This window comes from Elaeis guineensis, chromosome 13, assembly GCF_000442705.2.
Source record: "Elaeis guineensis isolate ETL-2024a chromosome 13, EG11, whole genome shotgun sequence".
NCBI lineage: Eukaryota > Viridiplantae > Streptophyta > Magnoliopsida > Arecales > Arecaceae > Elaeis > Elaeis guineensis.
In genome coordinates, this window is record NC_026005.2 from 67451081 (window position 1) to 67523169 (window position 72089).

A 72089-nucleotide genomic window follows, 5' to 3' on the forward strand; every position below is an offset into this window, starting at 1 on the left:
CATGGCAATCGGAGAAAGTTTGCGGAGATGATGAGAGTCTTTGAGGAGCTTAGGTCTAGTGGCTTTACACCAGATGTAGTCACTTGGAACTCATTGCTGGCTGTGTTTGGTCAGAATGGGATGGATTCGGAGGTTTCAGGAGTGTTCAAGGAGATGAAAAGAGCTGGTTTTGTGCCTGAGAGGGACACATATAATACCTTGATCAGTGCCTATAGCCGATGCGGCTCATTTGACCAAGCTATGGAAATATATAAGCGGATGCTTGCTGCTGGCATTGGGCCAGATCTTTCCACTTACAATGCTGTATTGGCTGCATTGGCTCGTGGAGGACTTTGGGAACAAGCAGAGAACATACACTCTGAGATGAAGGATGGACGTTGTAAGCCCAATGAGCTCACTTACTGCTCATTGCTGCATGCTTATGCCAATGCAAAGAAATTGGATCGTATGCATGATATGTCAGATGATATATATGCGAGGAAAATACAGCCACACAACATGCTTTTGAAAACACTAGTGTTAGTCAACAGCAAGAGCGATCTCCTAGCTGAAACAGAACGGGCTTTCTTGGAGCTGAGGAAAAGAGGTTGTTCCCCTGACATTACTACTTTAAATGCGATGGTATCTATCTATGGTAGGAGGCAAAATGTTTTGAAAGTAGATAAGATAATGAAATTCATGAGGGCAAATGGTTTTACACCAACCTTGACTACATACAATTGCCTGATCAATATGTATAGTCGGTTAGGAAACTCTGAGAAATGTGAAATGATTCTTAGGGAAATCAAGTTGAAAGGTGGGTGTCCTGATCTTTATTCTTATAACACTGTCATTTATGCCTATGGCAAGCAGGGTCGTATGAAAGATGCCTCAAGGATATTCTCGGAGCTGCAGGCTTCAGGTCTAAGGCCTGATATTGTCACCTATAATACTTTTGTTGCAAGTTATGTAGCAAATTCTATGTTCGTAGAAGCTATTGATGTAGTTCGCTATATGATCAAGCATGGTTGCAAGCCACATGAGAGCACATACAACTCTGTAGTAGATGGGTTTTGTAAACAAGGGAGGAAGGATGAAGCAAACTCATTCATATGTAACCTTCAGCAGCTCAATCCTGCCATTTCTAAGGATGAACAGCATAGGTTATTGGAACGATTGTCTAAAAGCTTTTCATGATTGTGGAAGAGGTTGGAATGAGCATGGATGCACATGCAACAGAATTGATGATGTGTGCCTTAAGATGGGCAAAAGGATGGAATGGCTTTACTTATTATCACTCTCAACTGTGAGGTCCCAGCAATTTTGAGGATGGAGATTACGGATTATTTGAGCATATAGGACTGCAGGAGCCACTTGGAAGTTGAGTCAAGGATGCATCCTGAATCTTTTAAAGCATTGTACGTATTTGATCTTCACCATGTATGAGCTATTTGCATGCTATTTATTCCACATAAAGATATCTTTTCTTGTAAGTTATATGCTCTTTACTTGTCTTGCACTGCAATGTAAATAATACAGGAGATGATTTTTTAAATTTTATGTGCATGGTATTCTTTATATGGGTTCTGTAGTTTGGGGACAGAAGACACTGAATCCAATAGGAATATGCAATATCATATCAGAGGCATTATCTCAGTCTTTCTTATATTGCTAGGTTATTGTTACTTTTTCTCTTATTTGGTGAGCATTCTGAGCTGTAATGTTAACTTTTCTGATGCCTTTCTAAATTCTTATATTTGAAAGTTACGATGTCTGTTAGATCACCAATGTAATCATTATTTATTAAGACAAATTCTAAGAGCAGTGAATACCTGTTATGTTTTTAACAGACTGCAAGCCTTGTTTTCATGTGGAACACAAGATTTTTTAAATGATACAGGAGATAATTTTTAAATTTTATTGACATGGTATTCTTTATAATGGTTCTGTAGTTTGTGACAAAGGCCACTGAATCCGGTGGGAATATGCTCTATCATATTAGAGGAATCATTTTGGTCTTTCTTATCCTGTTAGGTTATTGTTACTTTTCTCTTATTTGGTGAGGATTTTGGACTGTAACATTAACTTGTCCAATGTGTTTCTAAGTTCTTATATTTCAAAATTAATGTCTGTTAGATCACCAATATAATCATTATTTTTAAAGAGAAAATCTAATAGCAATGAATACCTTTCTGTATTTAACAGAGTGCAACACTTACCAGTTGTCATGTGGGACACGGGAAATGTCACTAGTTAAATGTAGCATAGGGTGACATAGGTATTGACTCTTTTCCCTTTTTACCTTTTTGTTTTTGTGTAAATTTTCCTTAGATATAGCATGTACTCTATAGGTACAGCATATACTTATCAAGTCCTATCAGGTTTTTTATATTTCAATTTTTCATGTAACATGTCTTAGTCAAATTGTAAATTAAAACTGGAATAGTTGTCTACTTCCTTTTCCTTTCTTTTGGATCCTTAGTCATATGCTTCATGTATTGTGGTTCATCCAAACTCCAGAAATTGATACTAAGAAGTTTCACTTTCACCTGGAACTCATCCAAACTGCTCTGTTCTGGAGTTTACCAAAATTGATCTCTGTAACCAATGAATTTTATATATGGGATGTTTTACACTAGTGTCAACATTTTTTCATTTCTTTATGTGGGATTGTAAATAGTTTAAGCATTTTAGATGTCTAGACAAGATAGAGTTCTGTAGAACAATGTCTCTATTCACCCAATTTAAGTTCATATTTTTGTCTTTCTGCATCAAATTCATCTGAAATTGGATACTTTGGAATCACCGATAGTTTGGTCTTGCTAAGACCACCAAACTTTGGAATCATTGATATTTTGGTCTTGCTCAAACCAAAACCTTGTAAGTTTTTAAATTTTTAGTTTATTTAAAGTAACAAAGAGTTGTTTAAAGAAATTTGTTTTTATTAATGAAGTTTCATGCTTTCTCTCAGCAGTGGATTTCTTACCTCCAATTAGACCGAATACTCGTCATAAACTCCAATGTTAGATACCAAGGTTTGCCTGTACCATACTAGACATACCATATTATACTGGTAATGCCATCTCCTTCCATATCGATACTTGGTATGCCTCGTCATCTTGTACCGTACCACGTACTGACATTGTAATAGGATATTATTGATAAGGGATCCAGTACCGAGATGGCGAATCTTATTAAATGCATTTCTATATCCATATCTATTATTGACAGATAGTTACAAAGAGAACTATCAATGCACCTCAAATTCATGCCCTTTTCATGGTGAAAAGAAATGGAATCATTGATAACTGTTTCATACTTTTTGCAAGTAAATTAAAATGGTTACTGCAACTGATAATATGCATATGTTGATTTTTTTTGTTACAAAAGTTATCAGGATGTACTATCATTAGCATGATACAAGTACACAGTATGCCCTTATAAGGGCTGGCAATTATACAGGGGTCTTCTAGAAGATGAAGGAAACCATGTATACTTATCTATTGATATTATGATTGTTTCCTGGTCAATCTGTCACTTGGTTAGGGTCCCTTAGAATATGCCTAAAAGCGTCGCTTCCTCGTCAAAGAGACATTGAGTTGCATATGATGGTATGGACCAGGACATGGTGTTACTCCATAATCAATTGCGTTAAGTATAGATTGCATTTCCAGCATCGCCAGCTATTTTTCTATACAAGCCAGTGCATTGACCATTTAAATTTTTGAACTTTGAAGGACTGCTGATACTCAAAAATATTAACAACAATTTTCCGCTAGCTGCAAATTTTCTGCAAAAGCCAATGCCTTGGCTATTGAATTGTTTGAGGCATGACTTAGACTCAGTGACAAATATAACAGTTTTCTTTGCTGCCACTTAAAACACGCCAATGTCTGCCTACTGTTTCTGCAAAGTAAGGTTGCGCTGTATGCAGCTTTGACATCCATTATAAAGACCATTGCCCGTTCTGATGGACCATACACTCTTAAAACCCCGACTCATTCAACATGATAGAATCTTATATTTTTCTGGGTTGGTGTAGGATGTTAGAAAAAGCAGGGAGTGGGACTGTGATTATGGAATGCATTTGAGAGCATGTTCGAGAATCCCTGCTTCTGAAGAGAGACCTATGGGAGTTAATCTCCAAACAATGACTTTTGAGGGAGTACTGGGAGTCTTATGGGCTATGGCAAAGATAAAACCTTAGCTGGGTGGTTAAGGAAACTATTGAGTTGCCGATTGACGATTATGAGTTTGTAATGTGGTATCTACTGATTACTGCAAATATTCCCAAAATCTTTACTGGGACTATGTGGATTTAAGTTTGCAGATATCTTGTTTGTTTTTCTTACATTGTAATCCCTGAAATTTCGTAATTTGCATATGAAATTGTCAACTATTTAAAGTTACATATGGATCCTTGATATTACATAATTTACTGCATGTGAACCCCTGATGTCTACTTAATCGCATCTGGAACAGATATTCGCTGATATTCTCTAATAGAAAGTTTAACTTTTTATATTTAAAATATCTAAACCATTTTCCTTGTAAATTAAGCAATGGCTTTTGTATATTAGTCCCTCAAATCTTTTTTTGTATATTAGTTCCTTCAATCTTTTTTATCTCTGTGTATAATTCCTATTTGCATATATAGCCCTTGGCTTAAGTTAACAGTGGTTGGATGAATATTTCTGTTCATCCCTTTGGTGAACTCTCTATCCCCTGGAAATAATGTCTAATAGATGTAATGTTAGGGATCAGTATGCAAATTTAAACAAATGAGGAATTAATCCACAAGCAAAAAAGATTCCATGGAATAATATGCAAGAAAATGCTGAACTTTGTATGCCGGTTGCATCCATATTTATTATCAAGTTGAACTCTCAACTTGTGGTTGGTATCCATTGTTTTTCCAATATGGAATTTATGTCCGTATCTGGCTAAGTACAACAGCAGATACTTGACTCTACTGCAGTGTTCAAGGTTAGATTGAAACATTATGCTTTGAAGGGATGCATGATGTGCTTGCTCTGGGTGAAGCTTTCTCATTCTTAGGCTGGTTTCTGATCTTTGCCAAGCGTGATCTTAAAGCTGTGCTGAGGTTTAACCTCACAGAGCTGGAGACTGAGGAGTTGATGTCTCTTTCATGTTTCTGCTTGGGGTGGTTGGATAGAACATTCATGTAGATTAAAAGCTGCATTGTTGAGAAGTTGCTTCTCTAGAAATTGGATACAATGCATCATTCTCTTGGCTGTGGGCTCTTTGTAGAACCCTAAATATATTTTAATTTCAAAGCAAATGATTCTCTTTAACCAATATGGCTTTCCTTATTTATAAGTTGAGAGAACTTCTTGTTTGCTTTTCATTGTAATTCCACATTAGAGATCTGGAGGGACAACTTGAGAAATTTGAGGTGGAATGAGTGATTCCACATTGCATAAAATGCCAAGTCTTCGGTTTGGCTGAATTGTTGTGTAGCCTTTCTCTCTCATGCTGTACATTGAAAGAGTGAAAAATGAAAAAATGGAAGGGTATTCATTCTACATTAATTAGATGATAGTATTGTTTCATGGAAATAAGCTAATGACATCAATTTAGTATTCAGTAGTGGGCATGCTAGTAGTACAGTAGACCCAAAGGACCTCGCTAAATATGGAAGTCCTTTTGTGGACACTGGCTATTTCTTGTTCTTGTTCTAAGCATTTTTGCTAGTTTTGCTCCTTTCAGTTTGGGTTTTTTGAAAAACATATAACTGTAAAAGTACAGTCAGATATGATATCAATAAGTTCAGATATGATGTCAATAAGTTTTTCACCCTCTCCGAGTACGTGATTTTTTTTTTTATCCTATGCAGTTACTTGTTAGTTGTTGTATGAGTTTAAATATTATCTTCATTCTTTTCCCCCTTAACTTTGAAAGTGTGATGAACAATCTGTTACTTTCTGTTAAGACTTTATTGACTAGAAAGTAAACTTGACATGACAAGCATTATCCCTAGCATTATGTGACTCAAGCTTCTACTCGTCAGTCTGATTATATATCTTAGTTCTGGACATTAAAATGGATTAAGAGTGTGGAATAATGGGTTTATTTCTAAGCTTACAAATGAATTTGCTCTGATGTATAAGAAATTGCTTTTCAGTCTTGTAGTAGTTGTATATTGAATTCTTGATTCTTCATTATTCTTACTCACTCTTCGGTAAAGTAGTCGCATCAGGGTTGATGGGATTTCTATCATAAGTTGGCTTCTCTGTGTACTGTGATCCATTTAATTATGTTAGCTGTGATATACAATTAAACTGCAATATTTGTACTTGTTGTTGTTGATCAAATATTTCACGTAATCAAGTCAAGACGCCATCTCGTTCCCCTAAAATTCTCATTTATAAACTTCCTTTCCTTTCACTTCTGTCATCATTTATATGCATTTGGATCTGTTGTATAATGATCAAACCTTTTTCTTTAGTTTAAGAATTCTGGTGTTCAGGATTCAATGATAAAACTTTTGTATCAAATATTTTTTTTTCTTTTCATATGTTCTTATTTAAGTCCAATAACCATGGTATGATCAGCAGCATAGACCTTGAAAAGATAATAACCATATTGGATTGACCTTTATTATTCTGTTCACTCTTGTGTTGGTACATTAAACTTTAAATAAGGCCCTCAATATCTGTGCAATGTTCTATTTCATGGTATCATGACTAAGGATTCCTGTCGTCCAAATCATCCAAAGAATGAACCCTTTGGTGGCTCTATGTGATTTTGAACTAAAAATACATTCACCAGAATGCTTGTGTTTCACCTAGTCTAATCGACGTACTTCAAGCAAAGAATCTTTAGCTTTATTTATTCATCTAGAATAAAGAAAAAGAAGATGTCTTCCAATTGCATCCTGAAGAGCCTTGTCAGCTCACCACCAAAAAAAAAGGTCAAAAAAAGAAGCAGCTTATCTAAGTCAGGAAACCAAAATGCATTTAAATTTGTCATATCCTTGATTGACTTGGTGAATGGTCTGGTCTGATGGACAGAAAGCTATGTGCTAGGTTACCCTGGGACCGTATTCATATGATTTGGACAAATTATGGGAAAACAAATCCAAGCAAATCGTAGAGGTATCATTTGGGTTCTGCAAGGAAACCAGTGTGGTAGTTATAATTTATAAGTCATTTCTGAGAGACCTCCCATCTCGCATAGAGTTGACAAATGCTTGTAGATAGCACCAACTCCTAACGAACATCTCTCTGCACAAAAAATAGCTACATATAAAAATGAAAGGAAAAGGATGAAACTATAATACAAGAACAATCACAAACCTTAGCAACAGGAAAAGAGCAGTCTCCAAAACATAGAACCCAAGTCTATTCCGTTGAAAACTCTGTGAAAAATGGACTCTTAGTCAATTCTCTAATAATCTCTAACGATTCAGCTTCTTTTGCATTCAGCAAACTTTCCTGGAACCCATCTACAGTAAACTTAAAATAAAAAAAATAATTTACATGTATAACAACAAATAAATGATTTGTAATAGATTTGAAAGTTATGGTTTAGTACCAATCCTGTAGGATGTTGTGCAAGAACAAAAGCTTGTTTTGCTATGCTTGCCATGGTGCAGGCACGCCAAATCTTTTTTTTTTTTTTTTTCCAGGTATTCCCGTTCATCATCACTTTCATGATATGTTACAAAAATTATCGGCAGAAAGCAGGGTCTTGATTTTGATCAATAAATACCTATATAGTTGGAAGAAGGAAACTTATTGTTGCGGCCAATCTCCTCGTCATCTGGTCGTCGGAATGAGCACCTGCAAGAAAGTCCTCACTGACCGGAGATGACTCCGCGGGGACCCTCCGACGGTCAAGTCAAGAGGATACTAGGCAACAGTAGAAAAGAATCAAGGAGCTCAGCGAGAGAGAGAGAGAATTAGGACCTCGAAAGAACTCCTCCAGCACTGTTGCCTTCCCCTTTATAGTAGAGCGCGGCATGGCGCGTCATTAATGGCGCGGACAATGGGAGAGTTGTCAAATCGCCGAGGCCGTCAGAGTTGCCGCGGACTGTCAAGTCGCCGTGGGCTTGTCACATCACTGGGATTAATCTATGTCCTTGGCAGGACAATGTCCCAGGGCGGCTGTGCCGCATGCCTTTGTCAGAACGGCGGCCCACGCAGTCGTACGGCATTCGGGGAGCCGACGACCATACGTCGATATTTGATTGTGGGGTGTCGGGTGAAGACCCAGGGACACCGTCGGCTGGAGCGGCGCATCGCGGGGATCGAACATCGGCCACCACCCCCGATGGCCAGTCTGATGTGTTGCCAAAGTCGGGGGTCGGGCCGCGTTGTTCGGCCAGTCGAGCTCGGGAAGGGTCTTCCCGACCGACATACCTTCGGTCGGACGGTGTCGGTCGGTAGAGTCGGGCATCGGTTAGGCGGGTCCGACGGTGAGTCGGCGTGAGAGTGATCGGTCGGTATATCCCAACAGTTGCCCCCCCACTCCTGAGTCAGATGGCGTGCAGGCCAGCGTCCTTGCGTGGGCGGCGGCGTCGGGCGAAAGGAGTGGATATCCATCGCATTATGCTCCGACTCTAGCGACCGTATCAACGTTCGGTCCGGGCCAGACGTCTTACGGATGTCAGGCGACTCATCGGTGTCGGACGTCCCGTCGGCGTCAGGCATCCCATCTGTGTCAGGCATCCTATCGGGAATGGAAACATCGTTTCGCCGTCTCTTCAGGAACGCGAACTGCCACGGCCTTTCCGCCGCGTGGCAGGGGGCCATTGCGCCAGATTATTTCAGGCGGATGAAGGCAACGTGGCCTGATCTGGGGCCGGTGCGTCGAACCGTCGGATCGAAGGAGGGCCCAGATGCGCCACGTGTCACGATCTGGGAGATCCTCGCTGGTCGTGCTTTCATCTCGGCCGTCAGGGGGCACTATATATACAGGGTCACCTGCATCCGGATTTTTACTTTTCAAACTTGCTGTCGAGATCCTGGCCGTGTGGTCCCTTGCCTCAGGTAATCGTCCCCGTTTCCTCCCTTAGAAAGTCTTTTTCCCTAGGAGCCTTCATCGTTGTCCTTTGTCTTCTTCCTCGCTTCCTCGTAGTTCTCTTCCTTCTTCCTCTCATTCTTTGACTCTGGTTCTAACGTAATGGCTAGAACATCTCCACGAGAAAGTCGATCGGGGAACCCGACTGACGACTCTCGATCGACCCCGGAGGTGGAGGTCTCTTCACTTTCGGGGCCGAATGTTGATCGGCTCCGGGAGCAGTACTGCATCCCGGAGCAGTTTCAGCTGTTCGCCCCTGGAGCCGATGGTCGGGTTAACAACCCGCCTGCGGGCCAGGTGGCCTTCTACGTCGAGGACCTCCGGGTCGTCTCCGCTTTTCGATTTCGAGTTTGTCCGGAACGTGCTGGACTACTACGGACTGTGTCCGACGCAGTTGTGCGAAACTCGATCCGACTGGTAGTCAGCTTTGCTCTGTTGTGTCGGCTTTTGCCGATCAATCCTCGCATTTCGCTCTTTCGAGCCTTTTTTGTTCTCCGACCCCACCTTAAAGCCCGAGGGTGGTGGTATTTCAACCCTCGGAAGGGTCTCTCCTTTATCACCGATCTTCCATCGTCAATTCATGGTGGAAGAATCAGTTCTTCTTCGTCTCTTCTCCCGTTCCCTGGGGTTCCCTTCCGCTGGGGGACCCCCGAACCCAACCAAATGAGAACAGTCGGATGGAGGTCGGGGACGAGAAGACTTCCACCGTCTGAAGGACATCTCGGTGCCAAATCAGAAGGAGCTTGTCACCGAGCAAGCCTTGTACGATGCCGGTCTGAGCTCGGTTCCTCGCCTAGGTCTGTTTTCCTTCTCTCTTCTTCTTTTCCTTTTCTCTATTTTTTGATGCTGATTTGCTGTTGATATTGCAGACATGCCACCGAGGGTGAGGTTGACGGAAGCTGACGTTCGGCGACACGCGGCTCGGAAGAGGCCGGCGCCTGGAGCCGAATCATCACGGCCTCCCAAGAGGCCTCAAGTAGCACCGTCGAGCGAGCCATCGGTAGCGGGAGCCGAGTCGGACGGGAGCCGATCATTGCACTGTCGGTGCCGACAGTGCCTGTTGAAGCCCCGTCCGAGGAACGGTCGGCCGAGGGAGCGGCCTCGCCGAGGGACAGGCGGCCGAGGAGATCGGTCGAGGATGTGCCGGCCGCTCAGCCGGCAGAAGAGGTTCGGGCAGAGGCGCGCGAGCCCGAACAACCCACGTCGGTGGCCGCCGCGCCCTCGGGAGGGCCCAATCGGGCTCGAGCGTGCCCTCCCTTTCTGATGTCAGGGCCTGGGTGTCCGCACGAGGGAAGGCCCCAATGGCACTGGCGACGACAGGAGGTCGGCTGGCCGGGAGCGTCGTCCGACTCCCGCTTTTCGAAGGAGCGTCGGCCCTGGCCAACCACGATTTGGCCAGGAGGCTATGTCAGGCAGTTATCCTCCCGGTCGATATTGAGGTCATGAAGAATCAGCGGGTATCTGACATGCTGTCCTCTTTTTACCCGACTATGATCTGGGTAAGTCTCTTTCCTTTTCGTTTTTGTTGTTGTTTTTCATAAGTTCGATTTTCTGATGGTCGGCTTTTTTTTTGCAGCTGATTTATAACATATCCGAGCTGGAGGTCGGATATCGGAGATTCGACGATCTTCGTGCGGCCTGGAAGGATAAGGCCATGGCTGCCGAGGCCGACAAGGTAATATTAGTCGACCAACTGAAGCAATCGGTCGATCGGGAGGCCCGGCTTGAGGGGGAGATCTCCCGCCTCACGAGGAGGTCTCCCGACTTAACGGCCTTTGGCCGTTTCGGGGATCGAGCTGCAGTCGGCTCGCGAGGACGCCAAGCGGAAGTCCGCACTGTTCGTCGGCTGCATCGCGAGCGGGACGACTTCGCCAAGGAACTCAAGGCCGAATGCGAGCAGCTCCGAATGAGCTTAGGGAATCTCGCCAAGGCCGAAGAGAACCTGTCCACCGCTCAGGCCGACGCGGACATAGCAAGGGCGGAGGCGGAGTCGGCGAAAGAAGCCATGTGTCGGGCCGTGGAGGACTTCCGCGACTCCGAGAAATATCGGGAGGAACTTCTGGAGAGCGGCTTCCTCTCGTACCGAGTGGGGTACGAGGATGCTCGGGAAGCCGTCCGGAGCCTGTATCTGGAGCTCGATCTCGTAGCATCGTCCCGCCAGAGTCGGAGGCCCAAGCCGCGGGAGAGACGGCCGACCCATCATCGGGAGATCGCACCGTCGCGGTGGAGGCCGACGCAGACCAGGCTGCCGAAGGTCAGGCGGCGCCGACCCCTGAAGCTACCCCGACCCGAGCGGATACGCCGATCGCCCCCGGTCTTCTCCGGTGGAAGAAGCCGACTCCGGTGATTAGTCGGTCTTTTGTTTTTACTTTTGTCTGGTATACTTGTAATCGGGCTTCGGCCCAACTTTGTAAACTTAGCTCGAGCTTTAATGAAATCAAAATCTTTTTAACTTCGACTTTTTCTCGTCTCTATGTATCCTGGGATGTGTCTTGTGTGACTCGTCGAAATGCTTTCGAACACATAAGTCGTGAGCCCAACATACTAGTTAGGACGTTCGGTAGGATCCCAGGTAACGATCCAGAATAGTCGGTAGCGCGCGCCATGGCAAAGACAGAGCGAACTCCGACTTTAGATCAGCCTCCCGACTGTCGTATGACCTGACAGTCGAGAGCTTAAGTCGAACGCCGTTGTCCAGACCTTAGTTGGTGGGCATGTTCGTCGAGTCGGGCGTCGTCCGTCCTTCGGGCGTAGCCCTTTGGTCGATCATCTCGTAGGGTCCAGTAATAAAACAATATCCGATGCGTTCAGTAGATGACAAGTCGGTCATCCACTGCCCGATTCTCTGTCGGGCGTATGCGTCGCGACGTGCGGTAAACGGTGGTAAGCCGGATACCCTTCGACCGATCGTGACCTGGTCGGCCGTTGCGAATGCGACATTGGTCGCGTTGGCCTTTTGCCTTTCTTGACCGGAGTCAAGTCGGCAAGTTAGCCAGTCGCCTTGCTCGGGTGCTGGCTGAGGAAGGGGCGCGGCTTAAACTTAGGGGGGTCCCATCGCCATCGCCGGCCTTCCACCAAAGTAGATATGTCGGTCGTCGTAAGGGTCCAACTGCCGTCGCGTTGGGCCGCAGATTTCTAGTGGAATGCCGGGCCCGAGTCGCGACGTCGAGGTTTGGACTACTAGCGAGCGCCGACGCACCGTTGGAGAGCCGAGATTGTAGACTCCGAAGTTTTGAAGCTAAATTTGCATTCCGAACAAGGGTACATAGAATTTACTGGTGGTACAATCTTAGATTGTCGGCATTCCAAGTTCGGAGAATGGCGCTTCCTTCTAGAGTCTCCAGTCGGTAAGCTCCCGGCCCATAGGCGTCTGCTATCTTGTAGGGTCCTTCCCAGTTCGGAGCCAGCTTTCCTTGGTCTAAAGGCCTCGAAACTTCTGCCTTTCTCAAGACTAGGTCCCCAGGTCGGAAAAGCTTCGGCTTAACCTAGCATTGTAGTATCGGGCTACTCTCTGTCGTAGGAAGCCATGCGGAGTAGAGCCTCGCACCGGAGCTCGGGTAGGAGGTCCAAGTCGGCCCTCCGGCATTCGGAGTTGTCCGGCTCTTGGTACTGCTCGACTCTAGTCGATGGTAGCCCGATTTCGAGCGGGATCATCGCCTCCGTCCCGTAAGCCAAACTGAAAGGAGATCTTCGATCGGAACACGGGGTGTCGTTCGTACGTCCATAGGACGGAATTCAATTCTTCGACCCAGAGGCCTTTGGCTTCATTCAGTCGGTCTTTAGTCCATGCAGAATAGTTCGGTTGGTCACCTCGACTTCGTCGTTGGACTGTGGGTGCCCGACTGAGGTCAGTCGGTGCGTGATATGAAATCTCGTGCAGAACTCCGAAAGTCCCAGTTGTCGAATTGTCGTCCATTGTCGGTAATAATGGTGTGCGGCAGTCCGAACCTGAAGATGATAGACTTCTGGATGAAGTCTTCCATCTTCCGCTCGGTGATCTGTGCAAGAGGTTCGGCTTCTACCCACTTTGTGAAGTAGTCGATCGCGACGACTATGAACTTTCTTTGGCCAGATGCCGGAGGAAAGGATCGAGTATGTCGATCCCCACTGGGCGAAGGGCCACGGGGCGACAATAGGAGTGATTTGGCTGGCTGGTCGGTGTTGTATGTTGGCGTACCTCTGGCATGGCTCACACCTCCAAACCAACTCGACCGCGTCTTTTCTCATGGTAGGCCAGTAGTAACCCTACCGTAGGACTTTGTAGGCCAAGGATTTGCCCCCCAAGTGGTTTCCGCAGATCTCCTCGTGTACTTCTCTGAGCGCGTAGTCCGCGTCAGTCGGTCCCAAACACCTGAGCAGGGGAAGGGAGAACGACCTTTTGTAGAGTTGGCCATCCATTATTACGTATTGGGAGGCCACCCATCGGAGTCATTTGGCTTTCGTGGGGTCTTCGGGCTGGTTCATCGGTCAGATACTGAACGATCGGATCCATCCAGCTTGGTTCGGCCGCTAATTGCAGCACCTCTTCGGCCTGTCGATGCTCGGCTGCTCGAGGCTCTCCACAAATGTCCGACCCAAGGCGTCGTAGGCCGATGTCGCAAGCTGGAGAGTGCATCGGCCCGAGCGTTCTCCGTCCTGGAAATGTGGGAGATCTCGAAATACTTGAGGTGTGTCACGAGATCTCTCACCTTCTGAGATATTTTGCCATGGTCGGGTCTCGCGCCTCAAAGTCACCTTTAACTTGCCCACGATCAGCTGGGAGTCGGAGAAGACTCTGAGGCTGTCGATCCCAAGCTCCTTCACTACTCTCAAGCCAGCGAGGAGCGCTTCGTACTCGGCTTGATTATTGGAGGCTTTAAAGTCGAACCGGAGGGCGTACTCATAACCACTCCCTCCGAGTTGGTGAGCAGGAACTCAGCCCCGCTCCCTCGAGCGTTGGAAGCTCCGTCGATGTGCAACACCCAGGTAGACCGGGGTCAGGTTCGGAGATTGCAACTTCTTCAGAACTCCTGCCTTCCGATCCTTGGTCGGTTGTCGGGCACTCTGCAATAAAGTCGGCCAAGACCTGAGCTTTTAAGGCCGATCTTGGTCGGTACTGAATGTCGAACTCACTCAGCTTCATTGCCCATTTTGCCAGTCGTCCTGATGTGTCGGGGCGGCGCAAGATCGCCCTCAGGGGCTGGTCGGTGAGGACCACAATAGCGTGCGCTTGGAAATACAGACGGAGTCGTTGTGCAGACACGATCAAGGTGAATATCATTTTCTCCGTCTTTGAGTATCGGGCTTCGGCTTCGTGGAGTACTTTGCTGGTGTAATATATGGGTTGGTGAATTCGGCTCTTGTTCTCCGGACGAGTACCGAACTAACCGCCTCCGGGGAGGTTGCCAAGTAGAGGTACAGTGTTTCCCGACTTTCGACTTCACAAGCAATGGCGGGGAGGCCAGGTACCTTTTTAGATCCTCGAAGGCCTGCCGGCACTCGTCCGGCCAAGAGAAGTCCTTCGTCTGTCTCAGGTCTTGAAGAACGGGAGGCATCTCTCTGCCGATCGAGAGATGAATCGACTGAGTCGATGATCCTTCCGTTAAGCTGCTGGACCTCCTTCTTGGTGCCGGGTGCACATGTCGATGATTGCCTTTATCTTCTCAGGGTTAGCCTCAATTCCTCGTTGAGAAATGAGAATCTGAGAAACTTTTCGAAGTCACCCCGAAGGCGCAGTTAGTCGGATTTAACCTCATCCGATGTCGTCGAAGAGTACGAAAAGTTTCTTCGAGATCTCGGACGTGGTCTGAGGTCTGCGCATTCTTTACCAGCATGTCGTCCACGTACACCTCCATATTGCACCGATTTGATCTTTGAAGACCTTATTGACAAGTCGCTGGTAGGTGGCCCCGCATTTTTCAGCCCAAAGGGCATTACCCTGTAGCAGTAAAGGCCCTTGGCGGTCACAAAGGCCGTGTGCTCCTCGTCTTCAGGCGCCATCCGGATCTGATTGTATCCGACGAAGGCATCCAGAAGCTGAGCAGTCGATGTCCGGACGTCGCGTCTACCAGCTGTCGATTTTTGAAGTGGAAGCTGTCCTTCGGACAGGCACGATTTAGGTCGGTATAGTCAATGCAGATCCTCCACCTCCCGTTGGCTTTTTTCACCATGACAACATTGGCGAGCCAATCGGGGTACGTGGTTTCTCTGATGAAGCCTGCCTCGAGTAGCTTGTCCACTTCTTCGTCGATGGCCTTCTGTCTTTCAGGAGCGAAAGACCGCTTCTTCTGCCTCACCAGCCTCATTTTGGGGTTGATGTTGAGTCGGTGAGTCATTGTCTCCGGGGAGATGCCGGACATATCTGCTGCCGACCAAGCGAATACGTCGGCATTGGCCTTCAGCAGCTCCACTAGCTACCGTTGCTCAGGTCGGATAATTGGGATCCGACCCAGACCACTCGATCGGGATCTTCTGCTATCGGACGGAAACCAGCTGTTCGGTTGGTTCGCCCGTTCCTCCTCTCCCCGCTGGTCCATCTTGTCGGCTGTCAGGGAGTTCTTTGCTTCGTTACTTCGAGCAGAGATCTGGAAGCATCGCCGGGCGAGCTGTTGGTCCCCGGCATCTCTCCGACTCCATTTTTGGTCGGAACCGAACCAGCAGGTGGTAGGTCGAAACTATGGCTTTGAGGGCATTTAGCCAGGTCTTCCAAGTATGCGTTGTAGGCCGAAGGTACTTGGACGACCGCAAAAGTTAAGTGGACGGTGCTTTGTCGTGGTTTGGTTCCGACTGTCACGGAAGAGTAATTTCTCCTTCCATCGTGACGGCTTCCCCGGCGAAACCCACCAGGGGCGTGGAGACTCTTTCGAGCCGATCAGCCGATAGTCACATCCGGAGAAGGTCGAGTAAAACAAAACATTAGTTGAACTTCCATTATCAACGAAGATTCTTTTTACATATAATTTGCTATTGTTGCCGAGACAACAACAGCGTCGTCGTGGGGAGTTTGGATTCTCCGAACATCTTCATCTGTCAAAGTAATTACATCGTCTCGGTGCGGCTTCTTCGTCGGCTCCCCTTCAGCAGTCGTCCAGCGGTCCAGTCGTTTGGAGATCATGTTAATGACTCCGTCGTGGGCTGATTGTTCGTCGCCTCCTCAGTCGGTTGGGGTCATCGGTCGGGGACGGGTCGAGTCGGCGGGTTCCTCCAAATTTTTTGAGATACCCTCGGCGTATGAGGGCTCGATTTCATCTTTGAGTTAGATGCACTGCTCGATGTTGTGGCCGTGGCCCGATAAAATCAGCAGTACTTTCGTCGGTCGAGGCCCTTTGCCTTCAAAGGTGGAGGCCGTCGCAAATATTCTTCTCCCTCGATCTCCATCAGAATCTGCGCACGAGGAGCAGAGAGAGGAGTATAGGAGTCATACCTGGGACGCGTCGGCCTCGGACTCCGCCGTCGAGGTGATCTCGGGCTCCGTCGTTCGGGTGAGACATGTCTGTTGGTCGGGGGCCTGCTAGGCTCGGCAGGAGCCCGACCTTTCCTTCGCTTCTCCTTCGGTCCCTTGGCCTCAGTCAGGCGTCGGTCGGAAGCTCCCTCATCTGTGCGCATGTATTTGTACGCGCGCTCCAGCAGTTCGGCGTATGTCCGGGGGAGGGTCTTATCCAAGGAGTACGTAAATCGGGACCTCCTTAGCCCCCTCTTCATGGCTGAGATAGCCATGTCTTCGTTGAGGTCCGAACCTCGAGCGTGGCCGCGTTGAATGCGTCACGAAGTGTCGGAGCGTCTCGTTTTCTCCCTGCTTGAGGGAAAAAAGGCTGTCGGAGGTCCGTGGGGGCTTCCGGCTAGTGCTGAAGTGGGCCACGAAAGCATGTTCGAGTTGCCCAAAGGAGTGAATGCTTCCTGAGCGGAGGCCGGAGTACCAGGCCCTGGCGGCCTTGCGAAGTGTGGCGGGAAGCCGATGCAGAGAAGGGCATCGGTCGCCCCTTGGATCGTCATGAGAGCCTTGTAGCTCTCCAGATGGTCAACTGGGTCAGTGGAGCCGTCGTAGGGCTCCACATGAGGCATCTTGAACCGACTAGGGATCGACTCGTCGAGGATGAGTGGGAAAGAGGTTGGACAGTCTGAAAGTCGACGTCGTTCGAAGACTTCTGTCTGTCTACTTGCAGCTGGGCAAGCCGACGGTCGATTTCTTCGAACCTGCGTTCGTAGTCGTCGGTCCGTCAGTGCTGGGAGATCCCGGGGTGGAGTCTCCCGACGAATCTGAGAGGGAGGCGGACGGCGTTCGCGGCTGCTTCTCCTTCCTCGCTCGTTCCAGCTGGAAGGAGACGTCGTCGGGATCGACGGGTATCATGTCTGGCCGCCTCTCCTCCTCTCGAGGGAGTGCTGCGACAGCTGCTCCTGAGGAGGAGATGGCAACCGATGCGGCGTCGGTGGCTGCTCCTGGAGGGCATCGGGTGCGCCGCCGGTTGTCCCACCGGCGAGTGCGGCAACCGGATCGGTTGTTGCTGAAGGCTCTTGACGCGTCCGTCAACACGGTCATCTGCCGCACGATTGCCACGATCTGCGCCTCCGTGGTCACCGCAGGATGCGGAGAACTAGGTTCCGCCATGGAGGGTGGAGGAGAGGCCTCTTCCCGCGGGAAGAGTGCCTCGCCGATCCGGTGGCTCTCGATCGCTGAGCCCTGTTCTTGTCATTTCGAAAGGATTTTCGAGTTCTGTGGAGATCGTGATGCCCCCTACCTGGCGCCCAAACCTGTTGTGGCCAATCCCCTCGTCGCCTGGTCGCCGGAACGAGCACCTGCAAGGAAAGTCCTCACTGACCGGAGATGACTCCGACGGGGACCCTCCGACGGTCAAGTCAGAGAGGATACTAGGCAACAGTAGAAAAGAATCAAGGAGCTCAGCGAGAGAGAGAGAGAGAATTAGGACTCGAAAGAACCTCCTCCAGCACTGTTGCCTTCCCCGCTTTATAGTAGAGCTGGCATGGCACCGTCATTAATGGCGGACAATGGAGAGTTGTCAAATCGCCGGAGGCCGTCAGAGTTGCCGCGGACTGTCAAGTCGCCGTGGACTTGTCACATCACTGGGATTAATCTATGTCCTTGGCAGGACAATGTCCAGGACGGCTGTGCACATGCCTTTGTCAGAACGCGGCCCACGGCAGTCGTACGGCATTCGGAGGAGCCGACCGACCATACGTCGGCATTTGATTGTGGGGTTCGGGTGAAGATCCAGAGACACCGTCGGCTGGAGCGGCGCATTGCGGGATCGGACATCGGCCACCACCTCCGATGGCCAGTCTGATGTGTTGCCAAAGTCGGGGGTCGGGCCGCGTTGTTCGGCCAGTCGAGCTCGGAAGGATCTTTCCGACCGACATATCTTCGGTCAGATGGTATCGGTCGGTAGAGTCGGACGTCGTTAGACAGATCCGATGATGAGTCGACGTGAGAGTGATCGGTCGATATATCCCAATACTTATATATAGAGTAAAGCTTACGGTCCAGGGTTACTGCAAATACCAAAACAGTTGAGGTTGCAGGCGGGTCCTTTAGTTGCTTCCCATTGGGTCAGGACTCAGGTGGTGTGGTTTCTTTCAGAACGGATATTGATTGGAATAATGATTTAATATCATACAGCCTATGAGTATAGAACATCAGAGCTAGCTAAGTGCTCTTGCCTGTGACATAATATTCACCACGTAGGTCCATACTGCAGATTTGGAGCTGTCACATAAACAGTAGAAATAAAAGCTTTAACAAAGTATCATGAGGTACTGATGCCTTAAGCTAGCCATGGTTCCGGGTCCACCGTAGCCTTTAAGACAGAAATGTTTGGAAGCAGTAAATAGCATGTGGGATCTCTAACGAGATGGAGGATGGAACAATTTCTACGTGTCACATCTTCACATGAAGCACAGAGTGGGTCTGCATTTTCCTCTCTAGGGACTGGCTGGTCATCTTGATCAATTAATTAGCAAAAGTCCGTACCCAGCAGCACCAGCTGCAACTCATAAATTTTAACAGGGAATGAGTTGTGTGCCAACTGTCTACCACAAGACTTGTACGTCCTCTATTATTATTTATAACCAGATGATTCTAGGTGGTGAAGTATAAAATTTCTTATAACTCTAACATAACAGGGGTGCGTAAATGCAATTAATGTACTAATGAGATGGTCCCAATCATCAGACGCAGCCAATTAAATACATAGTATATGAAATGGATGCAGCCTCATAAATTATCAAATAAAATAATTCATCTTACGTACAAGCGTCGCCTCACAAAAGAAAAGAATCCAAATGAATGTGTGACCACCACGACCAGCTGTGGCCCATCAAAGAGGCCAGGGAGCAGAAGATGGACCACCACAAACACAAAGAAGATAAAAGAGAATAAGGACAAAAAGAAAAAGAAATACAAAGAAGACAGGGAGATTATTTCTATATCATGGCTTCAGATCTAGGCAAGCATGGCAATGCCCAGCAGTAGAGCCCATCCCGTGATGAGACCTCCCAGCATCTGCCTCAATATCCCAGCTCCACTCTGCATTAAAAACCAAAAAAATGATCATATTAATCGGTAATCATGTGATTAATTTTAACTAATTGTGCACAGAGAGAATAAAACAAAAGGACGGGAAACAGCTGGTGATGGTAACCCTGCTGTTGTCTCCATCTTAGATCTAGGCACCCGTGTTTCTGATATTGCTACCCGACCTTTTCCATAGCTCACGCTCGACTTGTAACTATGTGGACAAATCCTGGTGAAACGGGCGTGTTACTAGGATGATAACTGCGGGACGCTACGTGGCTTATGGCTTAATGAAGCATCAAGCATGGCAGCGGTAAAAAAGTAAAAAATTGAAGGCGCGAATCTCGAGGTCTTCTGCTTATATCGAACGGCAAAGATTGCTTTATGTGATATAGGGGCCATAGGTTCGCCGGAATATGATGCAGTGTTTGAACGTCCGCGTAAATATTTTAATGCGGACGCCGGATCTGCCGTTAATGCTGGCTCTCGGAGCCATCTTACCGCTCAAGTATGGCAGTGGACGTGAGGGTGGAATTTTCGCATAGAAATTTCAGTTAAGCAGATTAAATGGCTTCCTCACGATCGGCGTACGATAGCATATTATGCTTAGTTCTAATCGGATACTAACGGCTATATTTTCTCGCGGCAGATCGACGCGGGAATCCCGCGCGCATCAGATGATCTGTATGGTTCGCTATAATGCGCCACAAGAAGCAGCCCTCCCGAACTGTACGGCTACTGGCGCAAGTTAGCGCCAAGGGGCGGTGGGGAGGGATGGGGAGAGAGAGGAAGGCCATACCGTTTCGTCGGCGGCGACGCTGGGCCCGGGGGAAGCTACCTCGCTGCTGCCCGGCGAGGATGCCAGCGGCGCTAGATGGCTGGAGGCCACCGGAGCCGGGGCTGGGGCGGCGCCCTTCTTCTTCTTCTTCGACTTGGACTTCTTCTTGCTCGGCGCCGGGGCGGGGACCTCCGATGGCTTAGGCGGGGCGACGGCGGGGACGGGGGCGGCCGGGATGGTGGCTGGGGCCGGCACAGGGGGCGACAGCGTCGGGGGAGGGGTGGGCGGGGACTTCACCGGGACTGGCGCCGGGGGGGAAGAGACTGGAGCGGCTGTCGGCGAGGTACTGGTCGGGGGAGCCGCGGCGGGGGCCTTAGCTGGAGCTTTAGCCGGGGCCTTGGCAGGAGCTTTAGCCGGGGCCTTGGTCGGGGCTTTAGACGGGGCCTTGGTCGGGGCTTTAGACGGGGCTTTAGCCGGGGCCTTGGTGGGGGCAGGGGTGGTGGGGGCGGCGGCGGGGGCTGGGGTGGTGGGCGTGGTGGGGGCGGCTGCCGGGGCTGTGGCGGAGACGGGGGTGGTGGTTGGGGCGGGGGTGGTGGGCTTGGTGGGGGCGGCTGCTGGGGCTGCGGCGGAGACGGGTGTGGTGGTCGGGGCGGCGGCGGGGGCTTGGGCTGCAGCGTTGGAGGCGGCAATGCACAGGAGAGCGATGCACAGAATGGCTCGGCGATCCATTTCGCTCGAAGTAGAGAAAAGGAAAAGGAGAAGAAGAGAGAAGATGAAGGAGTGGAGTGATGGGGAGGACTGGAAGCGGGGGAGAGGATAAATAGAGGGGGTGTGGCGGAGCGAAGCGAATAGAAGACGGGGCGGGTGAGGGGATGTGGTGCCGGATCACAGACTGGCGGTGGGGTCCAATGGGCACATGGGCGAGGGCGAGTGTCTTCCTAACGGAACGATCCAGTCGGCAGGACGCGTCCAGCGTCTTGGTCGAGCCAGCTTGGCCTGCGCGGCCGTGTCGGGCTTTTGGGACTGGGTGACATCACTCTACCGGACCCCATATTTGGTGCCGTTAGGATACGTGCCTTGTAATTTATCACCCTGCCTCCTCGATGGATCACCCGAAATCGCTCGGTAACATCTCTCTCTCTCTCTTCTTCTCCCCTCCTTCCTTTCTCCGAAGCTTTTAAAAAATCTCACAGTTTACAGATCCCGTGAAGCTGGCTAGAGAAACTCTTCGTCGTGGACACCTGTTTTTAAATTCACCCAGTGGAGCACCCTTTCGCTATGTGGGGCCAATTAAGCCTTCTGCAAAGCATTAATACTATTTGGATTGCAACTTTTGCATGGTAATCAAAGATTGCTGCAGTATATGAAAAGATAGATAATGTCGCTCAGGAACTCAGATACTGTTCCACTAACCAACTTTCGTGTAAGCTATAAACTGAGCACATGGGTGACCTTAAGTATTTCCTGGATATGTCTGGCGTTTTTACAAAGACTTTCTCTCTCTTACCCCCCCCCCCCCCCCCAACCACAAAAAATAATAATAATTAAGAAAAACTCTCTCTCCTCTCTCTCTCCTCTCCAGTTGTCCGGTTGGTGAATGGAATTTTGAGTTTGTTTTTCTAATTTAGATTTGCTTGGCACAGCTCATCTGTAGCAGTTGTGATCGGTGGACCAGGGGCTTCTACGGCCAAAACACCAGGGAGGAAACGCCCGGAGGACCGGGCTGCCAGATTAGTTCAACGGTCATATTTTCAGAAATGATGGTATGGGGTGTACCTAACAGTTCTGAACTGGTTTTCTAGCCGTTGGGGCTTTCTTCACGAGTACCTAATATTTGCGTACTTACCGGAATTCCGGGTGTAGAGTACTCGAGGAAAAATTTGTGACCGTTGTGGATGAACGTTTGAGATTTCTTGGAGTTCGTAGGGAAAGGTATCTTTCAGGGTTCAATTAAACATTATATATCTTGTAAAAGAAATCTACCGACTACAGAATTATTTATGAGGACAAGTTGAAGGTGTAGTAATTGGTGTCACAAGTTGAAGGTGTAGTAATTGGTGTACAATCTCAGACATTAATTATATCTATCAATTCACCAAACATTCCTGCCATTTTAGTTTGCATCAATATGAAAGGGCCATTCTTGTGATGTTTGTTGGGTTTTATCATCTTGATCAATATAAAAATATATAATTAGATTTTTGTTAATACAACATCAATGTAAAAGTCATGACTTTTCAATCTTTCTTCTATGAAAAAAATTACAAGATTTTTTTTTTTTAATCTTCCATTACAACGCTTCAAAACAGTAATTAATCTGAATTTCAGTTACGGGCTTATCTTCTAAATCTCCATCTAAATATATTGGTGAAGATCTCAAAGTATATTGATCGTTCCTAAATTATTCCTAGAAACCATTTCAACTGAGGCAAGATGTGAGTATGATCTCTCTTGGTATCATTTACCTACAAGATGATTTGGATATTAAGTTTTAAAAAAACTTTTGATTTCAAAACAAAAATATAAAAGTGGCTATATAAGCTTTGAAATAGCCTGATGACCAACAATCATGTTAATAATCCTCACACTTGCACAAGTCGGGGACCATGTCATGACCATGCAATAGGGTCATGGACTGGATGACTCATGTGAATGGCACCTACAGGACCAATCCATTGTCCCTGGTAGCAAGCAACAGAGTCATTTGTTATTTGCAAAACTATTAAGTAAACCATGTACCATGAGAAAGGTTTAGGTGGGAAGGGAAGCAGCACTTGTAGAATTAACTGGGGCAATAACATCAACAAATAAAGAGACAAGAACTAGTCATTACTGAACGGTAGGGACATTTCGTCTAGCTCATCTAAATTTGAGGGCTGGGTGTCTCTTAATAGGAAGGAGGAAGTGTTTTGGGATTGAGTTGGGAACGTACTGATATTCAGAAGTTCTAAAGTTTATTATGTGTTAGCAAGTAATATCTCTTAATCTCATCATTTAAATGTTTGTTGAAGCATGTTTGATCCAAACAAAAAGAAAAAATGTTGGCTGAAGAGTGAATTTTATGTCAAGGACAGACACAAGGAGGTGGGAGGCCATGGTGAAATCTCCTAACTATCCTTCTGTTGGGGAATAAGTTGGAAAAATCACCTCTAAATGAGGGATGAACAGACTTATCTTGTCAGTGTAAAAATTGTAGAGTTGAAGAGGATATTTCTATTTTATCCTAACAGAATTATTTCGCAAAATCAGGCAAGAACTTATCCCATCTAATTGTTATTTTCTCTCTGACCTCTTTAATGCATTGTTCTCTGCATACTTAGCCTTTGTTTTAATAAAAGAAGTAAGAAAATTCCACCCCTACCTATAAAATATGAACCTGTATCCCTCCAACTAAGCAATCTTGGCTTTATTCCTCATGGAATATTCCAGGCGCAATCAAACACAGAACATTCTTTGTCTTAAAGCCAAAGTTCAAATAAAAAACATTTTATTCTAGTGCGCCCCTCGACTCCCTCCCTCTCAACATTTCATGTACCCATACCTAGCCCCCATTTTTTGCTTTTGGAGTTTCCAATTACCCTAAATATAAGGACAAATTTTCAAAAATTACTTCTAAACAAAAAGAACAATGTAGCAAAATCTCTATCTCTCTGACTTTATCTCAACATTGTAAGTAGTGACCTAGAAATATAGAATGCCAGACAAAAGTTAGGATATTGTCCTAGCTATAAGTGATAGGGTGAATATAAAAATTAGACATCACTTGCATAATTTTTCAATATGATATTTATTTATGACTTTAATATTTTTTATATTTTCTTTTATCTCTCTCTCAAAAGTTCAATCTCTTTCTCTTAATCATAATCAAAATCTAAGCCTCCGATAGTTTCCTCCTATTATTGTAGGATCTTAATATTTTAGTGAAATGAATTAAGTCATTCCTTAAAACCTTCTACCATGTAAATCTTGTCGATTCTTTTTCTAATAATAGTCAGCTATTATTTAGTAAAAATTATTTGCAATAAATATTTTCTCAGAATAATTGCTGGTTGATAAGAATCTAAAGACATGGCCTAAAGCCAAAACTTATATTATATTAGCGGATCTTCTGGCAACTCCTTTGGAAAATTTTGCAAATCTTTATCTCTGGCTTGGCCTCAATTACAAATGTACTTATTGACCTAAAGTATGTGGTGCTGGTCAAACAAGAAAAAAGTGGAATTAGAGAAAACGAATGCAAGCTCAGTTCTTCCTCTTTTATTTTTCAAAGTAATTTATGTTTTTTGGGAAGAAAGATAGGCATTACTATTAATTGATCCCATCAGGTAATTAATGAAATGAATACAAAATAAAGACTATCACTAAATTTCAAAAAATAGAGTGATTTAGTTAAAAATTAATATTTGTTTCACTCTAGATGCATGGTGTCATTAAAGCCTAACATGACCAGAGTGACTTAATTTCCTTTATAACTTCAGGGATAATTGCCTTGATTCCTTGGATCTCTTGTTTTGCTTATTCCAGATTCTTTACCAGATTGCGATGACCAAATGATCCCACCCAACTCTTAAGGTAATTCACTTTTTTTTTTTATTCATTGTTGCACAAAATAAAGAAACTAAAGACTTTTTAAATCTTTTTATCAGTAAACTTCCAGGGTTTAGTATAAATTGATTTCATATGTGCGCGTTAGTTATGGTCATAAATACTTATAACCTTCTTGAAATTTTCATATATTGAATTATCTTCAATTTTTTGATAGAAAAATATCTTCATAATTCAAATTTTTATTGATATATTACTTAAATTAGAATCTGAAATAAAATGATATCTATTTTATTTTACACCTTGTTCATGTTGTATAATTAATAAATTTTGAAATTAAAATATGTGATTATCATTAACAAAGTTCTATACTTTTAAAAGTTCATTATTTTAAGCTAACGTCGTCACACATACACTAGTCCCTGTGTCCCAACTCAACCTTTGATTGAGGTACATGCTAAGCAAGAGTACTATTAACTTTCATAGATTATATATTGCATACTTTATGATAATAATAGAATATTATTTCGATAATGCTTGCATAGTTTCTTTTAGATTGGATGGTATATAATATTATAAGCATTTGTTATATATTTTGATATTAACCAGTGATAGTGCTTTTTATCCCCATTTTTCTAAGAACAATGGTCATGTGATGGCATGAAACGCTACTTTGATGTTTTCGAACATGATCTCTTTAAAGTCATGCATATACATTGGATCAAAAATGCAACAAAAATTGCTCATAGTTGCTGAGCATTAGCATACCAACATTAATGGTTTGTGAGATTTCCAAATCACAAAAATAGTTGTCCATCAAAAATATCAATAACTTGTGAGGAAAAAATTAAATGATTCTAGACAATCAATACTTTTTATGAATCATAAGAATTTTCTATTAATATATAATTGCAGTATTTTATGTTAATGCACCATCAAAATATATTTTAATAGAGCTTTTTTATGTAGCTATTTTATTATTTGTTGCGTGCATTTTTAGACAAGATGTTCAAGATGTGTTCATTCTATAATATAGTTTGGCAAATAAAAATTTATTTTATCAACTTGACATTTATGGTCGATGATGTAGTAGCCATAATTTTAAAAATATACCCCTCAATTTCCTCATAGTTTATACGATAATACTTATATTTTTTTTATCTATATAGTTTATTGTACATCCATTTGTATAATATTGAATTTCCACAAATTTGTTTACAAGCTAGTTAAATGTAATGGGATTGTTGTTTCTTTGAGCATTGTATGGCATTTAGAAGATTTGCTTATACCCAATCACCTCTAAGTCAGGATTGTTGTTTCTTTGAGCATTTGTACGGCATTTAGAAGATTTGCTTATGCCCGATCACCTCTAAGTCAACCTCATACAAAGAAAAGAAAAGAGTATATGTGAGAAAGAGCAAGTTTCAGCGTAATTATTCAACTCGACAACTCTTGCGTCTTCTTATTTGGCGATTTGGCCTATTAGACCTTCCTCTATCATACACAATAAATAGATAGAATCGTATGCAAATGTCATAAATTTAATGGTTGAAATAATTCTACATCCCTCCTTAGAACATTCCCATGCCCTTCATGGAAGCATAAAAGTTATTTAACTTTCTTGCTAAATCTGCAGACTTGCAGAGAATTTGTAAACATCTAGCTTTTTAAGGTCCTTTCAATAGGGAAAATATGCACTAACTGATTATAATAATGTACAAAATACTCGGTTAGTGACATAGGAAGGTAGTTGTGATTGGCCTTGTGCATATTCCTAAAGCTGATGTGATCAAGCATTAGATGTTTGGAAGCATAATCATTCATTAAATGTAATATTATTATATTCACCAACTTTATAATGTGATGGTGCACCAAGTTGATAATATCTCTAATTATACTAATATAGCTTGAGAGATGCATCAGAACATGGGCCATGCTTACCCTCATCCTCATGCAGTTGAGATGCCATTAAAGAAGAGCCCAACAACCCCCAACCCAGAACCCAAGGGGCGGACAATATTAGAAGCCCATGCATGGGCCTAGCCACAAGGCTCAGAGACCAACCCAATACGATTGCTCATCGCCCAAACTCTAGCCCAACATGGCCACAACTGACTGAGCAGTGAAGGATGTCAATTCCTCATCCACAGTACATGATGAAACCTAAGCCTTCCATGACGCACATCGGCGCCGGAGATAGGAACCAAATTTCATGGCGAGAAACAAAAACCAAAGCTTCCTCGATTAAGCTTGCAATACTCTTCTAGACCAACCATGAGCACCGCCGCTAGAGAGAAAGGATCCAAAATTATCCCCATGCTGGATCCCCAAGTCTCCAAATCAAACAAATAACATCTCTCAACGAGGAGAAATTATTGTCTGGACCATGCCTAGGTAGATCAGCATAAATCTTAGAGCACATGCATGATGGATAACATGCAATCGGGAATTCATGAAATATAAGGGTTTATGTGGTCTGATGAGGCCTACTGCTCCAGAAGGATCAGATCCATCATGGATCACTAATTAATTTATCCTACAATATATTACTATTACCTTAGAAAAAACAGAATAGAGGTTATTGTTGCACATGTTGCTTTTGGTTGGATTGGTGCACAGTAGATCTCTGGTCCAGTAATTTTTCCTCCAATGTCACTCTGTTTAAATAATTGTTCAAAATAATTATTTGTGCACCGCGGGACAGAAAAATCAATATGGAGTGTATCATCTTATTCGATTAATTTACATAATTATTATTTTTTAATATATATTTAATATATATAAATTATTTTTTTTGTTTAAAAATTTTGTATGACAAAAATATTTTTATCCTTTAATCATGATATCCCTTCGTAAAAATTATGGCATTCCTTTAGTTGACATTTCTTCACAAAAATTATGATACTCTTTTAAAAAAATTATAACACTTCTATCATTTAAAAAAAAATTACGATATATTATAATATCTCTTTACAAAAATTATGATATTATTTCAAAAAAATTATGACATTTGCTTTCGATTTTTTGTTTAATACCGGAGCGTCATAATCTTTGTGAAGGGATATCATAATTTTTAAGAAAGAGTATCATAAATTTTAAGAAAGGATGTCATAATTTTTTCTAAAGAACAAGAGTGATATAATTTTTTTAAAGGAGTATCATAATTTTTTTTGAAGGGGGTGTCATAATCAAAGAAAAGAGATATTTTTATCATATAAAATTTTTAAATAAAAAAACGATCTGCGGGCATTAAATACATATTGGAAAGTGATGACTATATGAATCAATCTGATAAGGTGCTGCGCTCCACGTCAAATTTTCTATACTGCCCACGGTGCACAAAATTTTTTTCTATTTTTTTATATAATAAATAAATAAATAATAAAAAATTTTGTGCACCGCAGACAGTATAAAAAATTCAACACGGAGTACACCGCTTTGTTTGATTGATCCACGTAGCCATCATTTTTCAATGCACATTTAATATCAGTAAATTAATTTTTTTATTTTAAAATTTTATATGATGAAAATATATTTTTTTAAATTATAATATTTATTTTTTAAAAATTATAATATTTTTTCCATATAAAAATTATGACGTTTCGTTTCAATTTAATATTTTCTACAAAAATATCATAAATTTTATAAAAAATATTATAATTTTTAAAAAAATATTTTTATCATATAAAATTTTTAAATAAAAATTAATTTATTAATATTAAATATATATTAAAAAATAATAACTACTTAAATCAACCGAATAACCTGATGTGCTTAGCGTCGGATTTTCTACACTGGTGCACAAAGGATCTCTCAATAAATAAAGATCCAATTGCAGTCCAAAATATGGCGATAACAAAGCATGATTCCCAATGTTCCCCAGCTTCATGCACGACAACGGAAGCATCTCAATCAAGACCGTCCAATATCTTGTCTCCATCCAAAAATTTTGCTTTATTGGACGGTCTATAATTATTTTACGAGTACATAATATGTTTAAAAGGAGCATCGTCTATATCTCTTCCGATCGCAGTAAGCTCTCTTCGCTTGCATTCGAGGCGCCTCTTCCTTTTCTCGCCCCCTCAAACACCAAATCCTCGATTCTCGCGCTCTCGTCGGCGGCGGAGCTCCGACCATGTCGGCTACAAGCAGCTTCTCCACATGCATCAGCCGCGAGCCGGCGCCGGTCGTGCTCCGCTGCCCGGCTCTGCTGCCATCCAGCGTGCTGCCGTCGAGGAGATGGCGGGCGGCCGTTGTGCTGCGCGTGGCGGCGGTCTCCAGAGCCACGTCTGCGGAGGCAGCACCGGCGAAGAAGAGGCAGCCCAGGGGCATCACCAAGCCCCGGCCCGTCTCCTCGGAGCTCCAGGCGCTGCTGGGCGTCAAGGAGATCCGTCGCACCCAAGCCCTCAAGCAGATATGGGCCTATGTCAAAGAGAACAATCTCCAGGTCTCTCCCCCAACCTCTACTTGCCTCTCTCTTTTCCCTAAATTGAATAATTCTTAATGCTGTAATCTGGTATTCAGAATCGGATAATATTTGCCTACATATTATTTGTCGTGGATGCTTCTCATGTTGTGTAATTGACTGTTTGTTGCGGGATAATGGACGCAGGTGTTAGGAGAATGTATTGAGTGGTTAAAAATTGAGTTTTGAAGCTAAATTTGCCTTTGCTTGGGGTTTGGTTATCACATTAAACAAACTACGGCCATTTGGTACTGACACACATGGTGCTGGTGATGTGAGAAATGTCTTCAACTTTTCTTGTAGAATCTTTATGCAAGTCAATTCCTGGGGCAGCAGATTCGTAAATGTTTTCTGGCATTTCCTGTATGCATACATCCAATAAAATATTGTACCGTTGCCCTTAGAGTTCCTCCTGCAAAACATTTCCCAACAATGTTATCATTGTTGTCACCCAAGTTTTTTCGCATAAACATGGGCCTGCATTGGAGAGTGAATTCAATTCAATAAAAAACGTAAGCAATTGGGAACTTTGGGATTGGAATGACAGAGTTAGGAAAAGGGCAGAGACAAAGTCAACCCTCGTTCGCAAGCTCTAACCACTGCGTGATGAAAGAGGTCTTTCCTTGATCTTTTTCTTCAGTTGATAGGGGGTGATGAAAAAAGTTCTTAATGTCATGTAGCTTTAGGTCAGCTTAGTTTGATTAAGGAAGAGGATAATATAAAATTTCTGAATAGTAAATGGAAAAGGCGGGCAGGGCAAAAAGAAAGAAGATTAGAACCGGCCTGTTATGACCCAAGCCTAAAGCCAAGCCCAATCAAAAAAAAAAAAAAAACCAGAGGATTAACGGGAGGAAGAAGACTTCCGTTCCTACCCTAATAAGGAGACCAAATTCGAGCAAAACCCTAAACCCTCCTCTATAAAATGGAAGCCCCTCCCTTCCTCGTCCGTCAATCACCGGAAAATCCCTCTTTCATCTCCTCTTTCTCTCGATTTTTCCTATTTCCTTGCTCTCAGATTAAAGGCTTTTGCCGGCGATTTCATGATTCAAAATACCAAAAGAGCAAGGTAATAAATCAAAGAATCCTCTCTTCAATTTCTTTTGATTATAAATCAGGATTTTTACCGATTTATTGCTGTTTTTTGGGAAAAAAATTCGAGATTTTGAGATCCCTATTTTGGCCGTCCGTGTGTGTATTTTCCGACGCCGTCCATCGCCGGCGAGCACCCGAACATGGAGCCGCGGCTGCGTCGCCCTGGGTTGAACCTCCACTCGCCGTTCCGACGAGACCTCCACGAGATTGGGATGGAGAAGAAGAGGGACCACGGTCTCCTGTTCTGTTTAAACGAAAGAAACGAAGGAAGAAGAAGAGAGGAGGAAAAAAAGAAAAAGGAAAAAAAAAGGAGAGAGAGAGAGATTTTCTCTCTGCTCTCTCTCTCTTCATCTTCTCTCTTCTTTTTCTCTCTTATTTTCTATTAGGATTGATGGATTTAAAAAAAAAAGGTAAAAAAAAAGTAAAGAAGGGTTTTTCTTTAATAGCTTAAATGGACCAATCAAAAATTCTGGACGCTATCACCGAGTCAATCCATGTGGGAACATTGGATTTTAGAAATTTTATTTTAATTATAATAAAATTTTGATCAAAATATGATATTTTGACATACCAGGTTTCGAGAAGGATTTATAGGATCCATAGTTTGGATTTGCTTTTGAGGTAAGTAGTGTTTTACCTTTACTGAATTTAGCTGGTAAATTATAAATTTGAATCATATTAATTCATGGTATGCTTATAATTGAAGATATTTGTTGAAATTAATTATGATTGAAGATATTTGTTGAAATTAATTATGATTGAAGATATTTGTTGAAATTAATTATGATGATGTATGATCATAAAGGATGATACGATTGATTGATTCGAATATCATTTATTTATATTATTATTTAACTAATATATGAAATTGAAAGATAATATGATTTGACAACCTGACTATGTAAAGGATCCCGCTAATGGAGGTTAATATGTTGGCAATTGATTTGTCCTGAGGATTTATATCACCAGCGAGACCAGCGACATGTCGTCAGCGAGACCAGCAGTTCCGAAGGATTTTGCTGCCAAATGATTTGCAGTTTATCGCAAGAAGATACGCGGTATTATGATCCTGTCACAGAGAAAATATGGTCATAGTTCATGGTTGATAAGAAGAATATAAGAAATTTGATGAATTTGAGATGACAAACATAATTTAAAATTATGATGAAATAAAAATTCATATATGATATTTGATAGTGCAATGAATTAAGATATGAATTCTTGAACTCATATATTTATTATGTTATTATCAGTAAACTGATATGTGTAATATTATTGTCTGATTTATTCACTTAAAGGTATATATTGCTTACTGGGCTATTTAGCTCATGATGAGTTTTTTATTTTCTTTTACAGATTCAAAAAATTAGCATGATGCGGGATTTCTATCGGGAGTGTGATTAGAGACGAAGTTAGCTTACCTTAATTGATTTAGGATTTCTTCAGAATTGATGCAAGATTTTATTTTAATGTTGACTTTGTCAGACTTTTACTTTTCTTTTGACATTGAATTTTGATTTGTTATTTGAACTAAGATTTGATCATTAAAAATTAAAATTTATTTAGCTTTTTGTTAATATCATGAGATGCCTTGCATACTTATGGAAAGTGTTTCTTATAAGTATGCGGCGGTTGCCATGATCTTCGACTTACAATCTTGGGTGGAGGCGTGATAATTTATATGGTATCAGAGCATAAGTAGATAGATAAAGATATGTAGAATCGAATGAATGAGTGATGGATAGATATTAGAGATATTGGGATGTTAGTTTATGATGATTATGACCTGACTACCTTAAATAAGTTTATAACTTTATTAAGGATAAGTTATCATCCCAATTTGACATAAGTCAATATGCCTCTACGACGAATGAAAAATACTCAAGGAGTTACAGGAAGGACATCCAATCCGCTTGGTGGTAACACTCCTCAGCTGAATAGTGGCACCTCTTAGCAAGAGGATATCATTGACCCTACTGAAAATATTCCGACGGTGTAGGAAAGTCGAATATGACCAGTTAATGTAGATCTTAGTCGGAGTAGTGCAAACACAGCAACAGTTGCCTCAACAACAACAAATACAACAACATGCGTAGCCACATCAGCATCCTCCACTGATATATGGACATGGAGAATATCCAGTGCAGAGGAATAATATCGTGGAGTTTAAGAAGTTGGCTCCTCAGCCTTCAAAGGGACCATCGAGCACTAAAAGCTGACAACTGGATTATGGAGATGGAGAAGGCATTTGTCGTACAAGAATGCCATGATGATGAGAAGATCCGCTATAGAGCATATCTGTTACAAAGTGAGGCATACAACTGGTGGCGGATATTTGAACAAAAATATGAACATGATAGGATACACTCAGTTGGGAGAGATTCAAGGCGAATTCTTTGACAAGTACTTTCCTAAAGTGTCAGAATACAGAAAGAGCAAGAATTTATTCATTTAAAACAAGAGAGCAGATCCGTTGCAGAATATGAAGCTAAATTCATGGAGTTAGCTAAGTTTGTTCCAAGATTGATTGAAATTGAGTAAGATAGAGTACATAAATTTGAAATAGAGCTGAAGACAGAAATTAAAAAACAAGTTGTACCCTATGAGTTAACTACTTATGCCTCAGTTGTGAATAAAGCATTAAATTGAGAGAGAGGTTAATGAAGCACATGCTAAGAGAGAACGGAATCAGAAAAAGAGAAATAGGTTTGGTGAAACTCAAGGATGAAATAAAACCGTAAGGTCCAGCAAAGAAGCCAGCAAATGATAAGAATCATGAGAATGAGATGGGTAGATGTTCGAGATGTGACCGAAGAGATCATGAGTCTTCTAATTGCCCATGGAATACTGGTTCTTGTTTTAACTGTGGACAGAAGGGACACAAAATTACAGATTGCCCCCAGAGGAACGAGAATAGATCCACTCAAACAAAGGATGGAGGTCAAAAGCCGAAAACTCAAGGAAGAGTTTATGCACTCACGCAACAGGATGCTCAAACCTCTAATACTGTGGTGATAGGTACTATTCTATGTCTGGTATCTATGCTTCTATTTTGTTTGATTCTGGTGCTACATATTTCTTTATATCCACTATTTTTATTAGACAACATGATATAGTATGTGAACTATGAAAATAAATTATATGTTGAGACATCGGTAGGTGGTATTTTGAGTATCGAAACTATGTGCAAGTCATGTAGGATCCAAATAGGAGAAAAAGAATTACCAGCAGATTTGGTGGTCCTGGATATGCATGATTTTGATGTCATTCTAGGAATGGATTGGTTTGCTACTTATCATGCCTCTGTGGATTGTCATGAAAAGAGAGTGAACTTTCAAATGTTGGATGAATTAGTATTCAGTTTTGATGGAAGTACAGGAACCACCTCTCACGTATCATTTCCTTTGTGCAAGCCAGACAGATGCTAAGAAAGGGATGTAGAGGTTATCCGGTATCAATAAAGAATACAGAACATGATGAATTAAGGTTACAAGATATTCTGTTGTGAATGAATTTTCAGATGTATTCATTGATGATTTACTCGGACTATCATCGGACAGAAAAATTAAATTTACCATTGAGTTGGCACCCAATGCAAGTCCGATTTCTAAAGCCCCTTATCGAATGGCCCCATGGAGTTGAAGGAGTTAAAAGATCAGTTATAGAATTTGTTGGATAAGGGTTTTATAAGATCCAGTGTATCTCCTTGGGGAGCTTCAGTTTTGTTTGTGAAAAAAAAAATGGAAGTATGAGGCTTGTATCGACTATAGGGAGTTGAACAAGATTACTATAAAAATAAGTATCCTCTATCTCGAATCAATGATTTGTTTGATCAGTTGCAAGGTGCACAAGTTTTTTCTAAAATTGATCTTCGTTCAAGATATCATCAATTAAAAATCAAAGCAGAGGACATACCAAAGACTGCATTTAGAACTCGTTATGGACACTTGAATTTTTAGTGATGCCATTTGGATTAACCAATGCTCCAGCGGCCTTCATGGATTTAATGAACAGAATATTCAAATCCTACCTTGATAAATTTGTTGTCGTGTTCATTAATGATATCTTGGTATATTTAAGAAGCAAATTGAAATATGAGGAATATTTGCGGTGTGTACTACAAATATTAAGGAAAAAGAAACTTTATGCCAAATTAAAGAAGTGCGAATTTTGATTAACAAAATAGCATTTTTGGGACACATCGTGTCTAAAGATGGAATTTCTGTGGATCCAACAAAAGTGGAAGCTGTGGTGCAGTGGAACAGACCCACATTTTTTCGAGATTCGAAGTTTTTTGAGAATGGCAGGTTATTACAAATGATTTATGGAAGGATTCTCCCGCATAGCTGCACCTTTGACTTGTCTTATTCAAAAAAGATTAAATTTGAGTGGACCGAGGATTGTGAACAAAGTTTTCAAGAGTTAAAACAATGATTAGTTTCAGTCCTTATTTTTATTATACCAATAGGAAATGAAGGATTCACAATATATAGTGATGCATTTAAAAAGGGACTTGGCTGTGTATTGATGCAACATGGTAAGGTAGTGGCTTACGTCTCAAGACAATTGAAGCCATATGAACAGAATTATTCGACACATGATTTGGAGTTAGCAGCAGTGATTTTTATCCTGAAAATCTAGAGGCATCATTTATACGGTGTGTAATGTGAAGTATTTATAGATCATAAGAGTTTGAAGTATATTTTTATGCAGAAGAAATTAAATATGAGATAGAGAAGGTGGTTAGAACTGTTGAAGGATTATGATTTAACAATTCATTATCATCTTGGAAAAGCTAATGTTGTTGCTGATGCCCTTAGTAGAAAATCCATGAAAAATTTGGCTATTTTAATCACACATCAACGCCAATTATTGGAGGATATAAGAAAACTAGAATTAGATATTCAAGTATATGATTCAGCAGTATGATTAGCCAACATGAGGGTTCAGCCAACACTTATTGAAAGAATTAAAGTCACCTAGAATGGTGATCCACAATTAATGAAAATAAGGGATTCAGTGGAAGCTGGTATTCAATCTGAATTCAAGATGCATGATGATGATTCGTTGAGATTCGAAAATAGAATTTGCATACCTAATGATTCAGTACTCAAACAAGAAATACTTCAGGAAGCCCATTAGACCGGTTATACAGTTCGTCCGGAAGGTACTAAGATGTATAGAGACTTAAAAGAAATGTACTAGTGGAATAATATGAAGAGAGAGATCGCTCAATTTGTGGCTCAATATTTGATGTGTCAACAGGTTAAAGTTGAACATCAGAGATCCACAAGACTACTTCAACCCCTTGATATTCCAGTATGAAAGTGAGAATATATCACTATGGATTTTATAACTGAACTACCTAAGACTCTAAGTAAAAATGATGCAGCCTGGGTGATTGTGGACTGATTGACAAAGTCTATACACTTTCTATCAATTAGAGTTGGGTTCACTTTGAAAAGACTAGCAAAATTATATATGAAAGAAATTATAAGGCTATATGAAATTTCAGTGACCATTGTATCGGATCGAGACATCAGATTTATATCATAGTTTTGGAAGAGCTTATACAAGGCATTAGGAACAAAGTTGAACTTTAGTACAGCTTTTCATCACAGATTGATGGTCAGTTAGAGAGAACTATTCAGATCTTAGAAATATGTTGAGAACCTGTGTTTTAGATATGAAAGGTTCATGGGATGAGCATCTACCTTTGATTGAGTTTGCTTATAATAACAGTCATCAGGCTAGCATTGGTATGGCACCTTATGAAGCATTATATGGTAGAAGATGTCGATCATCGATTTATGGGATGATATTGCGAGCGAAAAATATTGAGTCCCAAATTGTTAACAAACAGTCGAGAAGATTCAATTAATCAAAGAGCGACTTCGGACAGCACAAAGTAGACAGAAAAGTTATGCAGATAACAGGAGACGGAAATTCGAATTTCAAATTGGTGACTGTATTTTTCAAATATCTCCTTCAAAAGGAATCTCAAGGTTTGACATTCGGGGCAAATTGAATCCTAGATATGTGGGTCTATTCGAGATTTTGAAAGAATTGGTGAGGTAGCTTATAGACTTGCCTTACCACCTTCACTTGCTGGAGTGCATGATGTTTTTCATATTTCTATATTGAAGAAATATTTGCCAGAGTCAAGTCACATCGTAGAACTTGAATCCTTGCAAGTTAAAAAAGATCTATCATATAAAGAATATCTGTATGGATCATGGACTGTAAAGAACAAGTGCTAAGGCGTCGTAACATTTCCTATGTTAAGGTACAATGGAGTGACATTCGAAAAGAGAAGCCACTTGGAACTAGAGAAGAAATGAAGCAGAAATATCCCCAGCTCTTCGAGACCACAGGTATGAAAAATTTCGAGGACGAAATTTTTTTTAGGGGTAAAGAATGTTATGACCCAAGCCCAAAGCCCAAGCCCAATAAAAAAAAAAAAGGAGATTAACAGGAGGAAGAAGACTCCTATTGAGAGTCTTCTTCCTACCCTAATAAGGAGACCAAATCCGAGCAAAATCCTAAATCTTCCTCTATAAAATGGAAGCCCCTCGTCCATCAATCATCGAAAAATCCCTCTTTCATCTCTTCTTTCTCTCGATTTTTCTTATTTTCTTGCTCTCGAATTAAAGGCTTTTGCCGACGATTTCGTGGCCAAAAACACCGCAAAGAGCAAGGTAATGAATCAAAGAATCCTCTCTTCAATTTTTTTGATTATAAATCAGGATTTCTACCGACTTATTGCTGTTTTTTGGGGAAAAAATTCGGGATTTTGAAACCCCTATTTTGGCCGTCCATGTGTGTGTTTTTCGTGCCGTCATCACCGGCGAGCATCTGAACATGGAGCCGCGGTGCGCTGCCCTGGGTTGAACCCCCACTCGTCGTTTCGGCGAGACCTCCACGAGATTGGAACAAGAAGAAGGGGGACCATGGTCCTCTATTCTGTTTAAATGAAGGAAGAAGAAGAGAGGAGGAAAAAAAGAAAAAAAAAAAAAGAAAAGAAAAAAAAAAGAGAAGAGAGACTCTCTCTCTCTGCTCTCTCTCTTCCATCTTTTCTCTTCTTTCTCTTTTTATTTTCTATTAGGATTGATGGATTTTTAAAAAAAAAGGTAAAAAAAAGTAAAGAAGGATTTTTCTTTAACAGTTTAGATGGACCAATCAAAAATCTTGGTTGCTATCACCTAGTCAATCCATATGGGGACATTGGATTTTAGGAATTTTATTTTAATTATGATAAATTTTGATCAAAATATGATATTTTGACATACCAGTTCAGAGAAAGATTTTCTGGATTTATAGGATCCATAGTTTGGATTTGCTTTTGAGGTAAGTAGTGTTTTACCTTTACTGAATTTATCTGATAAATTATAAATTTGAATCATATTAATTCATGGTATGCTTATGATTGAAGATATTTGTTGAAATTAATTATAATTAAAGATATTTGTTGAATTTAACTATGATTGAAGATATTTGTTGAAATTAATTATGATGATGTATGATCATAAAGAATGATATGATTGATTGATTCGAATATCATTTATTTATATTATTATTGAAATAATATATAAAATTAGAAGATGATATGATTTGACAATCTGACTATATAAAGGATCCCGTCAATGGGGGTTAATACGTTGGCAATTGATTTGTCTTGAGAATTTATGTCACCGGCGAGACTAGCGACAAACCATCAGCGAGACCAGTGATTCCGAAGGATTTTGTTGCCAGATGATTTGCAGCTTATCGCAAGAAGATACGTGGTGTTATGACCATGCCACAGGAAAAATGTGGTCATGGTTCATGGTTGATAAGAAGAACGTAAGAAATTTGATGAATTTGAAATTGTAATGAAATGAAAATTTATATATAAATATTTGATAGTGCGATGAATTAAGATATGAATTCTTAAACTTATATATTTATTATGTTATTATCAGTAAACTGATATGTGTAATATTATTGCCTGATTTATTCAGTTAAAGGTATACATTGCTTACTGGGCTATTTAGCTCATGATGAGTTTTCTATTTTCTTTTACAGATTCAGAAAATTAGCATGATGCGGGATTTCTATTGAGAGTGCGATTAGAGACGGAGTTAGCTTACCTTAATTGATTTAGAATTTTTCAGAATTGATGCAAGATTTTATTTTAATGTTGACTTTGTCAAATTTTTACTTTCCTTTTGGCACTAAGTTTTGATTTGTTATTTGAACTAAGGTTTGATTATTAAAAATTGAAATTTATTTAGCTTTTTGTTTATGATATCATGATGAGATGCCTTGCATGCTTATAGGAAGAGTTTTTTATAAGTATGCGATGGTTGCTATGACCTTCGACTGACAATCTTGGGTCGGAGGCATGACACAACCACTTAAAACACTTCTTATGGAATACTTTAAGGCTCTACAAGGTGATTTAGCTGATTTTCATAGCCAGTTGTCAACCTAAACCAATCCTCTAGGCGAAATATTTATCTGATATGCTTGGAGCACGGGGCAAGCCAGCCATTGATTTAGAAGGCTACTTGGTACCTAAAAGCGTTACTTTGCATTATGTTGTTTGAATATATGGAGATTTAGCCATGCTTATTCTTGTTTTGTTAGTCTTTTTTCTCAACATTCTAGTGTTACAGTCTTACAGGCCTTTTGTGTCATAAAATTGTCTTTAAGTTGTTCAGAAATGCATCGGCCATGTAGCATCCAAAAAGTTATTTTCACTAATTCACTCATCTTTGTTTCTGTTAGATATGATGTTTTTCTTTTCCATTCTTTTTTATAAAAATACAAGATATTGAGATCATCACTCTGTGGTATTCTTTGCCCATCTTGTTTGGCACCTTTCTTCTAATTCGACTGCACTAAAACCTCATTTGTATAGTCTGGTAGTACGCTATGGAATTTTTTGTCCTTGTTCCCCATCAATTGTCTGGATAATCCTAATTTAGTGTGAAACCTCTTTGGGTTATCAACAAAGTTAGTTTTCCATCTAATAAAAATATTTGTGATATACTATTTTTGTTATCAATAACAAGTTAATACTCAATGAATCTACAGTGATGTGAGCCCGATGCATCTTGTCTGAAAGTTCACTTATGTCCGCAAAGCTGCTTTCAAATTATCGTTACATGTTTTTAAAAATCTTAATGTACTGTTTATACACACCTTTCCATCTTAATGCCCATCACACAAAGCTATCCCACATTGAATCAAGTATTATCTTTAAAACAACTATGATAACTGGTTGTTCTTTTTTTTTTATTAAGCCTAAGCACAATAATAGCTTCTGTTGTTAAACTTGTTAAACTCTAAGTTCTATATAATAGTGAAGAAGCTTAAGTTACTGTTGGGATGTAATAATTTACCAGGTCTCAAAAGACATTGTCCTTAAAAATTTAACAGTTCAAAGTTGAAACAGATGGATTGTTGCTTTACTAGAGAGCTTAAAAATAATATGGTTCTAGTGTTGGTGCACTCCATAAATTGGATAGAGATTGGACACCCATGGGTCATGATGGAGCATTAAGTACTAGAAGTTTTTAGCACTAACTGTAAGAATCATCAGAACCCAGAGAACATGATGAAGGACTTGAAAACCCATGGAACCTAGTGGAGCAGCATTGCACTAATGTGGAAAGGCTTGGATTCCCATAGAACATGGAGATTTGAATAGATGATATTTGGGTAACACTGCATGTAAAGTGACTAGATTGAATTGAGAGGTGCAGAAGAGCTTCCCTTTCTTGTGAGCAATTGGAATTTCCAAGTCCTCATGATCATCAGACTAGTAGGTACGTTCTCAAGGTTTGCTCCTTTCACCTTTGTTTAACTGTTGGCTAGTTACTAATGGTTCACCCATTGTTGAAACATCTAAAGCATTCTTTGGCTGAGGGGTCTTAAAATGTTTTGGAAGCAAAGGAATGGGCACCATTGCAAATTTATTGTTTTGATTGTCAAAATTCTCTGTTTTTCACCGTGGAGTAGATATGAATGGAGCATACTCCAAGATTGCATCTGCCAATCCATTATGAAGGAACATTTTATATCCTTTAGACATACAAGAATTGCTAGGGAAACAAGATTGATCGCGTAATCTCTTAATTGATACTGCTTTTTTAGGTTAAGAAACACATTTGCCTGCTAGAATAGCGACCCAAATGAACAATTCTGTTTTCTTTTTTTTTTTTTTTTTTGGTCATGCTTGCACATAGATACATCATGACACATGTGCCATGAGTATGTGCCCTGGATGCCACTAGGTTGTAGTTTCCATGAATTACCCAGTCGAAATTAAGAAAGAAAAATTTTGAACGAACAAGGGGGGACATTGCAATCCCGATCTTGCCCAAGTGAAGGATGGAAATTGACTTCTGATTTTAAAGGTTGTCGGAAGAGATCATATTCAATGGCTTTAATCTTCATTTTGCAACACCAATATTCAAATTTATAAAACTGAATCTAGCCTCAAATTTGATCGATCTTGTTGTAGTCTCTTAATCTATAAACACATAGGACACATGCACGCGCATGCGCACTCACATCTATATATATATATATATATATAATATATATATATATATATATAATATATATACATATACATATACATACATACATATACATACATATATACATAATATAATATAATACATATATATACATACATATATATATACATAATATATATAATACATATACATATATATACATACATATATATACATACATATAATATATATACATACATATACATATATATACATACATATACATATATAACATACATATATATATATAAATATATATACATAATATATATATACATATATATACATAATATAATATATATATATAATAATATAATACATAATATATATATATATAATATATATAATACATATATATATATATATATATATACACATATATACATACATATATATATATATATATATAGAGAGAGAGAGAGAGACTTGGCTAAACTTAGTGGATTTCCACTCAGTTTTGGTCTGATCTAGATTGGATGATATCGGTTCCACATTGATAATCCGAGCCACTGAATGTGATTTGCTGCCTCCAAATTGCTTACATACTAAAAATCATGTGATTTAGACACCCCTACCCGATGCATAAGTTAAAAATTTGGATAGTCTAAATAATATTAAATTATACTTTTTTTTATCACTTGTTGTATAGGCGAGGGTGTCTAAAATCACATGAGTTGTGGTGTGTAAGCAATTTGGTAATAGATCATATCTAACAGCCTAGATCATCAATGTTTGAACCTCCATCGTTCAGATTAGACCTGACATGATCTAAGTAGACATCCACTCGAAAGTAGCCAAGTCCATCTCTCTCTCTCTCTCTCCATATATATATATATATATATATATATATATATATATATGTATGTATGTATGTATGTATGTATGTATATGTATGTATATGTATATGTATATAGTGTTTTTCTAGAAGCCATCTTAGGAGCAAGTCCAAAATCATTGAAATACGGCATCTTTGTGAAAATTTATGCCTTTAAAACATTAGAAGAAAATCATCACTAGAGTACAGCTATGGCTTTCAGGCAGTTTTTGACCCAAAAAACATTGAAATGCTGTTAAGGAAATTGAGATATTAATTATAAATCTTGTAGAGCTCTTTCCAAGAAGTCTAAGAAATTTATTTTTCTGTAAGAAGTTATGACTTTTGAAAGATTGCTTGTATCATGTAGAGTGTAGCTGATATTTGATCTAGCAGATCTCCTAATTACAAGCCAATGTAATTATTTATCGAACATTTTATTTCCAAAAATACAACTTTAACAAGACTATCTTATGCAATATGATTTTGACAATTTTTGATAATTAGGTAACAACTAGCGGTAACATTTGATTATATCTCCCCTCTTACACATGCATTTTATGCATGCACTTTTACTAGTACATGTACATATATACGTGTATGAATATATGTATATATACATATATATAAGTATACATGCATATAGAATCCATCCAGTGTTCTAAATATTTTCTTTTGCATCTGCATTCATTAGCATTTTACCTAATGTTTTCAACATAAGCAAGGTAGCAGCTTAACATGTACTGTCTTGCTCAGTAATGTCAGTACTTGTAAGATACTTATGGATTATTCATGAGACAAGCTGGTTATGTATAAGATCCATTCCCTCCCCCACCCACAAAAACCAAAAAAAAAAAAAAAAAAAGAAAAGAAAAAAAGGGGATCTTATAATACCCGAATCCCAATTTCGATGAATTTGATACCTTTTCTTCTTTCTCATTCTTTTGCAACTTCTAAACCACTAAATGCCTACAATTGTAGAACACATTCATTGAATATATGCAATAGCTAAAAAACATTTGGGAACAGTTACAAGATGGATTGCCTTGAGTTTGGTTCATATGAATTTTTATTCTGGCTGATAAAGTTATATTCTATATTTAACGTTTTTTTGTGGGTTGAGTTGCCATTTTTTGTCTTAATTCATTATCATTGTTATATTGATTATCTCCATCAGTGCTATAGTATTTAGTATTAACAGTAATCTTTCATTCAATATTAGTACAAACTCGAATATGCATGTATATGCATTTATAATTATCCAAAAGCATAGCATGATTATTTTGTAGAAATAGGAGGATCTGAATTCTCTTGCTTGTATCTAACACTGAAACTAGTTGTAGCATCCAGATAAGATTGTTTATATGAGTTATCATGCTATGTAAATTTGGTTATTAATGTCCTTGTTATTAGACTCCATAGATTTTTTTAATATATAATATTTAGTTAATCTTTGTATGTCCTTGTTACTACATTACTATTTGGTTAGTCTTTGTACTTCACATCAGATCCTATAATTCAATGACATAGGTCATTGCGCATTTGTTCTTTGTTCTTTTTTACAGGATCCAGAGAACAAAAGGGTGATAGTTTGTGATGAGAAGCTGAAAAAAGTATTTGGAGGAAGAGATCGTGTTGGCTTCCTTGAAATCCCAGGATTGCTGAATCCTCACTTTTTGAAATGAAGAATCTTCTCAGGAGTTGGTTCCTGTACATGAATGACTCCTGGCTTTTCACTATTAAAGCAGGTGAAATACAACTATTGTCACACTGTGCAATCTAGTTTAGCGTATTTGTTACTCGTGGTTGGTGATGGTTTAGTATTTTGCCCTGCATCTGCTACAGTCTCTAGATTTTGTGGTCCTGTCTCGTTTGTTAACTGTTTGTTTCTCAGCTACATGAGTCAGACCTGTGTGTATGCGTGCAAGCGAACTTGATTACGTATCTATTCATGGATCCTCTTTGCTGAGCTCAATCACTTGGGTACTCAGCTTTATGAAGTTTTCAGTCCTGGTCTCTTGGAAACTGAACTTCTTTTTCATCTGAGGTCTGGGTTGCTTTATTTGCAAGGATAACTTTTTTTTCTTGGCAGCAAGTGTTATGTTATGTCATAACCTTCTCCTTGTTGTAATGTGCAAAAGCAGATATATATAAATGTCGATGCGTCAAACCGGGCCACGTTTTACCCTTTTGTTCTTTTTCTTTTTGATGAAGTTGCTAATATCATTGTATTATCGAATAATTGTGGCAGTGAAGTCATATTTAACCTCTCTCCAATGGTAAATTTCAGGCATAATCTTGCTGAAATTCAGTGAAAGAGGTAGTTCCTAGAAATGTCTTCACAGGAGAGATCATTTTTTAATTGCAATTCAGAATCCCAGCATTAAACAAAGGGAGAAAATAAAAAAATATGACCCGAGGCTACAACTTGATTTTGCTAGATGCACATGCAAGTAACTTGTCAAAAGCTTCTTTTTGAAATCATACTGTGGCAATCAGGCATCGATTGCTTTCCAATTTTCTTCTCTAGAGTTATTGATAATGGATTAACAGAGCGGTTGGTTTCTTCAAACATTACCATTTTTTTTTTGTGCCCATTTGTTTACAACACAAATGCATGAAGAAAGTTTCGACTATTGCTGGTTTTGGGAAACTCCTGCTAAGAACATCCCAGATAATGAAAAAACCTATGAGTAGCTGATTTGAAGTCATCTAATTTATCTATGCTGCTTGGTAATCTTTCTACTCTTACAATGAAAATGCAATTGCTATTCTGAAAAATTCTTTTGTTCACAATAAGAAATGTGCTTTTCAGTCTATTGCTTGACCACAAAATTTTAACCTAAACTTGCATGGATGTATCTATTATATCTTGTTGATCGTGTAACATGCTTGCATATTTCATTACTGATATTATAAATCATGACACATCTCCACCTTTCAGTTCACTTGATACAGATGCAAATCTTTTGTTGGCTAATATTAACTACCCTTTACTAGATTACTTTTTCTATGTCAGGCATCATTATGCATCATTATGGAATAGTATCAACCCAGCATGTGGGGCTCCTGTAAATGATCCAGGATTGTGAGCATATAAGAATGTAATTCTTTGGTGAACCAATTAAATTTGACAGGATGGCCCTGGTCATGTATAAGCAAGGAGCTGGGCAGAGGTGGGGAATTTGACAAAACACTATATATTGTAAATAATTTAGATATGAGGTTTTCTATTTTTCCCCCTCCGACAAGGAAAGTGAGTAGATTTTGTTGTTGTACAGACGGTGTACATCAATGAAGAGTAATGATTCTGCATGAAAAGGAATGATAATGATCATATTCTTATTTGCTTCACCTGAAAGAAAAGAGATGAGTTCCCTCCTCATGAGAGGATTGAGCAACAACAGAGCAGAATTATGTCGGTCTTTATACCGCACGCGTGAATGATGCAGTTACCTATATCTTGTTACAGTAAATCTGGTGCTGCCACAGCTTTGTAGGGGTTCGGTAGTCGCCTCCTGTTAGGAATTTAACTCTTGGAACAATGGAGCGTTTTCGCAATTGCTTGTCCTCATAAAGCTATTGGATTTAACCATCTATTTTTTTTCCCTGTGTTCACTGAAGGATGATTGCCATACTGTCATAAAAGATAGAAACTTATACAGACTGTGTCCAGCAACGGATAACGACGTGCAGAGTTATATACGTGTGGGGGCAATTCTTTGTATTTAAGGACATCAATTTTTTTTGCCAAAAAAAAAAAAAAAAAGACAACTTTACTCCAACGAGAATATTTTGTCTGGTTGTGCTTAAGCTTTAGCTTCTTCTTCTCATTAAAAAAAAAAAATCAAAAACTTTACCTTTGATTTTTTTAAATATTATTCTTTTAGAACTTAATTTTCAAAGTATCCTCATTTAAAATTTATTTTAATTTAAAAAATTACTAAAACATTCTAAATCTACTATTCTTTTCTCTACAATTTTTTTTCAAAAAAATTAGATCTAATTTTTTTTATACTTATTATTCAAAAATAATTCTTCTTCGTAGCTATATAAAGGTTGTTTTTTTTCTTCCTACTCAAGTGCTCTTTATTTTTGACATACTTTTATTTTTTTTGAAGCTATTAGTTTGATTTGTAAGATGAGAGAGAATCTTAAGGATTTTAGAGTAGGGACAAGGGTTTGGGATTAGGGATAAATTACAATAGAGAAGAGGATTAAATGAGAAAGAAAAATTTTGGAAAAAGAGGAAGAGTGCCATGAAATTATAGGTTGATTTCAGTTGAAATTATAGATTCAACCAACGATTTCATTTTAAAATCATGGGTTAGATTACCCATGATTTTAATGACACCTCAATAAGGTTCGACCCACGATTTTATGCATAAAATTTTATATCATTTAAATTACGATAGATTCATAAATAAATTTAAAATAAGAATATTTTAGAAATTAAGTTAAAAAAAAAATTCCTTTACCTTCTACCTTTCACGATCCCCTATGTAGAAAATGAGTTATTTTTTGTCAGCACTAAACTTTTGGAATAAGAGCATGACAAGGAAAACTTGCTCTTGTTTCTCCCCCTTCGGAGATGGAGAATATGGCTGTTAACACACTTGACTACAAAGATTTTTTTAGATGACCTGAGTGACTTGTTTTTCCACATTCATATACTAAGAAATACGTGTGAAGGTTTACTTGCAAATGCTCCACTCATTTGCTTGCCTGGCCTATATTATGTTAAATACAACCTTCATATAATGCCAACATGATGAGGAAAAATGGGAGAACTTGGCGATGAGCAAGGCTTATCCATCATCAGTTCATTTTCATAGCAAAAGTCGTAATTTACACATGGTAGTACTATTATAAGGATAGTGACTTCAATAATTCAGATATCCTCAACCGATGTGCACCATTCATATTGCTAGGATAAGCTCCATGGGTGTGTGGGACTAGAATTATGAATTTTTGAGCTCATCATTGAGGATATTTATGCTGTCTATGAGGCAGTCCTGTCTCCAAATCCTAATCTAGATCCTGAAAGACCAATGATGGATAACTGTGTGTTAACACTGCAGGAAGAACAAGGTCTGTAACTGGAAGGAGTTGTTTGTGTAGTACTAGAAGACATAATTGTGTTTCTGTTTTCTGTTGGGGTGTCCCAGCATTTTGAGAAACATTTCTCCATCATATCATAAGATTTGAGACTAAGAGATGACAGGATTCAGTCATCTGTCTCCCGACCAACTCCCTTTTTTCTCTCTCCCTCTTTTTATTTTCTTCTTCGTTTTTTGGTTCCACCTGAATGACTAGCTGAGTTCAGTAAAACAAAATAGTAAATTGTTTAGTGTAACTTCTTGTGATAGTGAGGTAACTGAATACGGGATTGTTCAATTCTCCATTTTTATCTCTTGGGCAGTCATTCGGGTAAAATCCTGCATGAGATTAATCATGCAATCTTCACATATATGATTAAGGCCAGCTTTTATAATTTGAATCTGTTATAAGTTGACGAGAGATAGATCGCAATTCCACTTTCACCAATAATAGGACTCTCTCTGTTGTACGAATAACATTAGGTGCAACCCTAAATATGCATGCCAATGAGGATTCATAAAGAGAGCCTTACATAGTAGGATAAGGGATGGTTATACTTGTAGTCATGGGCATGGTATACTTTAAAATGTCCTAGAGATGGCACTCGCTTTGCGACTGTACTTAAATCTCTTTCAGATATTCTTTTTTTGCCTCTGACATTGTTAATGACTTTGTTTTCTAAATAATTAGTTGAGTTGGATCGTTGAAGAAATGATCTCTAAGATAACCATCAAATATTGTTGGAGACCACATTGGACGTAAGACAATGGTTTTCTTATAAGGAATTGGAAAATGGACTTGGTTTGATGATAGGGGATCAATAATATGAGACTGATAATAAAATTCAGAAAGATATTCACAAGGAAAGTAATGTTATACCATTTTCTTTATTTTTAACTATAAAATTTAAAGACAAATTTTGCATGCATGTGAATAACTGTTTCTGAGAACTACCTTGAAAAGATTGTACATTTGTTGAAATCAATAAATCTATGGCACATCTATCACAGTTGATATGGATTTTTGTTTCCAGTTAATCCAATGGCAAGATATTGTCATCAAGATTCGCTTGTCGTGGTTGAAGTCCCACAAACCGAGATAGGAGAAAGATACACTCACAAAAAACGAATCTCAAGAGCCGCATCCAAAGAGGACAAAAGTGCCAGAATATGATAGTGGCTTCCCAGCGTTGGCCAACCCTAATAGAGTTGTTCAAGATTGCTGTTTTTGCTTATGTTAACTATATCAATATCAGATTCACCTAGGAATGTTATATGAAATGTCGGTGCTCTCTGAATGCTTGAACTAAGGTTTCAACTGCATTACCTCACAATTTTTACTACCAGACAGGCTACATGAGGAAGCTAATTAAAGACTAAAGCTTAAAGGCTAAAAGAAAAGTTCTAAATGCTAAGCTGCATAACAGTTGGTGGTATGTCTGTTTTATACACATGCTTGGTCTCTCAAAGTTAAAAGAGAAAGAAACCAAGTGCATGTCTTGATCAACTGAACCAAGGGCTGTTTCATATATGAAAAGTATGCTACTTTAGATAAAATTTCTCAAAAACAAGGAATGTTGGGAGGTAGCTTCATTGCCAAGGATATGTTGGAGAATCATATTGCAAGAGAACTTCTTTAAGGGAACCTCATCTTTTGTTCATAAGCCCATCCATTGTGCTACATTCCATCACACAAGCTTTCCTTAATTTAGGTCAATCACAGCATATTGTATCTGCGCCAGCAGCAAGACAAATTGTAAATGCCATTAAGCTTGCTAGTCCAGTCTAATGACAACTAAAAACTAATTGATAAACAAATGATTCAGGTTAGCTCAGGCCAGGTCAGAGTTTGCTAGTCCTGAGCCTGAGTGGGTCCATTTCCAGAATCAAGCTTATTATAAAACTGAGCATGGTTCAGGTCTAGTCCCTTCCTGCTCTAGCCAATTTTAAGTCCTCATCTTTGGTCAAGGGACTATTCATGTGAGCATGACCAGAGCTCCTGTTGAGCCAGGTATTGGTTTTCATGAGCCTCTAAACCAGAGCTGTCTGCCTGGTGAAAACTTAGAAAATGCAGTGGCAGACAGTAATAAAACAAACCTGCGGTTTGAGGCAATTAAAGAGGAAGGCTAGCAATTAGATGACACATTGTTCTTGGTTTGCTCGATGGATCAAGCAGCTTAGCACCCCAGTACAAGTAGAATGGACAAGGTGAGAGCTACCTCCCAACCAAAATTTACAAGAGTCTCACAGACCAGATACAAAAGCGTATCCAACAGGAGGAGATCAGGCCCACATCTTGTAGCACCGGTCAGGAAGGTCCTCAATCAATTAAACGCAAAAAACTCAGTTATAGAATCCAAACTCCAAAGGAAGTAGGTCAGCTTTTCACAGGCAAAGTTCACTCAGACATGTTAGACTGGCTATGAGAATAAGCCATTGCCCTTTATTCATTTGAGTTTTGGATCAGACCCAAAGTAGCAAATATACACCACTTGAGAAAAGATAAGATGATACCCTCTGAGACCACCTTCAGGATTGTTGGAAGCTTTTGCAAAAGGGGATATCAAGCCATGGTGTTTATTTCTTTCATTAATGGTTCCTCCTCTCCACGAGGTAGCATCTCCCATCAAACAAATATATATTTCCCACTTACAAGCACCGTAGAGTTAATATGGAATTGACTTAGAGAGGCATCATGATGTGGAAGCTTCCCATGGCTATAAACAAATTGCCCTCCAACAAAACAATGACTGTAAAAGCTGAGTAACAATATCATACTCATACAATATCTCAAATTAAAAAAAGACCCAGGCAATGAATGAGATGAGAAACCACATGGGGGCCTTCAAACACCCCATGCCCTTTGGTGTCATGATTCTTTCACTTACCCTTCCCCAAGGCAATGCAGAGCCTTGGGGCCCTTGGTCAATAAAGGTAAACAAGGGCTGGACAGATGCCCACCACCCCCAATACATCCCCCTCCCCTTCTTTCCCGGTAACCAACCATTGGATGCTGTCATGCAACAAGAGAAAGGAAGAAAGGTAAAGATGATCTCAGCATCCAAGAGGAAGAAAAATTTGAATGTACAGTTCAACCAAGACTGTAAAGAGAGCAAAAGAGATACATGTAAGCGTTCAATATCTGATGGAAGTTTGTTTTACATCAACTCCTCTCCCAATTAGGACTGACACATCCAAATACTTAAAAAGAGAAATTTGGTTACAGCTTAGGCAAGGAGGAATGGATACCTACCACTTCCCAAAACTAGCTTCTCTTGCAACATTAACAAGAGTTTTGATAACAAAGAACAAACAAGCACACATTAAAACTTAATCTAGAAGGACATCGGAGCTGTGATGCGCCGGCCCGGCCGGTGAATTGCCATCGCCACCCGCAAGGAGAACTAGTACTGGCTCCAAATCACGAGCACAAACAAGATCCTTTGGGCATGGAAGGATGAAATCCACTCCCCATCCCACAGAAGTGATCCTTCTAACCAATCCATCTACCAAGAATTCTGCATTCAGAGTATAAAGATTCACCCAGGCCCTGTGAGAACTAAGACCTGTGAACAATTATGCTCCTATATACAGAGGACATCCCCCATTTAGTGAAAACTCCAAATAATCTATCTCAAATCAGTGTCTGCTAACCTACACTTCATGGTGAGTTAGTTAACTGGAATAACGTCTACTAGTATGAACAATACAATTCACTTCTCCTAAGTATTAGACTTCGACCCTCCAAACGATCTTCTCGCCGGCATCCTGCGGCTTCTCCACCGCCGCCACCCTCGCCCGGTGGACCATGCTGGTCTTCGCCCTCTCGCCTCCAGGCAGCTCGCAAGTTTCACTAATGGAGCCACACCTTATATCGGCCGGAGGAATGAAGCAATCCGCAGAGAGGCCAGGGACATTGAAGGCCACCTCCTCGATGGTCCACGCCTCCTCCATCCTTGTCTTGGTGTGGCTCATGGCCATTTCACCGAACCGGAACAGGGTCACCACCGAGCGGCCTGAATGGGCTATCATGATGCCTTCAACCAGGCGGTAGTCATCAAGGAAGGAGTTGATGGTGGTCTCCCAGTAGACGGCATCGCCGCCGGCGTTGGATTGGATTCGGGTAAGGTGGGAGTCCTCCATGTGGACGAGCAGACCGGTTCGCTGGCTGAAGTAGCCGAAGAGGACATGTCTTATGATCTCCGCGGGGCCTTCGCTTCTAGCTTTCAGCGTCTGTGGATCAGCACAGAGCTTGAGAATGAAGCAATCCTCCCCATTGACCTTCTTCTCTCCAATGCACCGGGCATTGGCAAACATGCTCGCCGTGGTCAACGGATCAAGGCCCTAATCAAACACTTAGAACCGTTAGCTTCAGACAATGGAAAAGGTCGCGCCTTTGGCAAGGAACTCAGTAATTAATAGGTAATGTGGGGTGTTGGAGCTTCGTTAATTTGTTGGTGTGTTCGATACCTGGAGGGCTCGGCGGAGGGGCCGGACGGGGCCCTTGGCGGCGTGGGCGCCGAGCCAGGGGGTGTGGCGCCACACGAGCTTGCCGTTGGATCCGGCGTGGACCTTGCTGCCGCCGACGGCGAGCTCGACGTACCACATGTCGGGGGCCATCTGCCAGAGGACGAAGCCACCAGACTCCACGGCCCGCGACGAGCCGCGGTTTTTCATCACCTTGGTCGCCGTCTCGAACTCCGACGCCACCATCCTCACCTTTCCCATGGCGTAGGCGTTACGGATGGAGCTCTGGAGCTTGAGACCTCCCGATGCCGCCGTGTATTGCTGCAGTATGTACTGCGCCGACGAGGTCTCCTGCCGAGACGAAGTCAAAGAGTGAACCAAAGAAGAGAACAAAAAGGGTACCAGTCCTCGGTTTAGCCATGGAGAATGGAGAAAAATCCATCAATGTGAGGGTAGAATACATCAAAATGTGAATTTTTTCCATGAAGTTCCGAACTTTGTCCAATAATGTGAAAATATAGTGCAGAAAATGAAGGGAAAAGGTAAAACTTGAGGATATTGAAGGAGCTCACAATGGGGGTGTCTTTGATGCTGAGGTGGGGGAGGGGGTCGGCGGAGCTGACGTGAACAGGGGCGAGCGGGGCGCCCATAACGCCCAGGAGGAGGCGGAGGTCGGAGCGGCGGTGGTAGGAGGAGGAGGAGGAGGCGCCTCCACCTCCGGCGCCGGAGGAGACAGAGGGGGCGCGGGAGAGCTGGCCCCGGACCCAGTGGCCCCAACCACCCTCACGCCGCGACTCCCCGCCGCCGTCCGCCACGGCGTCCGGGTCGGGACCCTCCACGAGAGGGGCTAGCGCCTCCCCGACGGGCCGGAAGCTGCCGGATCTCGCGATCAACGGCTCCGGGAGATGCGCCAGCGAGTGGTGGCGCCCGCTCCCACCCTTCCGCCGCCGCGGCAGCAGCAACCCCGCCATTGGCGACGGGCTCCTCGCCGGGCTCTTCGCCCGAGACCTCGCCGGCGAGAGACCCCTCACCACCTCCTCCTTCAGCGACGCGAAGAACCCCTGCTTCTTCTCCATATCTCCGAATCCTTCTCTCCAGACGAGAAAACAGAGCAAAATGGAAACGAGGGAGGAGAGAGCAAGAGGGCAAACTCCCTTAAGAGAGGAGAGTGGAAGAGCTCATCCACTGATCCGAGAGAGTGTTTCTAGAAAGGACTTTGATGTAATTTTCTAAGTGTGGGAGGGCATAAAATGTGATTTTTATTTCTTTTGAGGGGTTGGGAGAATGAGGAATGGAAGAAGGGAAGAACAGAGAAGAGAAAGAGGAGCTCTGAGAGACTCACTGCCCACTGGCTACGCTGTGTGCTTAGAGAGGAGGGGAAGGTGGGAACAAAGAGAAACACAAAAGATTAGAAAAAAAAAAAAAAAAAAGTGGGAGAAAAAATCGACTGTGAGAGAGATAGATGGGAATAATATTATAATATCAACTAATGCCGGGTGATAAGTATAAAAGGGTGGCGACAAATGCCACCACAATAGAAACGACAAACGCCTTAATAGGGCTATTTTTTTAATAAAGAGTAAATGTTTAGATCCCGTTACCTTCAGTGACTTTTAACTTTCCTTCACCGAGTCCTCGTCCATGGGATACCGGACGGTAGAGAGGCTGACGCAGCAACGAGGGATCTCTCGTGGTGAGGTTAACGAAGGTGGCGGTAACTGAGATCAAGGACCAGAGGCAGCCAATTTTCCAGGTGGCGCGAAGGGACTGGGCAGCAGCGTTTGTTGGTCCCCTGTTAACGGCGCCGTTAAGCGAAGGTTCGTTCGGAACTTTGACCGGGGTTAGGCGACGGAAAGCAGACGGCGAGAGTGCGCGCCGGATGTGCCACGTGACCGTTGGGATTTATATTTTCATTAATTAAATTATGTTATGATAATTAATTATAATTAATTAGTGAGGAACAAAGCTAAGAAAGAGATATGTTAAAGAACACTAAACTAATTGGCCTAATAAAACAAAGATAGATGTTGCGTCAAAAACCGAGAGATTTTGATCAGACGGATATGATGACCCAACCGTTACGAAACAAGATCCAGGGATTTCATGACAGGGATACTTAATACTTCGTCGGCTAGCTATTTATAGAACCACGGCGATTGGGTGCTTCGAATATCCATCTTGGCCGTCAAATCACGATCGGACGGCCGGTGGTAGGTAGGCTTCCATAAGGAGGACCACGGGCAAGTGAGCGAAGTGGGTCCATCTGTGGACGCGCATTGCCATCTTTTTCGTGCCGTTTATACTCCTGGGAAGCAACGTGACAGGACAGGATGGGGTGGGATGATGAGAGCCGTCCGCACGGTTATTCCAGTCCTTCTGATTAAAGTGCGATCGGACGGTGGTCTCTCACCTACCTACAGTGGCATCTACCCATCTTCTTCCTTATTTTTGTGGAGGCAGCTTTGTAGACTGAGTCTTTGACCATGTAGGGAGACAAGCGCCAATGGCATACCTATTTGGTCCCTCTCTCTCTCTCTCTCTCTCTCTCTCTCTCTCTATTTTCAGTTGAATTAGATCCACCGTAGGATTGTGATCAATCTAATCCAACCATGAGGCAAGATGCATATATCGCATTCTTTTTCTTTTTATTCATGATTATCCATATTACTTCATAATTGGAATGATCCACTAATTGAATAATAGGTCTAGTCTAACCAATAGTTACCACTTCTCTCCCCTACTACATGCTATCAACTAAAAGTTTGTCGAAATATATTAACCAGCTATAATCTATGATACATGATCATAAGATACGAAGAATATAAAAAGTACATCACAACATATTGGAATGAATTTGAATTATTAAAATTAAAAATAAAGTTGTTAAAATTGTTATATAGTTATTCATATATAAACAAGTATTGAAGTTACAAAAATAATAAGATTAGCACAAGTAACACTATAGATGATGTGTATAGTTAATTAAGGGTTATTGAAATAATTTGAAAGATTTATGGATAATCAGGAGGATTTTAGAAAGTGTGTGATAAGGGAATTCTTGATTTATTTGTATCTATAATAATTTGAAGCCTTATTCACTCCAGAGAGTAATTCTTGAATTCTTCAATTATCTGAAGAACATAGCTATCATGAGAGTTGTGTAGATAGCTTTTCAGAACAAACGACTGATATATTTTTGATTAATTGATAGTTCCTCCTTCATGGTTGGAGTTGCATAAAGATATTTCAGCTCATGTGCTTCTCCAAATTGCAGCAGTTACTGCATTTTTTTTGTAAAAAAGGAAAAGCATGAGAGCAAGTTCTTGCGAGGGGTTAGGTGGGTAAGCTAAACCTGCACATTAACTCTTATTTAATGTTAATTTAAGTAACAACTTTGCGTGGTTTTTTACATCTGGATGTGTAAAAGCTGACGTATCACATACAGTGACTGCAAAAAAGGTGGCATAGGAGCAAGTTCTCGCTGGGGTAGGTAACTTATAAGCTAAACATTTGCATTAACTTCATCGAAGGTTACTTTAAGTATCAACTTTGTGTGATTTTTTTTTATATCTAGACGCGCAACAGTTGAACTATCACATCTAATGAAGTTAGGTGTGCATCATTGTAAAGAGATCCAAGAAGCAGAAAGAGTAGCTGAAATGCTATTAAGCTCGTTTAGATGAGCAAGGTGCAATAGTAGCAGCCACATATTTTCAACAAAAGTCTTATTGTTAAATGACAAAGGAAACCCTCGTATGAAAAGCCAAATCAAATACATACAGTGCAATTATATATGTGCTGCTATTCTATTTTGACCTTTGTCTACATCACTCAAGAAAATTCAGGTGCTGGAAAACTACATTCCATCAACTGGTTCATGTAACAGGCTCTATCAAACAAGCTGTCAGTATCCTTAATTTTTATATTAATAATATCTAGAAATCATTTGTTTTAAACTATTGTTCTCTATCTGTCTTGGAGTAAAAAGTAAGGATTTATAATCATAAATCTCCACTAAAATTAAATTACTAAGCAAAATTATTTATCCTTTAATTTTTCTGACTAAAAAAAATTATTAGAGGTGGCCAAGCTTCTCTATCCAACCTAGTTTCATTTCCAATTAGGTATTGACATTTTCAGTAACCGTAGTCTCCTTGTAAATCCTGTCTTTTCTCTTGGGGCCAAAGTTTGCAATTCAATTCTAGTATTACCTTTTATGTACAAAATACCATAACATATTAATGTGAAGATCACCACCATCGATGATCACCGATGATCACCACTCATTGGGGTCAGTGGTATGGTTGGGCTCTATTTGTGCTTAGCCAATCACTAACTTTCACAGATGAATTGGGTAATGATCCATATCTTTCATATTTTTCAGGGTCTATTCTTTTAAGGATAAAAAATTTATCCAAAAATTTATAATTTTTTGGATAAATATTTCGCAGGCAATATTTAAACAAAAAAATAATTTATCGATATTTTTTATATATTAAAAAATAGTTTGGAATCTATTATTTTTTTTTTTTGCATTATAATTTTCTGTAAAAATTATTAAGATCTATCCATATTTTTCATAATATCTTTTATTATATAAATATTATTATATATAATGTAATAATATATTTTATTTTATTTTATTTTTATAATATATATCCATAAATACAGATAATATATGTTATATATAATATAATAAATAATTTATTATATAAAATAAAATAAAATATATATTTTAATATAGTATATATATTTTATTATAATAATATAAGATGTTAATATTATATGTTATAATATATAAGATAGTATTATATTATTATTATAGGGTTAGGGGTATATTAGAAATAAAATTAAAAAAGATTATTTTTTTCGATTGACAGTAAAATGACTTACTTTCTAGTTGGATAAGATTTTTTTTTTATTCCATAGATAAATATTATCAATGAAAATAATTTATCCATCTAAGAAGTATAAGATTATAGGTAAAATGACTTACTTATTTCTAGCTGAGCATGATATTTTTTATTTTATAAATAAATATTATTCATGAAAAAATAATTTATTCATGTAGAGAAGCATAGAGTATTAATAAATTGATCAATAAAAAAATTGATCAATTTTTTTATAATATTTACTCATTGAAAAATGGGTTCTTAGTAGGAAATTGGCACTAAACCCACCAGTTGTAACCCCTTGTGTGTCTTAGACGGTGTGGAATTGGGTGTTAGAGGAAGCAAGAGTAGGTTCTCAAATGCACGAGGGTGGACGGCCAGAGAGAAAATCTAATTGGTCGGGAGCAGGTGAAATTGATTGTTGGATTGTTACTATATTCGTGGATGATTTAATAGCCTTCCATGAATAAGGGTGACCCCATATTTGAGTAAATGGTACCTTTTTTAATGGTCCCCAAAAGCAATAGGTTATGGGGATAGCTAAACAGGAGAATGAGGGAATCTTGCATATGGATCGACAAATATATTAAAATGTTGATCTGACATTTGGACCATTTGGTTAGTAATTCAGTTTTCATGCTGTGAACCATTTTTTATATGCATGTGGTATATATATATATATATATATATATAATTTATTTATGACATGTTGCAGGATGTATTTTTAAGAATACAAATGGCCAAAAATATAGATTCTTACTGCGAATCGACCAATGTAGCTCATATGTGAAGCCATCGTAGGTTCGGTATAAGTGAAATCACCTGAAAGAAGGGAAATAAATAGGTCATGAGCTAAAACATGCCTTTTTAAGAAAATAATATGTATGCGTATGTGTGAGTTTCTAAATAATGATGCCATTATCTAGAAAGGCGAGGTGCCAACAAGCTAGAGCAGGTCTCGTTACAAAAGTCTGCATAATATCTGAATACTAATTTTTTTCTAACTCTAGCATATTACACGTCAAAATATGTATTTTCATGTGTAGGAGCCTAATTCCAAGAATGTATTGGATCTTTTATGCAATAAAAGGGAGAGTGGGGAACCCGTGAAAGCATAAGATAGTGTTTGGTTGCTCTTCTCATTTCCTAGAATAAGCATACGAATTTTTTAAAAATAGCTATTCATCGTATCTAATTCAAATTTCTGTTTGATTGAAAATCTGCTATTCCATCGAAATAAGGTATAATTAATATAATATTATTTCATATATCTAGAATAAGATGCAAATAATATTTATTAAAGACCTAAAATAAACTATTTTATGATCCATCGTAGAATAAGGTACAATTAATGCAGGATTGATTGAAATTGCTAAGCCTATGGGATCCACCACCACTTTTCTAGTGTTTGGAGGAATAAGATGGAATAAATTCTAATTTCATATAGAATAAGGACATCCAAGCACTACCTCAGAGGAACTACACACAGATCTTATGGTGAGTGCCAATAACAAGATTCTAGTTAAACCACTATTATTTTTTTTTTTTTGGACCTGATTACTAGTATACGTGGCGAACCTCAAAATCTCCTAATTGCACCAAGTTTAAAAGTTTGCTCAAATCATTTCCTTTGTCCTTTCTCATTTCATAAATTCAACTCATGATATTGAGGGTGTCAATAAGCTTGGCTAAAATTTTTGATGTTGTTGTCAATCCTCTCGTCGCCTGTTCATCGGAATGAGTACCTACAAAATGAAGTCTACACTGATCGAAGTTATCTCCGATGGAGATCCTTCGATGTCTAAGTTAGAGAGAGAGACTGGACAACAGTAGTATGAGAATGGAGACAGAACTCAGCGTATAAAAATTAACTTACCGAAACTTGTTGCCTTACCCCCTTTTTATAAAATAGATCATCGTAACTGTCAGATATGGTCCCATTTAGCGGCGTAGAATCACAGGACGGTAATCTCGTAGTGGGTTATTAATCTCCATAGATTACATCGCGGTATCAGTAGAGTAACCGTCCGTGATAGTTATGATATATTTGAGTAAGTCGGCCGACTGTGCGTCGGGAGTCGGTTAGTAACTCTAAATATCAATGGCTAAATAGTTTATTGTCTGTAAAGTCCGAACATCGGCCGCCTATCAATCTTGATTTAGTGAGGGGTGTTCGGTTGGTCGGTCGAGAGTGGCATCGGCCAGCTCAGCCGACATATAGTCGGTAATCGCTTTCAGGATTGTCTGTTTGTTTGGTGGGTCAGAGTCGGACGTCGGTCGGTGTGTGCCGGAGATCGATCGATTTATGGAGGTCGGTCAGTTTACTCTAACAATTGCCCCCCTACTCCTGAGTCCAATGGTGAATCATCGCGTGCGTCTCACGTGGTTAATCGCCTTGGACGAAAGGAGTTGTTGTCTATCATGTTGAATCCCGCTCTGACACCACTTTTGTTGGAGTATGGCCGAACAGTCATTTTGTCGCTTTGAGCCGTCGTATCGACAGGAGGATCTGGTGTCAGACATCATATCGGGAATGTGAACCGACGTCGCGGAATTTAATTCTGGCATGTAGATTTTCGCACGTGTCGGGGTGCCATTGGGTCGAAGATGTTCCTGCGGATAGAGATGACATGGTTCAATCTGGGGCAGGTGCATCAACCGTCCGATCCATGATTGCCTAGATGTTGTCACGTGTCATCATCCGGTAGATCTTTATTTCGATCATTTTCATCTCGACCGTTGATAGATCCTATATATAGGGTCGCTTTCAGCCAAATCTTCACTTTTTCTATTTTTGATACTGGGACTCTGTCGGATCGTTGCCCCTACACCCAGGGTTGTTGCTCCAGCTCAGGTTAACTTTTCTTTCGAGTCTTTTTTCTTGAAATTCTTGTCTTCTTTAGAGTCATTCTCATGGCTAGGGTTTTTCCTTCTCGAGAAGATCGGTCGGAGAATCTGACTGATGAGTCCCAATCGAGTTCGGACGTGGAGGCTTCTTCACTTTCGAACCAAATGTTGAATGGCTTGAGAGCAATTTTGTATCCCGGAGTAGTTTCAACTTTCCGCCCCCGGGGCCGATGGTCGAGTGAATAACCCACCATCAGTCAGGTGGCCTTCTACGTCGAAGATTTTCGGACGGTCTCCGATTTTTATTACAAAATTTGTCCAAAATATCTTGGATTACTATGGACTCTGTCCGGCTCAGCTGGCACCAAATTCGTCTGACTGATAATCAGCTTTGCCTTTATTGTGTCAGATGTTGCCGACCGTCCCTCGCCCTTCTCCTTTTCAGTTTTTTTATCTTCCGACCTCACCCGAAGGCCCGAGGGTGGTGGTTCTTCAACCCTCGGAAAGATCTTTCATTCATCACCGATCTTCCATCATCCATTCATGGATGGAAGAACCAGTTTTTCTTCGTCTCTTCTTCTCTTCCCTGAGGTTTTCCTTCTCATTGGGGCAACCCCTGAACTGGTCCTAATGACAACAGCCGAGTGGAGGTTGACGACCAGGAGGACTTTCATCGCTGAGAAATATATCGATCCCGAAGCAGAAAGAGCTTGTAACCGAACAGGCTCTTTATGACGTAGGCCTTAGTTCGGTTCCTCGCCTAGGTATAGTACAGTACAATTGGTCGGTTATTCTTGATTTTCTTCCTGCTTGCTAACTTGCACTGACCTCCATTGTAATTGCGGCTATGTAGCAAAGAGTACGTGTGTCGGACCCGACATTCGTCAGCACGCTGCCAAAAAGAGGGCAGCATCTGAGGTCGGGCCTTCGCGTCCGCCGAAGAGGCATCAGGCACCAGCTCCGGCCGGCATTTCGATGTGGCTGTGGAACCCGACGTCCCACCAGTATTGGATTCCAAACCTATCTTGGCACTGTCAGCTCCGGCAGTGCTTCCTGCTGCACCGTCCGAGGAGAGGGTGGTAAGGGGGACCACTGAAGCAACATCGGTGGTCCTGCCATCCGAGGAGGTTCGGCCCGAGGTAGGAGAATTCGAGCAATCTGCGGCTGCATCGGTCGCTCCTTCAGTCGGGGCATAGTCGAGCTTGAGCTTCCCCTCGCTCTTGAACATGAGGCCGCCGACAAGAGATCGGGGGAAAGCTCCGGTGGCATCGGCGGATGAAGCCGCCTCAGAGGGCCACGCGATGCACTTCAACCTCCAAGTGCCTGAGGGTGAATCAGCTTTGGTCAATTCTGTATTGGCCAAGCAACTGTGCCAGGTGATCCTTCTTCCGTTGATCGAGAGCGTCGGAGGAAGCGGTCGGTGGTCGAGATATTCTCGTCCTTTTACTCGACAATCATCGGGGTAAGTTTCTTCGATAAAATCCTTCTTTCTTTTTCTTTCTTCTTTTTTTTTTAACCGACTTATCCTTTGTCTGCAGTTGATCCACGACATATCGATCTGGAGGTCGGCTACACAAAGTTCGTCGACATTCGGAGTGTGTGGAAGAATAAGTGGTGGCCGCTAATGCCGAAAAGGCGGCCGCACTTGAACAACTCAAGTCGGTGGCGGAGCGGGAAGCTAAACTTCAGGAGGAGTTTTCTGACTTACCGATGACTTGGCATCCTCGGGGCCGAACTTAAATCGGCTCACGAGACTATTTCGGCTCTTGATGCGCAGGTCAAGAGCAAGAGGCATTCTCTCCACCGGCTTCGATGAGAATGAGATGGATGCATTGAAGAACTCGAAGCCGAACATGGGCGTCATCGGGCCAGCCTGGAAAGGTTGGCACTGGCCGAAGAAGAATTATCGTCTGCTCGAGCTGATGCTGATTTGGCAAAGGCAGAAGTAGAGTCGGCAAAAGAAGCACTGGGTTGGCAGTCGAGGATTTTCGAGGCTCGAAAGAGTTCAAGGAAGAGATCCTCGAAGGTGGCTTCACTTCGTACCATGTCGGGTATGGAGACGGTCGCGATGCGGTCAGAAAGTTATACCGAACCTCGATCTGGGCAGCATCATCCCTCCGAAATTAGAAGATGGTGCTGATGAAGAAGAAGCCGCTCCAACACAGGGTGAAGCACCGATCGGACCCAAAATCGTTCAAGTTGGCGACGCTACTCCCGAACAAAGGAACGATGACGAAGCTTAGTCGGTGTATCTTTTTTTTTTATAGCCTGATACTTGTAGTCAGACTTCGATCTGATTTTGTACTTTTTTTTTGATAATGAATGAAAATATTTTTCTTCAAGATAGAATTTTTGTTTGCTGAAATGTCTGTGATGTCCGTCTGTGGAGAAATCTCCGAATGTAGATCGTAGATCCAATGTTCTGCAGATTGTAAGGTCGGCTAGTCGTGTAGTTTCCAACGTATTTAGTTAGGATAATGATAGTAAATCGTATATCTATTACCCGGACTTGATCGGGTTTATACGTCGTATTATCTGATAAATGGTGGCAAGCCGAATATCTCTCGACTGGCTATAGTCATGTCGGTATAATTCTAATTCTACCTTGTCGTTTTGGTATTTTGCCTTCTTAGTTGATACCAAGTCGGCAAATTAGTCAGCCATTTGAACGGAAAGCTGACTATGGGGGGTGCATGATTTTGTGGAGGAAATCTGCGTGGCCGGCGCTAGCCTCTCATTGAAGTAGATAGGGCGGTTCTGCAGGGGATCGGGATGCAGTCGGTGGTCAGACTGAAGGTTTCTGACTTCTTTGGAAAGTCAGACCCCAAGCCGTGACATTGATGATCCACCTCCACAACGAGGACCGATATTTCATTAGAAGTCTGGTTTACGATTCTGGCACAGAGCTGTATTTCCAAGTGCGTACAAGGATTACTGATAGTACAACTTTAGATTATCGACGTTCCATGTTCGGGAATAGCCGAACCTTCCAAGATTTCGAGCGATAGGCACCTGGTATGTTTGTCTCTGATATCCTATAGGGTCTTCCCAATTCGGAGATAGCTTTCTTTGATCTAGAGGTTTTGAAATTTCTGCTTTTCTTAGAACTAAGTCTCCTGGTCGAAAAACTTTCGCTTGACTTTGGTGTTATAGTACCGAGCTAACTTCTGCGGTACGTGGCCATGCGAAGTTGAGCTTCATGTCGGAGTTCTGGTAGGAGATCTAAGTCGGCTCTCCGACACTCAGAGTTGTTCGATTCATTGTATTGCTCAACTCTTGTCGATGGTAATCCGATCTCGAGTGGAATTTCACCTCCATCCCGTAGGCTAAGTTGAAAGGAGACTCTCCAGTCGGTATGTGGGAAGTTGTCGATATGCCCATAAGACTGGATATAGCTCTTCAACCCAAAGATCTTTAGCCTCATTCAGTCGGATCTTTAACCCGTGCAAGATTGTTCGGTTGGTCACCTCAACCTCTCCATTTGATTGCGGGTGCTCGATTGATGTAAGCTTATGTATAATATGAAACTTCATGTAGAATTTTGAAGTCCTAATTATCGAATTGTCGTCGTTGTTGGTGATGATGGTATGCGGCAGTCCGAATTGTAGATGATGGATTTCTGGACGAAGTCTTCCATTTTGCGTTCGGTGATTTGGGTCAGGGGTTCGGTTTCTACCCACTTGGTGAAATAGTCGATTGCAACCACTATGAATTTTCTTTGGCTAGACGTTGGGGGAAAAGGACGAGTATGTCGATTTCCACTGAGCGAAAGCAGGGTGCGATAATGGACGTTAGCCGACTGGCGGGTTGATGCTATATGTTGGCATACTTCTGGCATGGTTCGCACCTCCGGACCAAGTCAGCCGCATTCTTTTTCATGGTGGGTCAATAGTAATCTTGTCGCAAAATCTTGTAGGCTAGGGACTTGCCCCCCAAGTAGCTTCCACAATTTTTTCATGTACTTCCTAAGTGCATAGTCGGCATCGGTCGGTCCTAGGCACTTCAGTAAGGGAAGGGAGAATGACCTTTTGTAGAGACGACCATCCATCATCACATACTGGAAAGCTGCCCATCGAGTTCATTTTGCTTCCACAGGATCTTCAGGAGGACTCCGTCAGACAGATACCGAATGATCAGATCCATCCAACTAGGTTCGGCTGTTAGCTGCAACACTTTTTTATTTTTGTCAATGCTCGGTTGCTCAAAACACTCCACGAATGTTCGGCCCAACGATCTGTAAGCAGTCGTTGCCAGTCTGAAAAGTGCATCGGCTCGAGCATTCTCGATCCTAGATATGTGGAAGATCTTGAAGTATCTTAAATTTGTCACGAGGTCTTTCACCTTTTGAAGGTATATTACCATGATCGGGTCCCGAGCTTCGAATTCGCTTTTGATTTGTCCCACGATCAGTTGAGAGTCGGTGAAGATTTTCAGACTGTCAATCTTGAGCTCTTAGCCATTTTCAAACCGACTAAGAGAGCTTCGTATTGACTTGATTATTTGAAGCTTTGAAGTCGAACCGAAGGACGTACTCGGTGACTACCCCTTCTGAGTTGGTGAGAATGAGGCCAGCTCTATGCCTTGAGCATTTGATGCCCATCGATATGCAACACTCAGGTGACCTTAGGTCGAGCTCAGGGGTTGCAGCCTCCTTCGGAGTTGCATCTTCGACTTGTTGTCGGTTATTGTGCATTTTACGATGAAGTCAGCTAGAACTTGTGCCTTCATAGACAAACGTGGTCGGTATTGTATGTCGAATTCTCTAGCTTCACCACCCACTTCGCCATTCATCCCGATGTATCAGGACGGTGCAGAATCGCTTTTAATGGTTGATCGATAAAGACCACAATGGAGTGTGCCTGGAAGTAAGGGCGAAGCTGTTGCACCGATATGATCAGAGCGTAGATCATTTTTTCGCTCTTGAATATCGAACTTCAGCATTGTGGAGTACTTTGCTGGTGTAGTAGACGGATCATGAATTCATTTTCATCTTTTGAACGAGTATCGAGCTAACCGCCTCTGTCGATGTTGCCAAGATGAGATATAGTATTTCTCCGACCTTTGATTTTATGAGTAAAGGTGGAGAAGTCAGATACTTCTTCAGATCTTCGAAGGCTTGTTGGCATTCATCTGACTAGGAGAAGTCTTTCATTTGCCTCAAAGTCTTGAAGAATAGTAGACACCTCTCAGTCGATCTAGAGATAAATCAGCTGAGTACAGCGATTCTCCCATTCAGTTGTTGTACCTCCTTCTTCGTGTTTGGATGCTTCATGTCAATGATAGCTTTTATTTTCTCGGAGTTGGCTTCGATCTCTCATTGTGAAACAAAGAATCCAAGAAATTTCTCGAGGTCACTTCGAATGCACATTTGGTCGGATTTAACCTCATTTGGTGTTGTTGGAGCATGTTGAAAGCTTCTTCCAAGTCTCGAATATGGTTCGAAGTCTGGGTGCTTTTCACCACATATCGTCCACGTACACTTTCATGTTTCATCCAATCTGTGCTTTGAAGATTTTGTTGACGAGTCGTTGATAGGTGGCTCCAGCATTTTTCAGATCGAAAGGCATTACTTTATAGCAGTATAAGTCTTTGTCGGTCATGAAAGCCGTGTGTTCCTATCCTCTGGTGCCATACGAATTTGATTATATCCAGCAAAGGCATCTATGAAGCTCAGTAGTCGATGATCCGATATCGCATCTACCAGCTGGTCGATCTTTGACAGTAGGAAGCTATCTTTTGAACAGGCTTGATTCAGGTCAGTGTAGTCGATGCAGATCTTCTATTTTTCATTGGCCTTTTTCACCATGACTACGTTGGCGAGCCAGTCTGGATATGTGGCTTCTCTGATGAAGCCCACTGTGAGTAGTTTGTCGACTTCCTCATCGATGATTTCTATCTTTCTGGGACAAAAGATCATTTTTTCTATCTCACTCGCTTGATATTTGGACTGATGTTGAGTCAATAAGTCATTATTTTCAGAGGAATGTCGGGCATATCCATGGCCGACCAAGCGAAGATGTCGGCGTTGGCTTTGAGCAATTTGATTAGTTGTTGTCGCTCCGAGTCGGACAATTGTGATCCGATTCGGATCGTTTGCTCAGGATTTTCTGTTATCAGGATGAAATCAATTGTTCGGCTGGCTCACCCCTTTCCTGGTTCTCCTTTTGGTCTAATTTGTCGGCCGGCAGGGAGTCCTCAGGTTTATTGCTCTGGGCGGAGATTGTGAAACAGCGTCGGACGAGTTATTGATCTCTGTGCATCTCTCCGATGCTGTTTTTGGTCGAGAATCGGACCAACAGGTGGTATGTTGAGACTATCACTCTCAGGGCATTTAGTCTGGATCTTTCGAGTATGGCGTTGTAGGCTGAGGGTACTCGAACGACGTAAAGGTTATGAAGATGGTGCTTTGTTGTGGTTCAATTCCAGCGGTTAGGGGGAGGGTGATTTCTCCTTCCACTGTGATCGCATCTCCATTGAAGCTGACTAACGGTGTCGAGATTTTTCTGAGTCGGTCAATCGATAATTTCATTCGAGAGAAGGTCGAGTAAAACAGAACATCAGTTGAGCTTCTATTATCAATAAGTATTCTTTTTACATCATAATTCACTATTGTTGCTGAAACAACAACAGCGTTATCGTGGGGAGTTTGAATTCTCTGAGCATCTACCTCCGAGAAGGTTATTACACATGGAGTCTTGGTCGCTTCGTTGACTCATCGGAAGTTGCCCCTCGATCCAGCCGTCTGGTGATCATATTGATGACTCCCATTGTCGGTTGGTTATTTACAACTTTCTCAGTCATTTGGGGTTGTCGATCGGGAGAGGGTTGAGTCGGCAGCTCCCTCCTATATTTTTTGAGGTAGCCATGTCGTATCAGGACTTCTATTTCATCTTTGAGCTGGATGCATTGTTCGGTGTTGGGGTTGTGGTCTCGGTGAAATCGACAATACTTTCTTCAGTCACGGTTCCTCGCTTTCATCAGCTGAGGGTGTCGTAGATATTCCGCCCCTTCAATCTCCATAAGGATCTATTCACGAGGAGTAGAGAGAGGGGTATAGTAATTATACCTATTATGTGTCAGCCTCGGACTCCATCGTCGGGGTGAGGCTTGCTTATTGGATGGGGGCCTACTTGTTTCGACCGGAGCCCTACTCTTCTTCTATTTTTTCTTCTAACCTTTATTTTCTATCTGACGTCGGTCAGAAACTCCTTCATCCGCACACATGTATTTGTACACACGTTCTAAGAGTTCAGCATACGTCTGAGAGAGGATTTTATCCAGTGAGTACGTGAATCGAGATCTCCTCAGACCTCTTTTCATGGCCGATATGGTCATGTCTTCGTTGAGGTCTCTGACCTCAAGCGTGATCGCGTTGAATCGGGCCACGAAATCTCAAAGTATTTCGGTCTCTCCTTGTTTGATCGAAAATAGACTATCCGAGGTCCATGGCGGCCTCCGGCTGGTGTTGAAATGGACCACAAAAGAATATTCCAGCCGCTCGAAGAAGTGGATACTTTCCGACCGAAGCCCAGAGTACCAGGCTCGAGCAGCTTTCTGAAGTATAGCCGAGAAGCCAATGCATAAGAGGGCGTCGATTGCTCCTGGATTGTCATGAGAGCCTTGTAGCTCTCGAGGTGATCGATTGGGTCGGTGGAACCGTTATAAGGCTCCACATGCGGTATCTTGAATCGAGTCGGGATCAGTTCATTCAAAATAGGTCGGGAGAGAGACTGGACGGTATGAAAATCGAAGTCGTTTGACGATTTTTGACCTTCTGTCTGGAGCTGGACGAGTCGACGATCAATTTTCTCGAACTTACGTTCATAGTCTTCAAGCCGCTGGTGATGGGAGACTCTGGGGGTTGATCCTCCGATGAATTAGAGGTAGACGGTGTTCACGGTCGCTTTCCTTCTTTGCTCGATCTAACTGAGAAGGAGAGGGGCGCCGTGAATGGTGGGTGGCGCGTCGAGAGTGCCGCGAGTACCGTTGCTCATTCTGTTGAGAGAGTCGAGATCGTCGCTCTGGTGGAGGAGACAGAGATCGTCGCGGATGACGGTGGCTATGCTTGAAAGGCGCTGAATGCGCCATCGGTTGCTCCGTCGGTGGTTGTGGTGGTGGGTTTGCTGTTATTGGAGGCTTTTGACTGCCTCTGTGAGGATGTTCATTTGTTGCACGATCGTAGCAATCTGAGCGTCTGTGGTAACCACGGGGCGTGAGAATTGAGCTCTGCTACCGGAGGCAGGGGAGGGCCTCTTCCAACGGAAAGAGTATCTCGTCGAGCCGGTCGCCATTGATCGTTGAGCTCTGATTCTCATCATTGTGAGTTTCTTCTTGCCGCTGTCTTCCCCTTCTTGATGTGCCAATCTATTGCTGCCAATCCCCTCATCATCTGTTCGCTGGAACGATCACCTGCAAAATGAAGTCCGCACTGATCGGAGTTATCTTCGGTGGAGACCCTCCGTGCCTAAGTTAGAGGGAGAGACTGGGCAATAGTAGTATGAGATTGGAGACAGAGCTCAGCGTATAAAAATTAGCTTACCGAAACTTGTTGTCTTACCCATTTTTTATAAAGTAGATCATCGTAACCGTCGGATATGGTCCCGTATTTAGTGGCGTAGAATCACAGGACAGTAATCTCGTAGTGAGTTATTAATCCCCATAGATTATGCCGCGGTATCAGTGGAGTAACCGTCTGTGATGGTTATGATATATTTGAATGAGTTGGCCGACTGTGCGTCGAAAGTCGGTTGTCGATTAGTAACTCTGAAATACCGATGGTTAAAGTAATTTATTATCTGTAGAGTCCGAACATCGGCCGTCTACTGATCTTGATTCGATGAGGAATGTTCGGTTGGTCAGTCGAGAGTAGCATCGGACTGCTCAGCCGACATATAGTCGGTAATCGCTTTCAGAATTGTCTGTTCGTTTGATGGGTCAGAATAGATGTCGATCATATGTTCGAAGATCGATCGATTTATGGAGATCGGTCGGTTTACTCCAATATTTAGAGTAACAAGTTGCAGGGCATCATAACAGGGTTAAAAAGAAGCCACGGAATAAGATTTTTAAGTGTCTATATATATATATATATATATATATATTGATAGAAGCAGGGTTGCTATGTTGGAAGCTTCGAACCAACGCAGTGACGTCGCTTCGTACTGATGCCAATGAGATAAGCGTGGCATGTGGCCAAATTAATATCAACAGCATTATTCTAAGACACGACTGTGGTGAAGTCCCCTTGTAGCTAAATCAATATAAATGTGTTGAATTGTCGAGGCACTAGGGTATAAGAAATGAATCAATTAACCTTGAAAAGTTTTATTTGGAACAAGTTAAAGATATAGATTAAGATTTTAAACATTCTCTTTTTTTTTTGGGGGGGGGGGGGGTTGAGAAAATATTCTCTTTGTTGCATAAAAAAACTCATAGGACCTTTTTTTTTTTTTTGGTTCAATATTGTAGGTAAAAATCAATTTGTAATTTTGAAATGAATAATAATTTTTTTCAATAATTGCTTTAACTCTTGGCTATTAACCTTGCAAAAAATAAAATGATAGGATAAAACAAATAAATAGATGAATTAAAGGTGATTTGAACTTATGATATTCAACAATCTTTGCTCTATACTACAGAAGCTAACTATCTGATCTTGAACACCCCAACTTTTAACAATTGGGTTGATAATACTTTTTTCTCTTGGGAGAAAATTGGGTTGCCCATTGAATTTATTTCTTGAGATAAGAAATGAATATAAAAGGAAGGTCAAAAAATACATATTAGGTTGAATGATTTCTCATTTCATGATGGATAATCAATGCTTTAATAACAAGTTCTGTTTGTAGATAAAAAGTGTATGCTAAATAACTATAAAAAATCATTCAACTGATTTGGCACTTTTTTTTTACACTAATAAGGACAAGATGCTCCAGAGAGAATGCAGATGCAAAGTGAGATTGTTTGGGTCTACTCTAAGCATGATTTTATAAGTAACTAACTATTTTACAAGTTAATAACCCACAAACATGCTTGTCAAATCATATTTCTTGAAAAATAAAAAAAATTAAGGCTCTGTTTGCAAAGCATGCATGGTTTGGATTGTATCGGTTTAGAAATATTTTTGAAATTAAAATAATTTTTAAAAATTAAAATCAAAATCAAATTAATGTAATATAGAAAACATTCAAACCAATCTAAAAAAACTAGCTCAATTTATTAATTCTACTTAAAAGTGGCTATGGCTTGATGGTGGAAGTAGAGAAAAAAAAAATCATCAAATAAATAAAAAAAATATTTTAAAAGTTGAAGAACTATTTGCAAACAAATACAAAATAATCAAGTGGATAAAAACCAAGAATTCTTAAAGAAAACTTGAAATGTTATCTTGAGAGAGCCAACTCCAGCGGAAGAAATCGATGGCCAAGAACAATTAAAGGTATGTAGAGGCAACGATGCTATGAAGAGACATCAAAGATTCTCGGATCTTATTCCCAGTATCATAGTGAGCAACTAGAGACCTAGAAGATGAAAAAGAGAAGGGATTAAGGCCGAGAAAAGGGAAGAAAAGAAATGGAGGCAGCTTTGGGTTTAAAGAGGTCAAAGATTTACCTAAAGAGGAGGGAAGAGGCTTTTCTAGATGGTATGGACTTATATTTTTGAATGCACCATGACTGATCTCATGGAGGCAAGGGTAGCAATGGCATCGGTGGGAAGGGGGCCGATGATGGAAAGAGAGTGAGGAGAGGAGGAACAATGTCAAGGAAAAGAGGATGGTGGTAAGAAGGAGGTTGAGCAACGAGTATGCCAAAGAGTAAAGGAGAGGTGAGAAAATGAAATGGCAGCTAGAATTAAAAACTTAAAGTGAACATCATTTCATATCGAAGTTTGAAATATTGATATATAGCTATTGATGATTAATCATAGGGGATGAGATTGGAGCGAATCTAATATAAAAACTTGAAATATTGGTTCTATTTAGACCTACAACAACTACTTAGAAGCTGTTTTTTTTTTTAAAGAAATAATCTTAATGAGTTTTACTTTCGAGCTTATAACAAGAGCTTGGGACATTTGGATCTCTAGATATACTAGATTTAGCTGCAATTGATGGACCGAGCTAGTTTGCCCATTCCAAGTTGGATAGTGTACATGCAAGTAGGTTCAATTTTAGTTTTTTTTTAGAAAAAACTTAAATTAAAATCAACCTGATTCTTTTAGCTTCAAAACATTGCAAATCAAAAACCAAGCTGAATATTGAAAAATCTGATCCAAAGCAAATTGAAATTACCAGCTCGAATCAATTTTGTGATTTAGTTGGTCTTCTTGCATACGCCACTTGTTTGATACTCTTTTTTTCTATTTCTTTTTTAAATAGAAATATGGGATCTGATATAGAAAATATGTTTGGTTATCTTAATTCTATTTTTTTAAACACTTTTCATTATTTTTTAAAAAATAGAAATGAAAATTTTTTACTTTTATTTTTCAAATTTAGATTTTTACTTCTCCCCCATCCCTTTCATTCGGTCTCCCCATATTTGCCTCAAGGATCTATTCTTAGAGCAAGAGTACCTTGCTAGCATTACCATCATCATGTACATCAGCCTCTCATGCTTAGTCGACCGCTGACGACTCATCTTTTCTCCCTCGCCTTCTCCTTCGACAAGCTCCAGCTACTGACAACGATGATGGTTGTCTCCCGTGAGCTTTCAATTATCAACATGGCCGGCTCCTCCTATTGTTAAAAAAAAAAAAAAAAAAAAAAAGAGTGAACCAAACAAACACATTTTCCATTATCAAAAATCTAAAAACAATAGAAAGAGAATTTTTGCTTTTATTTTTTCGAAAAACAAAACAATGATGCTAAACGCAGGCTAAAGCTTTACACATGCACATGCTTGTGGACCACTCCCAGTCACAGGCAATAAAGTTGTGTCTCCATCCCGATGGTTACTTCATTTGTTTCTTCCACACCATTATCTTGCATGAGATCTCGTGAACATAAAGTGTGGATATCAAGCCTGCAAGGAGCTGGACACCTAAGTATATATGCATGGATTAATAATATAAAGTGCTATACCATATCAAGCTTCATTATTAACCAATGCTTCTTCCTCCTCGTGCATATCCCTCACATATTAAGGTGGGTGAAGTACCTTCTTTGTACTACAATTAGCTGGCTAACCATCTCCAATTGCCTAGATGTTCTGTGGTGCCAAGCAGTGGCCCAAGACAAATCTGTACGGTGATCCCAAAGCAATTGAATCTATCTTGTGAGGCAGGCACTGAATCAAATAATGGCCGTACATCTTAACATATATGTTGATTCTAGCTAGCAGCATCCCCTTTCTTAAGCCCCGTGAGAATCATAATAATAATGATCAATTGATTGCATGCGGACATCGGAAGTAATAGCGGTGACATGTTCATGAATTTTTTGCGCATGCGTATTCTCTCTTGCGATTGTATTATTTAAAAATATATTCACTCTAAAGAAAGATGACAGTGCACATTAATTTGCTCCTTTCAAAAATCTAAGATTGCACATATACCTTTCTTTTTTCATGTTTATATTTACTTTAATTAGTTTATTTTTAGTTTGTTTGGTTTCCAAATAACTTAGAAAGATTTTTACGTGTATATTCTGCAATTTGCGCCAACTATTTATGCAGATTTTTCTTCTTTTTTGTTTTTAAGGAGGTAAATAGATAATCAAGCACCTTTTGGGAGAATGTTCGTCAAAATCCTTAAATTGATAAAATGATAAATTAGCCATGCGTATATTATTTCTCTTTACTTTGTTTTTTAGAAATTATTTTTATTTTGGCTTCTTTTCATCTCTCTCTCTTTCTTAGGGGTTAGGGAGGAGAAGGGGATGCAGGATGCAGTACATTTGGCAACCGATCAAAATCAAATTGTTTGATAATGACACAATCAAATATGCTGGCAAAAACTAAATTATACTAGAGTTATTACTCTTTTATTAAAATTT

The 72089-nt window shown here is 41.0% G+C and overlaps 4 protein-coding genes across 5 annotated transcripts in view; 2 read left to right on the forward strand and 2 right to left on the reverse strand.

Annotated features, from left to right (window-relative positions):
* The window catches only part of LOC105044503 (uncharacterized), a 3012-nt gene extending 1453 nt beyond the window's left edge, over window positions 1–1559 (forward strand). Inside the window, 1 exon segment of the mRNA XM_010922433.3 lies at window positions 1–1559. This exon segment is cut by the window's left edge and continues 494 nt beyond it. Within this exon segment, the coding sequence (XP_010920735.2) occupies window positions 1–1176 (1176 nt within the window). The 3' untranslated portion in view covers window positions 1177–1559.
* A 17651-nt stretch (window positions 1560–19210) lies between these two features.
* On the reverse strand, window positions 19211–21101 carry LOC105037705 (uncharacterized). Its single transcript, XM_010913340.4, has 2 exons — window positions 20328–21101; window positions 19211–19540 (listed from the first exon to the last, which is right to left on the reverse strand). Exons 1-2 carry the CDS (start codon window positions 21033–21035, stop codon window positions 19457–19459), a joined length of 792 nt encoding a protein of 263 aa, XP_010911642.4. The 5' UTR covers window positions 21036–21101; the 3' UTR covers window positions 19211–19456.
* Window positions 21102–28866: 7765 nt separating this feature from the next.
* Window positions 28867–45127, forward strand: LOC105037632 (uncharacterized). 2 transcript variants are annotated; one of them, XR_012136365.1, is made up of 3 exons: window positions 28867–29298; window positions 43356–43538; window positions 44810–45127. XR_012136365.1 is itself a non-coding variant. In XM_073247927.1 (2 exons), exons 1-2 carry the CDS (start codon window positions 28987–28989, stop codon window positions 43473–43475), a joined length of 432 nt encoding a protein of 143 aa, XP_073104028.1. In that variant the 5' UTR covers window positions 28867–28986; the 3' UTR covers window positions 43476–43790. The 2 variants fall into 2 exon arrangements, 1 of the variants encoding a protein (XP_073104028.1); XM_073247927.1 differs by lacking the exon at window positions 44810–45127 and having other exon boundaries at window positions 43356–43790.
* A 4987-nt stretch (window positions 45128–50114) lies between these two features.
* Window positions 50115–52631, reverse strand: LOC105044514 (uncharacterized). The gene is made up of 3 exons (XM_010922450.4): window positions 51929–52631; window positions 51360–51707; window positions 50115–51233 (listed from the first exon to the last, which is right to left on the reverse strand). Exons 1-3 carry the CDS (start codon window positions 52430–52432, stop codon window positions 50619–50621), a joined length of 1467 nt encoding a protein of 488 aa, XP_010920752.1. The 5' UTR covers window positions 52433–52631; the 3' UTR covers window positions 50115–50618.
* Window positions 52632–72089: the final 19458 nt, after the last annotated feature.

Coding starts and splice junctions, on each gene's coding strand:
- LOC105037705 (XM_010913340.4), bottom strand. CDS start 21,035: ATGGATCGCCGAGCCATTCTGTGCATCGCTCTCCTGTGCATTGCCGCC. Junction 19,541..20,327: donor GCGTCGCCGCCGACGAAACG/GTATGGCCTTCC, acceptor TTTTTAATGCAG/AGTGGAGCTGGGATATTGAG.
- LOC105037632 (XM_073247927.1), top strand. CDS start 28,987: ATGTCGGCTACAAGCAGCTTCTCCACATGCATCAGCCGCGAGCCGGCG. Junction 29,299..43,355: donor TCAAAGAGAACAATCTCCAG/GTCTCTCCCCCA, acceptor TCTTTTTTACAG/GATCCAGAGAACAAAAGGGT.
- LOC105044514 (XM_010922450.4), bottom strand. CDS start 52,432: ATGGAGAAGAAGCAGGGGTTCTTCGCGTCGCTGAAGGAGGAGGTGGTG. Junction 51,708..51,928: donor GCATCAAAGACACCCCCATT/GTGAGCTCCTTC, acceptor TCGTCTCGGCAG/GAGACCTCGTCGGCGCAGTA. Junction 51,234..51,359: donor CCCTCCGCCGAGCCCTCCAG/GTATCGAACACA, acceptor GTGTTTGATTAG/GGCCTTGATCCGTTGACCAC.